Source organism: Chenopodium album, chromosome 9, assembly GCF_948465745.1.
Source record: "Chenopodium album chromosome 9, dcCheAlbu1.1, whole genome shotgun sequence".
Classification (NCBI taxonomy): Eukaryota; Viridiplantae; Streptophyta; class Magnoliopsida; order Caryophyllales; family Amaranthaceae; genus Chenopodium; species Chenopodium album.
Genome location: NC_137842.1, coordinates 61,191,219 through 61,263,307, shown reverse-complemented (window position 1 = coordinate 61,263,307; position 72,089 = coordinate 61,191,219). Strand labels below are relative to the sequence as shown.

The 72,089-nt window shown below is 35.6% G+C and overlaps 4 protein-coding genes and 1 pseudogene across 5 annotated transcripts in view; all 5 read left to right on the top strand.

Annotated features, from left to right (window-relative positions):
* LOC145557857 (uncharacterized) overlaps window positions 1-339 on the top strand; it is a 2,752-nt gene extending 2,413 nt beyond the window's left edge. Inside the window, exon 3 of the mRNA XM_081619038.1 lies at window positions 1-339. This exon is cut by the window's left edge and continues 393 nt beyond it. Within this exon, the coding sequence (XP_081475164.1) occupies window positions 1-339 (339 nt within the window).
* Window positions 340-14,497: 14,158 nt separating this feature from the next.
* LOC145557856 (uncharacterized) lies at window positions 14,498-15,237 on the top strand. Its single transcript, XM_081619037.1, has 2 exons — window positions 14,498-15,142; window positions 15,232-15,237. Exons 1-2 carry the CDS (start codon window positions 14,498-14,500, stop codon window positions 15,235-15,237), a joined length of 651 nt encoding a protein of 216 aa, XP_081475163.1.
* An 18,632-nt stretch (window positions 15,238-33,869) lies between these two features.
* LOC145558652 (ABC transporter G family member 35-like) lies at window positions 33,870-44,781 on the top strand. Its single transcript, XM_081619960.1, has 22 exons — window positions 33,870-34,442; window positions 35,824-36,033; window positions 36,450-36,534; window positions 36,728-36,887; window positions 37,008-37,084; window positions 37,210-37,263; window positions 38,422-38,512; window positions 39,597-39,898; window positions 40,016-40,614; window positions 40,704-40,864; window positions 40,960-41,069; window positions 41,179-41,332; window positions 41,419-41,532; window positions 41,621-41,796; window positions 41,898-42,230; window positions 42,416-42,706; window positions 42,792-42,875; window positions 42,966-43,099; window positions 43,194-43,421; window positions 43,607-43,778; window positions 43,887-44,141; window positions 44,238-44,781. Exons 1-22 carry the CDS (start codon window positions 34,078-34,080, stop codon window positions 44,508-44,510), a joined length of 4,428 nt encoding a protein of 1,475 aa, XP_081476086.1. The 5' UTR covers window positions 33,870-34,077; the 3' UTR covers window positions 44,511-44,781.
* Window positions 44,782-48,170: 3,389 nt separating this feature from the next.
* LOC145558653 (protein transport protein SEC13 homolog B pseudogene) lies at window positions 48,171-51,893 on the top strand (annotated as a pseudogene). The gene is made up of 2 exons (XR_014092593.1): window positions 48,171-48,275; window positions 50,763-51,893. The product of XR_014092593.1 is annotated as a protein transport protein SEC13 homolog B pseudogene (transcript).
* A 9,370-nt stretch (window positions 51,894-61,263) lies between these two features.
* LOC145558650 (NADP-dependent malic enzyme-like) lies at window positions 61,264-68,984 on the top strand. Its single transcript, XM_081619959.1, has 20 exons — window positions 61,264-61,470; window positions 61,641-61,912; window positions 63,379-63,499; window positions 63,610-63,684; window positions 64,011-64,162; window positions 64,249-64,354; window positions 64,508-64,573; window positions 65,253-65,348; window positions 65,435-65,506; window positions 65,614-65,697; window positions 65,771-65,869; window positions 66,226-66,273; window positions 66,364-66,417; window positions 66,514-66,612; window positions 66,710-66,799; window positions 66,906-66,983; window positions 67,181-67,255; window positions 67,340-67,430; window positions 68,521-68,649; window positions 68,741-68,984. Exons 1-20 carry the CDS (start codon window positions 61,441-61,443, stop codon window positions 68,827-68,829), a joined length of 1,926 nt encoding a protein of 641 aa, XP_081476085.1. The 5' UTR covers window positions 61,264-61,440; the 3' UTR covers window positions 68,830-68,984.
* The last annotated feature ends 3,105 nt before the right edge of the window (window positions 68,985-72,089 follow it).

Below are 72,089 nucleotides of genomic sequence, written 5' to 3'. Positions count from 1 at the left end.
ATCAGGCACATCCCCCACTCAGAGAACCAACAAGCTGATGCTCTTGCCCGATTAGCAAGCTCGGCTGAGGGGATAACCCCCCGGAATATCATGTGGGAAGTGTTAGAAAAACCAAGTACCCAAAGGCCTACTGTCATGGACATTGATAGAGGGGAAACTTGGATGGATCAAATCATTCAATGCTTAAAGGGGGAGCTGCCCGAGGACACCCCTGACTACAAAATGATCAAAAAGCGGAGTGAGTGGTTCTTACTTCATGATGGGATCCTCTATAAAAAAATCATTTACTCATCCTTTGATGAAGTGCATAACCCCGGAGGAGGGGAATTATGTACTTAGAGAAATTCATGAAGGGGCATGCGGTAGCCATCAAGGTGGAAGAACTTTAGCTGGAAAAGTGCTGAGGGTCGGATTCTATTGGCCAACCCTGAGGGATGATGCTTCCGAAATTGTCAAGAAGTGCAAAAAATGCCAAAGATTCGCTGACATGCCCCATGTCCCGACCAGCGTCCTCACAAGTATTCAGTCAGTCATACCCTTTGATCGTTGGGGCATGGACATCCTAGGACTATTCCCCGTAGCCTCGGGGCAAAGGAAATTTCTAATAGTAGCGGTGGATTATTTCACCAAGTGGGTTGAGGCTGAGCCGGTGGCAACAATAACCGATAAGCAAGTCCAGAAGTTCATCTGGAGGAATATCATCACCCGCTTCGGGGTACCCCGCATCTTAATCTCGGATAATGGCCGGCAATTCAACAGTGGGCCTACCATAGAGTATTGTGGGCGTTTTGGGATCAAGACAAGGTTTTCGGCTGTGTGTCGTCCCCAAATAAATGGCCAAGCGGAGGCGGCAAACAAAACAATATTGAAAGGGTTGACAATGCTGGAAGGCACGAAGGGGTCTTGGGTGGATAACTTTCCCGGGATCTTATGGTCCATTCGTACCACAGTCAAGGAAGCTACGGGGCAAACTCCTTTTGCCTTAGTATATGGGAGTGATGCAGTACTCCCCGTGGAAGTTGGGATCCCATCCCCCAGGGTTACTTTCTATGACCCCGACCGAAATGATCAGCTAAAGCCCTTGGCCTTAGACTTACTCCCAGAGATAAGGGGAGATGCTTTGCTTCGCTCTATAGCATACAAGCAAAGGATTACTCGTTATTTCAACAAAAGAGTCAAGGTAAGGCCCCTGGTTGAAGGTGATTGGGTGCTATGAAAGTGTGAGGCTGCGGGCAAGCCCCCGGCATTGGGCAAGCTAAGCCCTAATTGGGAAGGGCCCTACAAGATTACAGAGGTAGTCCGCCCGGGAACCTTTCGCTTACAAAACCCTGATGGCAAGGACCTCCCTCGGCCATGGAATGCAGACAACCTCCGGCGGTATTATGTCTAAAGCATCTTCATCACAATGATGCCCTAGGGGCAATAAGAGCCGATGCTAGGAGATCAACTTCTATATAGCGCATCATTGTAATGACTTTCATCTTTTTGTTAATATAATGAAAAACCCCCGGTTGGGATGTTTGCCCCATTTATTTTGCACTTGTTATTTGTTGTTTACTTAGTTTATTTTTGAAACTTTTATATCGCTCATTAGCATAGCCAACGTTCATTTAATAGCACCACATGCTGGGCATAAGGCATTTTTGGTTCGCTAACTCTAAAGTTTGTTCCAATGTTTGGGGCAAGATGCTAGCCTATACTCAAGCATTTGAGATAAAGTCCTGGCAAAAAGATCACTCATAACTCGGGGCTCGTTTAGCCCCCAGCCTAATTTAAAGGGTTGGAAAGGCCTAACCCTCATACTACTTACAACTTGGAGCTTATGTTAGCCCCAAAATCGTTTCACTTTGATAATAAAAAGCAGGGATAGCCCAGCTCTCATATCACTTGTAAATTGGGGCTCATTTAGCCTCTAATCCATTTACTTAGTTAAATTATAACTTGGGGCTCGTTTAGCCCCCGGATGTTCACACAAATCACGTCCCTACAAAAATAACATAAGGCTCGTTTAGCCCTCGTTCATGCCAAAGTTACTTGATAAGCCAAGGGGATTCTTTTTGGCCCCTAGGGGTGAATGAGCAAGCAAAAAACAAGTATTAAACAATAAGCAAGCTGGAGTAAGAGCACATGAAATCTAATTCAAATAAGAAAAACAAAGGCAAAGGCTAAAGGTGCAAATATAAAAGCCAAGCTAGAGATTCAAAGTTCCAACAAAAAAAATCACAAGTCTGATGAATCACATTTATATAGGATTTATAGGCACATTTATGCTAAGTTTATAGTAGCTTTTAGGTCTTTTGTTGCTTTTTAGGTCGTAAATACATAAGTTGTTTATTTTTTACTCAATTACGTTCCGTTTGTGTTTTTCTTAATGTTTCAGGTGATTTGATAGACATTTGGACGCTTTCGTAGTGTTTGGAGTTGAATAGGACAATGAAAGGATGAAAAGTCGATGAATCGAGGTTGTTCAATGAAGGATATATATTTGTGCAATATTATTTTGAGATTTATATGCATTAGGAATGAATATAATATCCACAAGGGTTGCTATGCATCTTTCGGAAATGAATTTGAGCTAGAAACGAAGTAAAACGATGTTTTACAAAGTGGCAAAACTGACCTTTTCTCACTCTTTTGATCATAACTTGAGTTATACAAATTGGATTGAAGTGATTCAAGTTGCGTTGGAACTATACTTGAAGAGCTTTCCAACAGTAGGTCACACGCCTATATACAACGTATAAATCAGAAGTTACAAGCCTGTGAAGTTGACACAATGCCCAGTAGCCCCGAGCGAGAGCTCGCAAGGTAGCTCGCATAGACCTCGAGCAATAGCAGCCCCGAGCGAGAGCTCACTCGACCAGGGAGCTATAGCTCCAGTTTACCCACGAAAGCAGCAAGCAAGGGGCATCGTAGCACGTCTTTTTCTTGGCCCTCGATTCCATCGAGCATCTTCGTGCCACGTCATCTTCTATCGTCCAATCGTTTGACAACTTGTGTAATTTATATTTTACTTTTCTTTAATTATTTTTAGATTAGTTTTAGGATAATATAAATACTCCAAGGGATATTATTTTTCCCTTATGCTTTTTTATGCCTTTTTATACTTTTTATTTTACGTTCGTTTTTGCTTTCTCTTTAGCCCTAGTTTTTCATGGACAACTCCATGGATTCCTCCATGGATTTGTCCTTGAATTTGTTACTTTAATTTATAGAGGTAATATTATTTCTTTAATTTTGATTATGCTTTCTTTATTAGTTTTAGTTTTAATTATTTATTTCATGCTAGAGTAGTTTATTTCTAGGGTTTAGGAATCCATGTTTATACTATGAATCGTGATTGCTATTTTTAATATTTTGATTATTGATTTCTCTAATTGATAGTGTTTTCTTATTAATCTTGCAACCTGATCAATTGTTTGATTAATTCTTGTTAATAAGAGTTTGAATCGAAATATCTTACTTTTAAAGGCTTACCTACAATTAGCAATTCTGATTATGTTAGCGACCGAACTACATATGTTGAATTGAGAGCATTAAGACCCGATCGTAGGCTTAGCAATTGCTCTAGATAATTGATTGATTGAATTGTTATTGATATTTGATAGATTTAGAACTATAAACATGGTGAACCATAACCCTAGGTCTTTTTATTAATTATTTTATCCCTCTTTTAATTTAGACTATTTTTCTATCCCAATTTCGTGACATAGTTTAGTTTCTCCAATTTCTTAGAAGTTAGATTGAATACCATCTCTCTGTGGATTCGACCCTACTTACCCTACTACATTGTTAGTTGGTTTTGTTAGGAATTTATTTTTGACAGGTGTACGACAACCTATCAAAGTCTCATAAAAGAAAGTACATCCTAGGAGAAGTCAATCAAAGCAAGGCAAGGGGCTACTCCTCGGTCATGCCCTCCTCAGCAAGCACCTTCCTCTGCTCCTTCTCATCGGCCTCGTGAACAAGATCCTTAATCTTGCCTCGTACCTTAGGGTACGAATCCTGGAGACCGAAGGAAGTAAAGGCAACCTGCATATGAGTCAAGGCATCCTCAATCCCCACCTCAAAGGCCACATATCCAATCTCAGACTGGAAATCAGCGCAAGCCGGAGACTTCTTCCATTCAGCAATTACCTCCTCTGGCTTTGCTCCACCTTCCTCCGAGCCTCAGCAAGATCACTCTTCATCTGGGCCAGCTCGTCTTTCCTCTCCTTCAGCTCTTTGGCAATCAACTCCTTCCCTTCCTTGGCCTCCTTGAGCTGAGTCTCAAGGGCTTGAATGCGGGATGTCCCGGCCTCCTGGGCATCAGCAAGCTCCTTCTTGGCCGTCTTCACTGTCTCTCGAGCCGAGTTAAGATCCTCCTTGAGGCCGTGGATCTCGGTCCTAGCCTTTGAAAGCTCAGCACGGAGACCCTCAACATCCTTCATGGCCCCCCTCCGGTACTCCTCGGTGAGCACACTCAAAGTCATGCCGGCCTACATTTTCAAAAAACCAAGAAGATGATGGTCAGATACAACCAAACTAAAGATAGAGAAATTGAATGTTATATGGCAAAATATACCTTCAAGACGCCATCGAAGGCCGAAGAAATAGCCTTGTTGGGATCCTTCTTCACCACCTCAATATGCTTCGCCGAGGGGAAGCGGGCCATCGTTTGCTTTACCGTCTTCTTCCGGCCCCTCTTTGTGATTCCAAGGAGAGAGTCAGGAAAGTAAGGAGTCATGTCCTCGCAATCCTCCCCCCCTTCCTCCTCGCTCTCTTCCACCCGAGGCTGTTTTCCTCGATCCCCGAAGCCCTCGGCCTCTAGAAGCTCGATGTGAGTAGAGCCGGTCGGGGAGACAAGCTAAGACCCCTGATCGTCTATCTCCATGTTGGTGGTGCCTTGGGAGGATCCCTCTCCCCTCTCAGCCGTTTTCCTCCTCAACTTTGAGTTCTTCGGGTTCTGAAAGAACAAATCACAAGTGAAGTTAGCAAAAAAACGACATTTCATAAAAACCAACTTCAAAGAAGTAGGCATACCTGGGGAGGGGGAGGAATGCTCATGTTCCCCTTCCTCATGGAGACCTTGACCTTCCCAGCTCGAAATTTCACCTCCGACATCTTCTTCTGAAATCTCTTTGTCAACTGCTTGAAAGCAACACCTGAAATCATCATTTACACAAGTTTGTTAGTGAACAACAAGGCTCAGGAGAAAGAATAGAAGTGAAAGACATAAGTAAACAAAAATAAATCCTACCACTATCATAGGTGTGGCTCAAGCCCACCACACTCAAAAACCGCTCTTTCTGAAAGTGTCTATCCTTCAAAATCCACATGGTTGGAAGCTTCTCTTTGGACCCTCTTTCCTTATAGGATTGCAACCAAATAGCCGTCACGGCCTCATCGACTTCTATGGCAGGACCATTGTAGTTCAAGCCAACCCTAGGCACACCGCTATGATCTCGGGGAACCCTCCAACCCCCAGCATGGTAAATGAAGAGAAAGGTGTGGCGAAAGCCCTTCTGACTCGTGGGTTTAGTGTTTATAGTAAGATAGAACTCCCTATCATGAAAAGCATACCACCCGTGGTTATCTACATTTCCTAGGGCTTCCTGGAGCCTATGTGTGTTCCTAAAAGCGGTCATGGTGCAAGGGGCTCCAAGTAGACTACAAGTGGCTATGTACGCGTTTATCGTCAACCGGGATTTAGGAACAAGCTGGGTTACACAAAGGTTATACTCAATCAACAACTCCTCAATAAAAGGGTGTAGCGGAAATCTCAACCCGTTATCCAATCATTGCCTATATACAGCTATACACCTAGGGGGAGGGTTATCTACGGTGCTATCACCCCAGGAGGGGAAATGAGAAAAGGCTCCCTAATATGGTACTTAGTCTGCAAATGTCTAGTACCCTCAGATAAAGATCTAAGCCAAGTAGTGGAAGGGTGACACATAGAAGGGCTAACTCTCCTAACTGGTGGTTTAAAAGTCACTGGCGCCCCAAGAGAAGTAGAAGTATCATCCTCACTTGACATTGTCACCACTCCGTCAATGAGCAATCTGTTCAAAGAACCCCTAGAAGTTGGTTCACGTGCAAGAGAAACTTCCCAAGGGGAAGGAGGCAAAAAATAATCAAAGCCTAAATCATGCTCGGGGGGTGGGGATGGAACACATGGAAAAGGCACACCCAAAGGAACAGAAGAATCAACACTACTACCAATTACATTTGTTACAAGTACTCCCCCCGCCCAGATTTCCTTAGACAAATCATAAGATGAAGGGCCGGGGAGAGAGTCAAGGTAATCTTGAGTCGCTTGGTCGTTCATGATACACGCATAGCTCAACTCAAGACTACCCCGAGGAATTCTTAATGTACATACAAAAATACAACAAGCGTACCTCTAAGCCTAACATCATCACAAGAGCAGCCGAGGAACAATCAAGCATACAAAGGAAAAAATAGCAAACAATTACTAAGCATGAAGATGTGACACTTGGAGAATAAAAACTAAGTATTGAAGGCTCACCAACTAGTCAGAGAGGCCGAAAGGATTTCTCGAGGCAAAATCAAGTGCACCCCGCAGAGAAATACTCCTGCAATGTCAACAAAAATTTCAAGTGTTAGAAAAATATTCATAGACAAGCCCAGGTGAGGAGCATGATCAAAGTGGTTCGCGAATGAAATAAATTTAAATAAATTTTCCCTAAAGGTGGAGGCCGAGAGCTAGGGGTAACACCCAAAATCTAGGCGCACCAACCCTCTCGGCACTATACTCAGCCCCCTTTGAATTCTCAAAGCCCTCGGAAAATCGGGATAGTCAAAATTGAAAAATACATAATTTCTAAGTTTAACTCTCAAAAATGCGAAAAGCCCCTAGCTTAACTCGTAAATCCCTCGGCCGAGCAGGCCAGTGGCGCACTAGGCACCCCCTCGGCCCGGGCATCAACCCCCTCAGCCCGTGCTTCTATCACCCCGAAGAATCTCTCTCTTACCTCTCAAAAATCGCCAAAATCACTAAGTAAAAATCCATAGCGCTTAACTATGCTCCCTCTACCTACCCTCGGCTCTCACTCACAAATCCCCAAGAACATCACTAGTAAAATCAACAGCGAATGCTTAAGTCGGCCAAGAGCTATCCCTCGGCGTCTCCGCACGCATATCTGCCCAGCCGCACCAAGTACCCTCTCGGCACTTGGCTCAACCCCTTCAGCCATCTTACTCTCGAACATCAGAGATGCCGAGAGCTAGGGGTCACTTAGTTTCTCGGCACAGCTGGGCGTGTCCCGCACATGGACCCCCTCGGACAGCCGACCAACCCCCTCGGCCGGCAGCTCTAACCTATCAAGTTTCGCACCTTTCTCGCATCTCACCCCCTCGGCACTCTCTAGTTGCGCGCCTCACTCGGCCAGACACCCCGTCGGCGGCATCAATGACCCCACCGGCCGCGTCGGTTACCCCCTCAATTCGTCTCGGGGGATGAATCTCACTCCCTCGAGATTGAAAATCTCCCGCATCTCTCTCTCTCTCTCTCTCTCGGTCGGACAGACCATCAGCGTGCCCGTAACCCCCTCGGCACTCATCACTACTCCCTCGGCCAAGAGCAAGCCTCAGCTCTCCTCCCTCAGCTAGGGGTAGCAGCACCAACCTCGCAGCTAACCCTCTCATCCGCATTGATACCCTCTCGGCATAGGCATCTCCCTCGGCCTAGACAAACCTGGGGTGCCCATCTCTCACCTCCACCCCGATGTCCCTGCCTCAGAATCACTCTCCCTTCTTCTCGGCATGACAACCTTACTCACAACCACCCTCACCTAAGCCTAACCGAAACCCAAAGAACACCCATAGCCAAATTTCGAAAGCAGCAAGTCCAAAATTCGAAAATTATTAAACATAAACCCCAAAATATTCGAAAATCACCAAGAAAAATCCTTAATTTCGGCTGGGCATATCCATTATACCCCGGAGTTAAATCAATTTCAAGTTCAAATATGTCTACCCCTAGGTAAAATCAAAATTTCAGAAATTGCAAGTACACAAACACCTACACATGCTTTCGAATCTACAAATTTGAATCAAAAGTGAAGAAATTTTCACATACCTTTGAAGATCTTGATGAACTTGGATGAACTTGGTGATGTGAACTTAAATGATGTGACTTGAACAACTCAAACTCTCAAAGAACTTGAGAGAAATTGGAGAGGATTTTTTGAAAATTCTCTAAGGAAAATGAAATGGGTGAAAAGCAAATGCAAGTACAGTGGGAGTTCATATGTTAAAGCTAAGGAGATGGCAACTTCTCAAAACCCTGGTTCAAATGGGCCTAAGGGATGCTTGAGCCCAGAAAATCAGCATTGAAGGATTAAGCTTAATTTCCAGCTTAATTAGCAGGGAATCATCATCAGATTATTTCTAGAAATCCCTAGCTTATTAAACATGGAGACAAGACATGCCTTCAGCAAATACATGGGACTCGCCCTGAAGAAAATATTCTGAAAATGGAAATTTCATCAGTTACCCCTAAGCCATCATCAAGCTTAGCTCTCAAAACTGTTCAATCATTTGAATTAAAGTACCTTCTATGCATTGCTTGGGGCTGGTTTTCACCCTTGCAAGTCGCTTGGGGCTCTTTTTAGCCCTCAGGTACCCTTGGGGCTCGTTTTAGCCCTCAGGTACGCCTCGGGATTTACTTCAGCATATGTGACAACTTCTCTCATCTCTATTCCGCGTGATATCCGAACTTCATGCGATTTCGTTCCCACATCACGCGTGGGGCTAAATGGTTGGGCCTAGTCCATTGTCCTAAGCCCAGTGACCTGGAATTACGAAAATACTCCTCCATGATCCAGCCCATCATTAGTCAGAGCAAAGTACGGATTTACCCCTAATCTGTCCAATTAAGTACAACTCCTGCCACCTGAAAGTACATCTATAAATAGCTCTCCAATCATTGATGATGGTAACTTTTTCCTAATTCTCTAACCTTCTCTTTCTACTTTCTCTCTCTAAAGTACTCTATCTCTCTCTACTTTCTCTCTCTAGAAAGTACATTCGATGACTTAAGCATCGGAGGGGCTTTCCCGGGTCACACCCCCGGGGCAGTTAACCTTCTTTTTCTTTTGCAGGCCTAGCTCTCGGACAGCAAGGCATAACTGAGGGAAATTCGGACATTAATTGGACATAGATCTAGGACATCTTGATTACCCTTACTTCCCTAAAGACTCCCGGGAGCATTCTGTTTCCAGAAACAAATTTAAATGACAAATTTAGCCCAATGTGCTGAGTAAATTAGGGCCTTGTGATTGGTTTAATAATCCATGATGCCCCTTTACATGGAAGCCTTTGGATTAAAATAGGAGTGCAAGAAGGATTTTTTTTATTCCTTAAAGTAAAAATTAAATTACTATAAGGTGGGATGAATAAGATTTGAACCCGTGATCTAATTTTTATCACACTAGTTTTTCATATTATATGTCAACGAACGACCAATCCAATTCAACTAAACTCGTGATTATGAGGACGTGAGCTGAGACGCAAGTTATAAGGTCATACTCTTATAAAATACTTATAATGTCGCATGTTATACATTATACGAGTATATATTTTTATACCGATATTATGTTAAATCAAAGCTAATATAATATTTATACGAATGTAGTACATATCTATTGAGGTTAATAATCTTCATGCTAAAATGGCTAATTGATCAAGAAAAGGCAAATATAACAAGTTAACAACCAATACTGTATAATAATTGTGAAAACAAAGATGGAATCTAGCAAACTAGTAAACTACCATGTAAAAACAAAATATATTGGCATATATGTCATAAGGAAGTCAATGTGTTCATGCAAAAATGGAGCTGAAAAATGTGTTTTTCTCACTTCTTTCAGAATCTATATATACACGGTAGGTGCAAAATTTCGCAGCAGGGAATCAAATCAAGAATATAATAACAATAAGACAAAAATAACTAATTTGATGATTGAATTGAATATAATGCTAATTATTCAACCATATGATAACTCTCCCACCGTTTCATTTTAGGTGTCAAAATTTTCAATTTGAGAAGTCTAAATAAATGCCAAATCTATAATCTATAACTATATAATAAAATAAAGGCGAAACAAGAATAACTCTTTCAATTAAAAATTTTCCGTCCAAAGTAGTTTTGTAATTTTTTTTTTCCCCAAATCATTTTGCTTAGTATTTAATACACTATAATATATTCTTTCGTATGTGACCATTATATTTCTTCCATACACATTTAATTGAAAAAATTAATACGTATTTCATTATTTGATATGTTAAGTATCTTTATTAATTAAAAAAAAAAAAAATTGGATGACTGGAACTCACGGTGACATTAATCTAATATTTGACATTAATAATCTAATATTTGACATTAGATTATTTAGTGTCATATATTAGAATATTATTGTCAGATATTAGAATTGCAAAACTCATATCTTTTTACTAATGAAGAATTAAGGGTTCGTTTGGCATTGTTGCGGTTTTCAGTTTTTTGGTTTTTCGTATTTTAAAAGTGTATGATATATGTCATATGATGAATAAAAAATTAGTCAAATTTATTAAAATCATGCTAATTTTGAAAACTGACAACGGAAAAGTAAAAACACATTTTTCTTGTTTTCTGTTTTTGGTTTTTTGTTTTCAAAAAAACTGAAAACTGAAAACAAAAAACAAAGTCAAACAAGCCCTAAAATTATTGATCCTTAAACTTTTGTATTAGCAAGCAAAATAAAAGAACAGAGAATTTTTTTTTTTATTTTTTATTTTATTTTATTTTTTTTTTAAACCCAAAGAGAAAGTATTAATCTACAAGGAATAGGAGGCTAGGAGCATCACAAAAATATTGTTCTTTTTTTTTCAATCCCCTAAATATGACAAGTACAAAGTAATATGGGCAAAGCTAGAGAGTTTATACTGTTGATGTATAAATGCTTAATTGTCAATACGGCCTTGTTCTTATATGTTCTCGACAATCCTCTAAGAGCCTGTTCTGAATTACTGAACTGGACTGAAATGATTGGACCAGAATTGGACTAAACTAAATGAACTGAATATTTTATGAGAAAAACAAATTAGAAACTGAATTGAAGTGATTGAAGTCGAATTGAACTGAAAATAAAGTGAAGAAGACAGACCCTAAATATAACAACGAAAAATTAAATCACAATACTATTTGTATAAAACTAAGGCAAGAAGAGACAACATTCTAATTAAATTTTTTTTTTTTTTTTGAAAACTTTTAAATAACCACCCAAAAATGTATTTATTTTCAAAATAATCACCCGTTTAATTTTTTTTATTTTATTTTATCACCCCTTAAATTAAAAAACTACTCAGATTACCACCCATTTTAAAATTCCGATGGAATACTGTTATGAGGACCCACCCAATGGCTAGTAACGGACTAACGGCTATGTCTTAAGCATTATAATCAGCCATGTCTTCACTCCACCTCCCCCTTAAACCAATTTATTGAGTACAAGACAACCTAAAACCAAAAGAAAAAAACTAAAAAAACCAAGAGCATGCTATCTAAATTGCCACTACTATTGATCATCTTCTTCCTATCACCACTAAGAGTCGTTGGGTGGGGCCCACATAAGAAAAATCCACTTGAATTTTGAAATGGGTGGTAATCTGAGTAGTTTTTTAATTTAAAGGGTGGTAAAATAAAATAAAAAATTAAACGGGTGGTTATTTAGAAAATGGATATATTTTTGGGTGGTAATTTAACAATTTTCCTTTTTTTTTAATGAAAAATATGATAATAATAAATAAATTAGTGTTATTTTCATGTACACGAAGCAGCCAAAAACAATAAAAACAAACAAGTTACTCCGTATTTGTTATTCATATGTAAAAAGTAAGTCAGGAGCTTTCTCTCTCTAGAGTTTTAGCCATCGGGGAACTTCTCCGGCACTATTGGTGTTTCGGAGCTCCGGGAGCTTTTCTCTAGCTGGGAGCGAGCAGTGTGTTTCGAATGCATTTCTTGCATTTGCTTTTTAGTCCTATTTAGTCTTTCTCGAAGATTAGTTTCGTTCCGTTCTTTTTTGTTTCTTTGGGAGTTAGTCATCTGTTGGTATGGAGCTTGCATCAGACTTGGAAATGGCATCCACACAAGAAGTGGATTTGATGAATAGATCAGTGGTAAGGTTAGATTTAGGAAAGGAGATTGGCACTTCAATTCAGCACTCTGGTGGGTTGGAGGAGATGGAAGTAACTCATGAAAACCTACAAGTTAACCCTGAGGTTACTGAAGGTCATGAAGTTCAAGCAAAGGAAGTGGACAGCATTGATAGGAAGTCAAGTTCATCGCAGAGGAGGTTAGCAGGAACTTTTAGGGAGGTTGTAGCTAAATCCTCTCAATGGTTTAATGAAGCCAGAAGAATTGTCATCGCTTCACAAGAGTGGGAAGATGAAGAAGACGAACTTACAGGGCATTCACATGCTGTTAAATTCCGAAAAGAAAAGCTTAAGGAATTGAGAAAACCATGGCAAATGACACTTATTGGAAAATGCCCTGGGATTAAAATCAGAGCTGAATTTATGCAACAAAGAGTGCAATGTATGTGGAATCCAAAAGGAGGAGTCGAGGTCATTGAAATGGAAAAGGGAGTTTTCATGTTCAGATTTTCGATTCAAGACGATCTCGAAAAGGCTCTGTTCGGAGGACCTTGGTTCATATTTGATCATTATCTAATGATAGCAAAATGGAGGCCTAACTTTAGGCCATCGGTTGAAAGTTTTAAGAATATGTCCGTTTGGATCAGATTCCCCGAGCTGCCGGTGGAATATTACGACAAGGAGGCTCTGTTTAGCATTGCAGAAATTGTGGGAAACCCAATCAGGGTGGATTACTCCACCGATAAAATTAGTAAATGTAGATATGCTAGGGTGTGCATTGAAATCGATCTTGAGAAACCATTAGTTACTAAGGTCTGGGTCGGGAAAGCTTGGCAAAAAATTGAATTTGAAAAAATTCATAGCCTTTGCTTTGAGTGTGGTAGGATTGGTCATTCTAAGGAACAATGTCAATTAAAAAAAGAAAAACAAATTCAGCAAGAAGATGGCACCAAGGAGCAAGAAAGTAGCACGCCGATGTTGGGTAATGTTACTTCGACAATTTTGCAGGAGGAAGAAAATTCAAAACACCATGAGCCTAATGCTAATGCTAAGGGGTTGCAGAAGGAAAAAGGAAAGGATGGTGGCATAGGGTTACAGAATAAAGAAATAGGAGACTATGGCCCATGGGTTTTGGCGGTTTCAAGAAAAAAGCATTTTAAAAGGGATGATAAAAATAAAAAGGATGGAAGGATACAGCAGGAGCAAAAAAATCCAAAAGAGAAAAATCCAACAGAAAAGAATAAGGTGAAGCAGCCTAGGGAAGCCAATAGCCGCCAAACAGGATTAAAAAATACACAATGGGATTTGTTAGAGGTGGAAGAGCAAGATCAAGCCTTAATTAAGAATAAACAAATCAACCATTGGGAACATACAAAGGAAGGAAAGATTACAAGGCAAAAATCAAACCCAGAAAAAACATTAGCATCGAAAAAAAATATGGTTAATGGCGGCTTAGTCCCGAGGAAAAAACATCAAGGAATCACCAATGGCGATTCATCTCCTTCGCCCAATCCCAATTCAAAGTCGCCCCTTTTATCCCCTGCCATTACCTTCCATCTCCCCTCACCCTCTGATCATTCCTCGCCACTTCACTCCCCTCCCCCCTCTTTCGATTTGCCTAGCAAAAATGGAGAGCAACAATCACCCCGATAATTTGGTCACTCCGACCACTCAACCAAACAATCAGCGTCCAGCCCCAATCCCACAAATGAACTCACCCTCGAACCCACAACTTTACCGACTGTCACCTTATCACCCCGGCCAGTTCCGCCTCCGGTCACCGGTTGTAATGCCGGCGATCTTACCTCCGCGCATATCCCCAATATAACCAACCCCATCCACACTATCCCAGGGCTCACCGCCATCACCAATTCAGCATCTTTTCCCCACCTTTCAAACCCCATACATATGGCCTGTGATGAGAATGAATCCAATTCCAAGAGAGAGATTAAGAATCATAGAGGCGGGTATTCGTGTTATAATGAGCCAATTCATTCATCCCGCTCTTCCCGAATACGAAAATCTGTTCATCCCTATAAAAGCACCTCCAAAAAATCCGCCAACTTACCCCCTGCAATTGGTAAGTCAATGTCTCAATCTAATGGAAGCAAAGAATCAGATGGTAGCTTTGGAGACAAAGAAGGAAGTGGTGGGGATCGAATTGAATCTTCACTATGTAAGTACGGGGAACCTAATGCAGGAAATTCAAATGTTAGCAACACCATTGTCGATGGAAGAAATATGGGCGATGAGGAAGCTAGACATATGGAGGGATTGGATGATGTTGTATCCATCCAAGACCAACCATCAAGAGCAACATAGAGGGATCTTCCCGATACTACCTAATATTTATGTCAATATGAAGGCTATCCTATGGAATGTTCGAGGTGCAACTAGTAAAGACTTTGCTCCACATGCAATTGAGGTTGTGCGTATGCATAAACCAGAAATTTTCTTTCTTTTGGAAACAAAATCTACTGATGATGTTTCTCGTAAGCTTTGTAAAAGGCTTGGTTTTGAAGATGTTAGAACAATTCCTGCGGTTGGGCTTCGAGGGGGGATTTGGCTCTTTTGGCGTAAGCCGGCAATATTGATAGATTGTGTTGCCGACTCGCCCCATGTCCTTCACTCTCTTTTTAAGCTCTCGCCCACTGAACCTGATGTTATTATCTCTGGAGTGCATGCTCCCTCTGCCACACAAGATAAGAAGAAATTATGGAAAAAATTAGGCGAAAATCCCCCTCCTGCTGGTACTCCTTGGCTCCTAATGGGGGATATGAATGAGGTACTCTCACAGTCGGAAAAAATGGGGGGCAGACCAGTGACTAACTCTCAAGGCAAAGACTTCTCGAACCTAGTTGATGCCGAGGGTATGCTTGATTTAAAATATAATGGTCCTGCCTTCACATGGAACAATGGAAGGGAAGGAACGAAACTAATTAGGGAAAGACTCGATATGGCACTTGCAAATGCGGAATGGATGAGAGTGCACCCAAATACTCAGGTATATCATCTTTCTAGAACCTATTTTGACCATTGTCCAATTTTAATTGATACTGGTGCAATTTTTCATAATGGTAATTATCCTTTTAGATGTAAGGAAGCTTGGTTGGAAAACCCTAATTTTGATGATTTTTTTACTCAAACGTGGGGACTAGGTAATAACTTTAGTGAGGCCAAAAACCGTTTCACCACTAAAGTTAAGGTTTGGAATAAATTTGTCTTTAACGAAAACATCCAAAATAAGAATAGAATTATTGCTAGGATTCATGGCATCCAAAAAGTACTCTCCACTAGATATTCATCCTTCCTAATTAATTTAGAAAAATCTTTATTGAGGAGCTTAATCACACTCTAAAATTGGAAAGGATAAAATGGGCTCAAAAGGCCGGGGTCGATTGGAGAAAATTTGGAGATTGGAATACTAAGTATTTTCATATTTTAGCTAAGGTTAAAAATTGTAGGGGTAAAATTCTTAGTTTGAAGGATGAGCATGGGAATTGGATTCATGATCAAAACATGCTTAAATTTATGTGTGTTAATCACTTCAAAAATATTTTTAAGTCAAGAATTAGTGCTCATTCTGTTAATTCGCTGTTTACTCCTAATGCCGTGGTAAAACATGATGATATTTTGTTCCTCTCGAGCGAAGTCACTGTAATGGAAATTAAAAGTGCTTTGGATATGATGGCTCCAATGAAAAGTCCGGGTCCGGATGGTATTCAACCTAAATTCTTCCAAAAATATTGGGATGTGGTGGGGAATTCTATTGTTAATCTAGTGTCTAATTGTTTTAGGAATGGGGAAATACCGGCGTATGTTAATGAGTCTTTTATTTGTCTAATTTCTAAAATTGAACAACCGAAAACCATGAATGATTTTAGACCGATAGGGCTTTGTAATTATATTTATAAATTGATTACGAAAATCATAGCTAATATAATTAAACCTCTTCTTGGAGAGCTTATTAATCCGGTTCAATCCAGTTTCATAGAGGGAAGATCTATCGATGAGAATATCCTAGTGTAGACACCCATTTGTGTCTCCCCAAAACCAAACCCAGTGATGAGTGCCTTTCACGTCGAATCATAATCGAATGAAACGAAAGTGTGGAAAGGTCTAGTGTTGCGGAAAGTTTTATTTCTTTTCTTTTCTCTTCTCCCTGTTTTTGAAAACTTTATTTTTAAGAAAACAGCCAATCTAGTTTGGTTGGTCCATAATATGGGTCCAATAGTGGTGTAGTTGGATGGGGCTTGCAAAGACCTTTCCAACGATATATTATAAGCCCAATTCCGATGAATATTAAGGAATTTATGGCCAATTTACTAAACTGGGCCCGGTTTGAGTTTTAAGTACGGCCCAATGATCTAGGGGAGGGCCTAATATGATTTATCATTCCTAATGTAATTAGGAATGGTTTTGGTCTTCTAGAGCATTCTAGAAGGTCTTATCATTCTTAATTCAATTAGGATTCTTCAGAGTTTTAATTAGATCAAATAGCATTTTCGACCGAAATTATATTATTTTATCTTCCAGTACGGTAAAATTATCAGATTTTCGAAAACGCGTTAAAATCCGGTTTGGCGTCCAACCCCAGGCCTTGGCGCCTGGAATCAAGATTAGCGCCAGACGCCAGAATTGGCGCCTGGCGCTAGCCACAGTTCCTGGCGCCAATGAGCCAGGTCTGGCGCCAAGGTGGATTTGTGGTCTTCATACTCTGTTTTGATAAATTATCTTTTTTGGATGATTTTCTCTATAAATATCGTATCAAAAACTCCGTTTTGATTCATCAACAATCAGTTTTCTTTCGCAATCATTAATTCTCTAATTCTCTCTTAATCAATAACCAACTCTCATCAAGATTTTCTTGATTACTCGCTCTCTCTCTTTTCTAAACTAGCCTTTTCTCAAATAAATAATTCCGCATTCAAAAGATCTAGAAACACTTAGCCATATTCAAAGTCGCTTTCGCCCTAGACGTGAAAGGTTTTAATTTCTGAGGGTTTGGTCCCAAATCTCTATTTAGATTATTTAATTTAATTGTTTTGATTATTATTTTCCTTGAAGTTACTAACGTGTGTATTTTGTTATTAGAAAGAGGTACGAGGCATCCAAGTAAGTACTTTAATTGTTTTAATTGATATTATGATGTAGAAATCATGTTTATATTGTTATTATGATATTCCTAGTATCATGTCTAGGGTATTTTTAATATCAAATATGATTGTTATGATGCCTTTTATTTTCTTCCTAATATTAATTCATGTTAGTATCATGTTAGGGTTAAAGATTTGATTTTTAATGCTTAGTGACATGCTAGGGTTTGTTATTAATCTTGTTAGTATCATGCCTAGGATCTTGCTATGCTTTAATATGATTATGATTATGATTGATATTATTATTATTAATGATGTTGATTATTTATTATGTTGCTTGATACATATTATTTTATATTGTTATTGCTTGATCACCTTTATTACATGTTTAAAGGGAATTGGTACTTGTAATCATGCTTAATAAGATATTAATAATCTTGTTAGGTTAATTGTGATTATAATTCAAGTGATCGTCAATAATAGTTTATTTGTGCATTAAATTCAACCAACATAGATTAAACAGGTTTAGGGTTAATCCTATTGATTGTATGTTAGTCAGAAAGCGCACATGAATACGAGCAGAATAAAGTAGAGGCCTATTATTAGGGCAGGTTCAATCTCTTTTAGGTTGGATTTGTACCATCATCCCCGAACCCTTATTTGGTTCATGACCTTATGGAGTTGACGATCTCTTGGATCGTTAAGGGGTGTAACCTTCACCTCGTGAACGGTTTACAAGTTCCTTAAAAACTTGTTGGCGACTCTTTTGCTCTATCTTCTTCCCTTTTGGACGCCACCGTACTTTAGTGTATGATCACAGTGGGGTTCAAGCTAGTGGGATTTTTAAGGCTTGAAATTATTCCCCACAGTTTTTGGCGACTCCACTGGGGAGGATTTCTATTTTAATTCCTGAATTTGTTTCGGCAATGATTTAGAATGAGTGGATGAGACTCGAAAAGTTCTAAGCATTTCATGTGCGTAATTTTGATTAACATTGTGGCATATGCATAAAAAGGTTCTCATTGGAAAGACCATCCGTAATGAGTAAAAAACATAAGGATTTTACACGTAGGGAATTTGAGAAATGTCTTTCACAACTAGGACTGAAATAACACCGCGCGAAACTGGATGATTTTATTGAGCAAAGAAAGCTGCTGAGGCATGTGGGAAGTAGCGTCAGGGGCCAGAGCTTGGCGCCAAACTTTTAGCCGTAGCGCCAGACGCCAGTATTGGCGCCAGGCGCTACGGTTAAAAGTTGGCGCCAATCTCTGTTTGCTGGCGCCAATTTCCCCCAATACCGAGCCAGAAATATGCGTTCTAATTTCGACCGGTTTTTCGTATTGTTTGCTAGATCCTACTTCCTGATTGAACTTTTTCTCACTTTTCTGAAACCCATATGTGTTCTACATATGGACATAACCCTCTGGGAATTCATGCTCTATCTACCTGATTGAACGCTCCTGGCAACAAAGGGTACATCTGAGAGGTTGAATTCACCAAACCATGGAAGTGAGTTTTTTCTAAAAACTCGCGGTGTTCTATCCACACGCGTTAACCCTTCACGGTTAGGCTTCTACGCGGTGCATCTGGACAATTAACCATGGACCCTATTTGACTAAACCATATCCCGAACTTTAGAGAACTAGAGCCATGGTTAGGTTGCGAACTCATTGCATCATATTGTGCCTACTTGACTAATTGTGCATTATTTGTTGTGCATATATATTCTATGTTTTTCTTAACCGTTTGTTTGACTTGTGTTAAGACTAAATAAACTGATTAATGACTAAAGGACTTTTTTTAATTAATTAATTAATTAATTTGAGCTAATAAATAAACATAAAATCGAGTCATAGTTCCTTTAAGTCAACCCGGATTTTTATTCCCGTATACTGCACAAACGTCAACTTGTTTTGGTCATATCTGGAGTTCTAGAAAGAATTACGAGTTGTACAACCTATGGATCTGTAGCCCCGAGTTTTTTCTTTAATTTGGCGTTGGTTTCATCCCAATCAGAGTCTCAGATCAAAAGTTATGACTAAAATACCACAGTCTGTCCAGTTTAATACATATACGTGAAGTCTTAACTTAATCTTTGCTTGAGTCTAGTTACATAGTCTAGCCACATGGTCATGACACGAGTCTTAACATGTCACCTACACTCACTAGTCTTAGCATACACTTTGAGTATACATCACCATGTCCATGTCTTAGGTTCATGCATGAGTCGGTTTTTTTCCGTCATTTGAGTTGGGGTACATTCTACTCCTAATTCTTCATATCCCTCCATCTAAGTCTTCTTCACATTCTATTCCGATCTTTCTTCACCTCCTCCATCCATTGCATGTTGAATAAAGTTTGAGTCAAATAATTAACAATAAATATCCCCAATTTCCTTTTCCACAGTACTTGGTCGAGGAGAGAAGGGCGATTAATCAAGGACAACTTCTTTATTCAAGTCTCGCTTTTTGATAAACCGATTCGTCAAAAGAGGAAGGCTAAAAAGATAATGGCAACTCAAGAAGAAGTCAATGAGCTTAGGAACCAATTGGTTACCATGACTGAAACACTGAAGCTCCTCACACTCAAAGTTGATGATCCCGTGAAGCAACAACGGATGGACCTCATGCAAGAAAGCTTGAGCAAGCTATCTAGTAACTACAAATTTCAGGGCATAAGCTCGCAAGGGGTCTCGCTGGATAAAGAACTTCTTCCACATAAGTTCAACGCCACTGACATCCCTAAATTCAAGGCAACAGATAACCCTTACTTCCATCTAAGAGCTTTTGAAACAATAATGAATATTAAGGGTATCGATAAGAAGGTTTTTCCCTCTCTGTTCCCACTATCTCTCGAGACCGTTTGTCAACAATGGTTCTTTTCTCTCGACAAAAAAAAAAAAACCTCTTTTTGGGAGTCGATAAAAAACGCTTTCATAGATAGATATAAGTGCAACATCCAAGATGAAACAGACCACAGACAACTTGAGATGTTAAAACAAAAGGAAAACGAAGGGTTCACTTCCTTCTTCAATAAATGGAGGGAAGCTTCTGCTAATATGGTCAAGGCTCCTACCGAAAAAGAATCTGTGAGGATGTTTATCAAGAATCTCCAAGGGAAGTATTCAAAGCACTTAAAGTACCAACACAACTTGAATACTTTCAAAGCTGTTTATAATATAGGCATTGACATTGAAGATGACCTTCTGAAAGATAATAGTGCGAGAGGAAACAAGAGCGACCATCCTTATTCTTCCTCTAATGAGGTACATGCTACAAACATCTCTAAACCACGAATCCAAAGATCAAAAAGGGTGTTCACTCCACTTGGTATAAGTTATGAAACGGCTTTTGAGAAGCTACATCACAAAGGACTAGTCATGCCCATAGGGCCCATCAAAGATCCGGTTCCAGAAGCTAGACCACCTAAGTGGGACCCTAATAAGCACTGTAAATATCATCAAGGAAAGGGTCACGACACTGAAGAGTGTTGGAAACTCAAAGAAGCTATTCAAGATCTGATCGATGACAATGAAACTTCCGAGATTCTAGCCATCGAAGATGACCAAGCATCCTTTGACCCATCACTTCTTATCACACCTGTAGGAGAGCCTATGATCGAGACAGCTTATATGAACTCTCTCGATGAAGTGGCCATAATCGAGGAGGATGAAAGTCTTTTCTTAGATAATACCAAGGAAGACTCGTCAGGTCTAAAAGAGGACATTCGAAAACTGCAAGATGTCATTGCCATGCTCTTGAATGTGGTAGAAGGATTAGCAAATCGGGTGATGGCCATCGAACAAAATTCTCGCCAAGAGTTTAATGAAGAACTCAATGCTCCTAAGCCACAAACAAAACGGACTATTGAAGAATACACACCAATAGGAATGACTTACAATGAAGCTTTTGACTGTCTTCACGATCAAGGTCTCATTCACTCCATTGGTCCTAGTCAAGACCCTCCATCTGAAAAACGTTCTCCTAATTGGGATCCAAATTCCTATTGTCGATATCATAAAGGTCGCGGTCACACTACTGAAAAGTGTCTCGCCCTCAAGGATCGTGTTCAAGATTTCATTGATTCAAATCTCCTTCATGTTCCTCCACGCGACAAGAAGGCCAAGATTAGCAACAATGGTAACGGTGGCTGGAAAGGAAAGAAGAGCGACAATCCTTCTTCTTCCGAAAGCGCCCACTCTAGTAATAATGTTAGTACCTTTGACCATAATGATGTCTTAGCCGTGGACAATCAAGGATCTAAAAGGAAACCCAGGCGAGAGTTCACATCCATTGGAATGACCTACGATGTTGCTTTCAATCATCTCTGTGATCGAGGATTAATCAAACCTATTGGCCCTACCGAGGATCCAACACCAGAAAATCGATCTTCGAGATAGAATCCAAATTCCTATTGCAAGTACCATCGAGGAAACGGTCATACCACCGATCAATGCTACAGGTTTCAAAATCTCATTCAAGATCTCATAGAAGCAAATAAGATCCCATTGCCTCTAGCTAGCGAGAAGACTGGATGATGTCGGAGCAAACAACACAAGACAAGAGGCGAGCTTCAATGACAAGATTTCATGACCTCTTTTGTCTATTTCTTTTTCTTTTTTTCCTTTCCCCAATAAGTCTAGCATAGGCACCTTTTCTTTTCCTTTAGATTATTTTGTAGTTTTTCTTTTCTTTTCCCTTTTTAATAAAATGAGCATTTATTTCCTTGCATATAATCATTTCATTAAAAATAAAAAAAAATAAAAAATAAATAAAAAAAAATCCATGTCGAATTAAGCACAAGGTATACCAATGATTTGAGGCACCCTTATAGCCACATCATATCTCCTTTCGCCTTTCTAATTTACAAATCCTTTCTTCATAAACCACTTTGAGCCTCGTCTAACGATAGACCTTTCTGTTTTCAACCTACATCTATCTAACCTAGGGATGGGATGGTGTGCAACTTATGCCATTCTAAAGAAAGCTTGAGCAAATTCAAAAGAAAGCAATAGCAAAAATAAGCAAAAAATAAATAAATAAAAGTGTACGAAAGGGCAAGTGTTCCAATGTCTTTGATATGAAAATATCTTCGATAAGAACACGTCTCAGATTGCGTCTCTTATCGAGTGCTCGGTACCGTGCCTGAGAAACATGAATGCCAAGTGAGTGATAGACCGCATGATCGAGATTGCTCACACTTATAAAAATAAAATAAATGCTAAAGCAAAGAGAGCTAAAAAGAGTAGAAACTCAAGCATAAAAGCAAGGTTGCATACCTTGGGGGCTTATCTAGGGTCTTGATCCTTTATCCCCTTCTTCTTTAAACCTTTAGCCTAACCACGTTACAACCCTTAAAAATACCTTTTTGAGGTATACACACTTGTGCGAGGTTTGGCTAGAGCTACGTTTGGCCTGATTCCTTACGGATACGTAGGCAACCTCCCATCGAGGTGCGGCCGTAATAAACATGCATTCATATTCACATTCACACACTTGCACCATGATCATATCAAGGAATTCCCTATGCTCATCCCTTTTCATTTAGAGCTAGACTTGGGGGCTTGATCCCTATATTATTAGCTTACCTAGCCTAAGAGTCACCACCATTTGACTCTTTTCAATAATATCTTTTCACACACTTAGCTATTGCGGCCTAGCTTTAGTGTCACTATCACACACATCACAGATACATGACCAAATATACTTCCCTTAGGAACCCTTTGTCATGAAATCTTAACACAACGCTGAAGCATGCCTTATCATATCAAAATTGTTTATCAATCACAATTGTCATTGCATCACGAAGTATGAAGTGCTTAGCCTCCGTGCCTAAGTTACCCAAATACTTTCATCATGGAGTCAACAGTTGAGATAGCCTAGGATGGATTAATCCTTGAACCTTGAGAGATAGTATCAAACAACATTTGACTAAGCTCATTCAACATGCATCTTCAAACTTTCGATTCTTTTTCGCGTCTTTCCTTTTCGGGAGAAAGTCGGTACCCTCCACAAAATTGACGGAAAATTTTTGCTTTTTTGCTTTTTTCGAGTCGTACGATCACATAACAATGCACACACGAGTCATGTACACATTGAGTCATGTCGTGCCATATCACTTTGATTTGAGTCTAACACATGTGTCATGTTACTTCGAGTCGAGTCAACCTCGAGTCAGTCAATCATATCGAGTCAAGTTTATACCTTGAGTCGTGTCAAGTCGATGAGTCAAGCAACATTAAACCTTGGGTCAACCCTAAGATAATTCTAAGCCTTAGGTCAACCCTAAGATGATTAAAGAAATTGCCAAAGTTCTATAGTAAAAAATAAATACAGGTGCAGCAGAACAGGGAAGACTCTATCACAGCGTTCGGCGACAGAATCAATTCTTGGCGCCAGAAATATCTCAGCAACGACAGAGCTCGAAGCCTCTCAGAAAGGTGATTTCGACTTCATACAGCAATTTCGGGTTCCTTGGTGCGCCAGTTAGCCCCTATAAGCAATTTGACATGATTAAGTAGTCAGTTTGATTACAATTACAATAAGTGATCGACCTGATGAAAGATCGTCTCACTTAGCTTAAAGCGCCTAAGATATGGCTCATTACGGAAACACCGACATACTGGTTTTAGCGGAATAAAGTTCAGGCGAGCTTCAGAGATCGACAAACGTTGGTCTTTGGAAATTTTTCTTCAGAACATTATCGCAACAAACATTCAAGCACCGAAGCTCTATTGTTCAGAGACGCGTGGACATTTCATTGAAGCTCTTTTGCTCAGAGACGCGTGGGCATATCATTCAAAAGCTCTATTGTTCAGAGACGCGTGAACATTTCCATCAAAAGCTCTTTTGCTCCAGAGACGCGTGGGCATATCATCAAAGCTCTTTTGTTCAGAGACGCGTGGACATTTCTTTAAAGCTCTTTTGTTCAGAGACGCGTGGACATTTCTTTCAAGCTCTTTTGTTCAGAGACGCGTGGACATATCATCAAAGATTTCCTATTATCAAGCTCTTCGTTCAGAGACGCGTGGACACATTATTCAGAAGATCATATCAAAAAGAAGCTCTTTGTTCAGAGACGAGTGAACATCGAAACAGCAAGGTGGCGTTCCCTGGATTATGGAGAGTGTCACAAACAACTGAGGATTGTTTCAACAGAAGCAATCTTCGATAATGTTCCCTAGGATGTGGAATATTATCAATGCGGAGGAGGATCGTTTCAGTCAAAGCAATCTTCTAATTTAGAAGCAGTTACAAGGCGTAGCGGTTTTCAAGCGGGATGGCATTCTCTAGCTTGCAGGAGGTCATCAAAGCAAAAATACAGCAACAAATCGGTTATTTTCAGAGACGTGTGCTCGACGGTGCAAGATACGCGTTTCTTAACTCTCTTATCTGTTTAACTAACATTGTTTTGCAGGTATCGGCGTTACAAGATTGATTTAGGATTGCAGAACGTTCTGAATCATTCTTCGTCCCTATCGCTACTTTGACTTTCGTTTTCGAAACTTGCGTTTCTCCAAACTCAGTCAAAGTGGGGGCTTCTGTAGACACCCATTTGTGTCTCCCCAAAACCAAACCCAGTGATGAGTGCCTTTCACGTCGAATCATAATCGAATGAAACGAAAGTGTGGAAAGGTCTAGTGTTGCGGAAAGTTTTATTTCTTTTCTTTTCTCTTCTCCCTGTTTTTGAAAACTTTATTTTTAAGAAAACAGCCAATCCAGTTTGGTTGGTCCATAATATGGGTCCAATAGTGGTGTAGTTGGATGGGGCTTGCAAAGACCTTTCCAACGATATATTATAAGCCCAATTCCGATGAATATTAAGGAATTTATGGCCAATTTACTAAACTGGGCCCGGTTTGAGTTTTAAGTACGGCCCAATGATCTAGGGGAGGGCCTAATATGATTTATCATTCCTAATGTAATTAGGAATGGTTTTGGTCTTCTAGAGCATTCTAGAAGGTCTTATTATTCTTAGTTCAATTAGGATTCTTCAGAGTTTTAATTAGATCAAATAGCATTTTCGACCGAAATTATATTATTTTATCTTCCAGTACGGTAAAATTATCAGATTTTCGAAAACGCGTTAAAATCCGGTTTGGCGTCCAACCCCAGGCCTTGGCGCCTGGAATCAAGATTAGCGCCAGACGCCAGAATTGGCGCCTGGCGCTAGCCACAGTTCCTGGCGCCAATGAGCCAGGTCTGGCGCCAAGGTGGATTTGTGGTCTTTATACTCTGTTTTGATAAATTATCTTTTTTGGATGATTTTCTCTATAAATATCGTATCAAAAACTCTGTTTTGATTCATCAACAATCAGTTTTCTTTCGCAATCATTAATTCTCTAATTCTCTCTTAATCAATAACCAACTCTCATCAAGATTTTCTTGATTACTCGCTCTCTCTCTTTTCTAAACTAGCCTTTTCTCAAATAAATAATTCCGCATTCAAAAGATCTAGAAACACTTAGCCATATTCGAAGTCGCTTTCGCCCTAGACGTGAAAGGTTTTAATTTCTGAGGGTTTGGTCCCAAATCTCTATTTAGATTATTTAATTTAATTGTTTTGATTATTATTTTCCTTGAAGTTACTAACGTGTGTATTTTGTTATTAGAAAGAGGTACGAGGCATCCAAGTAAGTACTTTAATTGTTTTAATTGATATTATGATGTAGAAATCATGTTTATATTGTTATTATGATATTCCTAGTATCATGTCTAGGGTATTTTTAATATCAAATATGATTGTTATGATGCCTTTTATTTTCTTCCTAATATTAATTCATGTTAGTATCATGTTAGGGTTAAAGATTTGATTTTTAATGCTTAGTGACATGCTAGGGTTTGTTATTAATCTTGTTAGTATCATGCCTAGGATCTTGCTATGCTTTAATATGATTATGATTATGATTGATATTATTATTATTAATGATGTTGATTATTTATTATGTTGCTTGATACATATTATTTTATATTGTTATTGCTTGATCACCTTTATTGCATGTTTAAAGGGAATTGGTACTTGTAATCACGCTTAATAAGATATTAATAATCTTGTTAGGTTAATTGTGATTATAATTCAAGTGATCGCCAATAATAGTTTATTTGTGCATTAAATTCAACCAACATAGATTAAACAGTTTTAGGGTTAATCCTATTGATTGTATGTTAGTCTGAAAGCGCACATGAATACGAGCAGAATAAAGTAGAGGCCTATTATTAGGGCAGGTTCAATCTCTTTTAGGTTGGATTTGTACCATCATCCCCGAACCCTTATTTGGTTCATGACCTTATGGAGTTGACGATCTCTTGGATCGTTAAGGGGTGTAACCTTCACCTCGTGAACGGTTTACAAGTTCCTTAAAAACTTGTTGGCGACTCTTTTGCTCTATCTTCTTCCCTTTTGGACGCCACCGTACTTTAGTGTATGATCACAGTGGGGTTCAAGCTAGTGGGATTTTTAAGGCTTGAAATTATTCCCCACACCTAGTCATTAAGGAAATTGCTCATTTCTTTAAAAAAATCAAGCAAAAAACACCTTATGTCTTTTAAAATTGATATTTCTAAATCCTATGATAGTTTGGAATGGGATTTCATTAAGGATACTTTAATTGGTCTATGTTTTCCTATGTCCCTTGTCAATCTTATCTTAAGTTGTATTACTACTCCGTCCATTTCTATTTTATGGAATGGTGAAATTACGGATAGTTTTACCCCTTCTAGAGGGATTAGACGAGGGGACCCTCTGTCTTCGTATATTTTTGTCCTTTGTCTTGAAAGGCTTTCTTTGATGATTGAGGACAAGGTTGGGATGGGTAATTGGAAACCGATTAAAATTGATAATGATGTTAGTGTCTCCCATATTTTTTATGTCGATGATGTTTTTCTTTTTGGCAAGGCTTCGGTGGAAAATGTGGGGGTTATAAAGGAGGTTCTTCTTAACTTTGGAAACAAGTCGGGTTTATTTATTAGTCCTACTAAGTCTAAAGTTATTTTTCCTCCTAAAATGTGTCTCTCCCTCAAAAGGGCTATTCTTGATGCTTCCAACATTAAGGGTGCGCCTTCTTTTGGGAAATACCTTGGTGTTAATATTAGCCCTAATAGACTTAGGAAATCGGATTATATTGATCTCCTTAACAAGACTAAAAATAGAATAAAAGGGTGGCAAGCTAAACTCCTTAATATGGCCGGAAGAAGTACTCTAATTAAATCCGCTCTTAATTCCTATCCTCTTTATGTTATGCAAACTACCTTGCTTCCTAGTGCCATCACTAAGGAGCTTGAGAAATGTTGTAGGAGGTTCCTTTGGAATAAGGTGGATAGCACTCATTATCTTCCTAGAACTAGTTGGGAAAAGGTTTGTCTTCCCTCCGGATTAGGGGATCTTGGTATGCGCAACTTAAGGAATTGGAATCTTGCTTTTATGGCTAAGCTAGGTTGGAGAATCATTCATGAACCGGATAAACTTTGAGTGAGAATTCTAAGAGCTAGATATTTTAAACGTTCCACTTTTCTTAATAGTATTCCTAATTCTAATGATTCCCCCCTTTGGAAAGACATTCTGAAAGGAAAAGAGTTACTCTTGAAGGGTATTTCCTATAGAATTGGAAATGGGAAGGATATTTGTCTTTGGTTTCATCATTGGGTGGGAGATAAACCCATTTATCTTCTTATAGACAAACCTATCCCTAATTCCATGGCTCATTGGGGGGTTAATCATATTATTGAAAATGGAATGTGGAATACTAATAAAATCAAGCACACCATTCCGGAGTATCTTTGTAGGCTTATTGAAAATATCCCCCTCCCTAAAGTAGCTTTGGTTAAGGATACTCTATGCTGGGGTGTTGAAGCTAGTGGATAATTTAATATCCGGAGTGCTTATAAGCTGGCTTCTAATTTTGTGGCTCACCCCTCTTTCCCCTCTATTAATTGGAAGAAATTATGGCATATCCCTATCCCTTTTAAATATAAAATGCTCGTTTGGAACATTTGTCATCATATTTTACCCACGGCTTCCTCTTTGGCTTTAAGAATTGATAACTTCGACCCTATTTGCACAAGATGTAATCTTAGTGAGGAGAGTCATATGCACTTGTTTAGGGATTGTGTAAACACTAGAACGTTATGGTCTAGGATTTTTGGCTTAAATAAAATGGATAAGGGATTTAATTATCATAGTTTTTTCAATCTTAATTGGGAAGGATGGGTTAACTATAATCTAGGGATGAGTACTACTTGGAAGGTTGCCTTCTCAATTGCCTTGTGGCATATTTGGAAGGCTAGAAACTATACGGTATTTCAGCAGGCCATGTATCATCCTATCTCTTTATTTATTAAATATAAGTTGGATTTGGATGTTACTCTCAACCTTTTTCAGGGAAACGCTAGACTCCCAGTAAGTTTGATAAGAGAATCAAGATGGAAAAGACCTTTGGGAAGCTGCATCAAGATTAATTGCGATGGGGCTTGGCAGGGGGAAGAAAAGGCAAGCGCTGGAGCAGTGACTAGAATGTCAGATGGAACCTGGTTTTTTGGAAAAGCATGGAAGGTGGCTGCCAGCAGACCTGCACAAGCTGAGCTTATGGCGATTTATGGGGGTATGCAAATGGCAGTTGATGCACAACTTACGGAAGTCATCATCGAGACTGATGCTCTCTCTCTTAAGCGTAGCATTGAAGAGGTGGCCAAACAAGGAACTCATCAGTTAGCCGTGATTTTCAGGGATATGGAAGCTCTCCTCAACAAGGGGTGTTCTTTTACTTTCAGCTATGTGCCTAGAGAAGCAAATAAAGTGGCTCATATTCTTGCTAAAATTGTTGTACAGGAGGAAGCAGGAAGGAAATGCTAGGTTCTTTGATGATGCACCCATTTGTGCTAAGAGTGCATATGAGGAGGATATCACAAGGAGTATCTAATTGTTGTATCTTGAATGCTATGTTGCTGCAGAATTCAGACAAAGGACGTGAACCAGTGTTATTTGCTTATGCTTATTTACAACTTAATGTAGGAGGAACTTGTATTTTCTGGGTTTGGAATCAAAAAAACAGTAGTGATGCCAGTTGTTTTAGGCAGGTTTTGCTCATGCTTGATGTGCCTTGGTTTGTAGACCTTTATTATCTTTAATGAATGAGTAGCCTTTCTATTTTAAAAAAAAAAAACAAGTTACTCCGTAATAAATAAATAAATAAATTTAAAATTATAGAAAATTAAAAATAAACGTGTAAAACTTTGGTGAGCATATCAACTTTGGTAATAAAAAAGATGGTTAAAAAAAAGTGAGTAGATTTGGAGACAAGATACGAATAGAATAGCGCATAATAAGGAGACAACGAAGCAGCTTCGAATAGGCAACCTGGCAAAGTTTCACACTTTTGAGAGCCGTACATTTTTTAACAAATTGTTGGTTGGCCTATTATTATTTTTAGTTGATGACCATTTTCATTCTAATATTATTTATTAATTAATCATCAATATAACTCAATACTTTAAATACAAATTATGGGGTGTTTGTTACATTATTTGGATTTTAGTTAATTTTAGGTAAAACAGGAAGACCCTTTATATAATTATTTAAACATAATAGATTATATGTTACTCGTATCTTTGTACATGTTTGATATTGTGTTGTTGAATTTTGATTTTCTAAAATGTTTTCCAATAATTATGAAAAACTATTTGATATTATTGTCAATGCATGTATAAGAATACAGAAGATCAGATGTATAAGGAATGCAAAATAATTTCTTGTTAGGAATATATTTGGTTCATTTAATATGTAAGACTATACTGATTTGATAGAACTAAATTAGTTGGAATATATTTAAATTTACACGTAGTCAATAGAGTTTAGAGCAGTAAATCATTAGGGTTATTGTATTAATTAATTTTAATATAAATAATATCGATTGATACATGAGTAAGTTATACTCTTATTATATCTTTACTGAAATCTATCAATTATTGAAAAACATTTGCTAAATATTGACACATATGTATAAGATACAATAGAATATACAATGTAAAGGAAAATTATAGCTGATTTAAACATTTTAAAATACTTTGTAGTAGCGGCTTTAGTAAAAAGCTTTGTATTACTTCTATTATTAGGGAAAAAAAATTACTAATATAACTTCAAACTCTTCAAGTTAATTACATTACGTACCTTATAAATCATGTCACATTAATAATATAACTTCAAACTCTTAAACGTGAGATAAATATGGAGTAACAACATATGCAATTAGCAATATCTGTAGTACATGTCTAAATATATTTTTTGGGAAAAACGTAGTCAACATTAGATTGTAATATACAAGTAACTTGTAATGCTATATATACTTCGTATATACTATGACAATCACTATTTTTTTTTTATTAAACAATCACTGTTTTTTTTATTAACCCATAATTGTCATGCTTTATAATCTCTGTTTTTTTTTTTTTTTTTTTTTTGACAACATTATAATCTCATTTGAGTATGTGACTAACGCTGTGATTAACTTGAAAGTGCTGCTTTTTTTTTTCGGTAAGGGGAGAATCCTATCCAGTCGAAACCTCTCATAGGTTCTTCCTACCATTATTTTCTAAAAAGTGATAAGGTATAGTAGATTGAATATATAAAAAGTGGATTGGAGGGTCTTGAAGACTATACCTAGTAACCTAGGTAGTAATGTAGTATGGTTGATATGGAGGTGAATGATAAATGGTCTCATTTTAAGGAATAGGTTTAATTGGAAGTCGGTCATCAATTCAAGTACTCAAATTTATTCTTCCAATCATTGTTGCTTCACCATTTTGATTGTCGGCTACCTTGTTGGTTATGTTATGATCAATTCAATACAATTTTAATTATAACTTTGTACTCCACCAGTTATACCGTATCAAGCTAAGGTATATATTAATATAAATAAATTATTTCCTCCAATTTCTCATTTTGCTTTTAGGCCCTGTTTAATTCACCTTAATTTTGCTGAACTAAAATTATTTTTACTGAACTGAAATTTTTTTACTGAACTGAAATTATTTTTACTGATATTCTATTATAATTTTGTTTTGACGGGAAGATTAAAGATTTCATTTATAAAATAGCCAAACGGCACTTACAATCAATTTTTAAGAAATTTAAAATTCCAACAAGAATGTATAAAACCCTAAATATAACATCGCAGAATCGATTGATAATGGCCTTAACAAAAAACTTCATCCGAAGCAATACAATCTGTGAGTTTGCTCTAATTCGGCATAAGACCTGCAGATGCATAATTTTTTGGATGAATATACTTCCGTGGTCTTCTAAACTCCGGTAGAAATTGCGAAACCTTCGATCTTCATTCTTTAATAAACAAGTAATTAAAATTCCTACCATGAACACCATCTTAAGGATGGTATCTTTTTATTGAAAGCAATTAAAGAGATTTTGGGGCTTTCCACCGGAAACAACCAGTGGAAGCCCCTACAAAATTCACAAATAAAAATCAAGAATGAAGGAGATGAAGAGAAGGAAGGATTGAAGAAAAAACAAAGAAAAAACCCTAGCATAAGAGGCTAGGAAAAACCCTCCCAAGGGAAAACCCTAGAGGGAACTATCTCCCTATTATAATTCTTCTTTAAGAAAACTGAATTTTACTGAACTGAACTTATTTTTACTGAACTAAAATTATTTTTACTGAACTGAAATTAATTTTACTGAACTGAAATTATTTTTACTTAATATTATTATTTTAAAGTGAAGAGAACAGAGCCTTGTACAAAAATCCCCAAAAAAAATGATAGAAATTTGTTTTGAGTCATGGATATTATTGAATAATACGGAGTACAAGTAAAATCATCAGTGATCTAAGGAAAAAGAATGAAATATATTTTCTTCATTAACATTATCAACAAAATAAACTTATATAAATAAAATACTTTCATATTTAAAATAAATTGGAGGGAATATATTAGAGAAATGAACATTAGAATTTAGAAACATTGAAAATTTCATATTTAACCAAGAGTTATTATTAATGAGATATTATTTGAATACATGCATCAATGTTTCCTAATATCACAACATGTAAAATATACTACTTCCTCTGTTCTTTTTTACTTGATCCCCTTTGACTTTTATACTAATTACGCTCATTCCTTTTACTGCCTTTTGTGAATAACATGCATCAATGTTTCCTACTATCATAATACGTAAAATATACTACTTCGTATGAATATTGTATATCACATTTGTATATTTTTCCATATCTCTAAAATCTCATATGTCTAACAGTATTGCATTTTTGTAGCATATAGTACTATTTTAAAAATACATTATCTTAAATTATAGATGTATATTTATTTTTTAAATTTTTTTCAAAAAGAAAAGATTAAAAAAAAAAATGCTAACTTCAAACAATGACAAACTTTTAAATAAATCCGATGTACAATAAAATATTGTACAATCGTTATAAAGTTACCCTCTATAAATAAAATAGTGTTTATGCTTTATTGATAAAAGTTACCAAAAAAATTATAAAAGTGACCTTAAATTTAATAAAAATGACCCTAATGTACAGTAAATTACTATACATCGTGTGTATACAAAAATTACTCTTAAAAGATAGCTTAGGTAAGGGGTAGCTCATATGATTAAAGCTTCCCTTCCGATTTTAAGAGATTTTGGGATTGATTCTCATCTCACGCTTTCTGCCTCTCTAAAAGAAAAAAAAAAAAAAAAAAAAGACAAATTTTGGAGAATAAAATGGATTTCTTAAAAAAAAAAAAAAAAAAAAAAAAAAAAAAAAAAAAATACTCCTCTTGCGTGGCTCTATAAGGTTTCACCTCTGTTGTGTGGCTCCTCTTGCATGACCTGTGTGTGGGCCTTAATTAAATTGTGGTTTCTTTTGTGAGGAAGAAGAGTTTATAGGTGGGGGTATTTTTGGTCATATAATCATTTATCACTTAATTTTAACAGAACTAACAGTGTATTTCTTCTGTTCTGGAGGGAAAATTTGGTTAGGATTGATTCTATAATTTTGAATTATGTTATGACAAGCTATCTTTATATAATTCCTTGAGAGAAAATATGGTTAGGAATAATTCTATAATTTTAAATTATTATTCTGTATGGAGTTTTTTCTTCCCTTTGTGTTTAGGGTTGTCTAAAACAAAAATCTACCGTACAGTTGTTACAAACCTTAAAAACTAGTCCATCATCTTAGAAATAAAAGTAAATTAGGGTATGTATTGTCTTTATTACGAGTTATTCTCACTATTCATTTTAATCCAATAAAAAACAATTCGTACTTTGAATTTTGTGTCAATTAAAATATCAAAATCACAACATCAATGTATTACGAGTTTAAAGTACACTTCCGTAATACACATTCCTATGACCAATTCAATTTTCGAACCTCATTTAACCATCGTGCTATAAGAGTATAATCGTATAAGTATAATACTAAAATAAAAGTGTAAAAGGTGATCAATTTTTTATTTTTACAATTATTGACAAATTTGCGCACTAATCATCACTAGTCATAAAAACATACTTAGGGTATTTAAACTTTCCACTAAATTTTCCAACTTACCACTTAAATTAATGAAAAAGAATGACCAAGTCCTTCCAAGAAACAATACAACCCCAACAACTCCCATTCCTAACTCTACTATATATATCCCTCAAAATTATCCTTACACATTAAAGAAAATCTTCCAGAACAAAGTAACCCAAAAACAAAAATAATAGGGTCAAATTACATGAAATAAAAATAAACAATCCCCTGTTTTTTCTCCCCTGTTTTTCCCCTGTTTCAAAACAGGGCATTAAGCTTCAATTACCCAAGAAATAAATTGAAAAAAAATTGAAAAAAATGGAGGGAAATAGTAGAGGTTGGGGAAGAAATATGAGCAGAAATTTAAGCAGAAATATGAGCTCAAGTTGGGGAGTTGAGGATGTTTTTAGTAGCCAATCGCGGCGTAGTGTAAGAGCACATGAAGAAGATGAAGAAGCATTAACATGGGCTGCCCTAGAAAAACTTCCCACTTATAATAGGTTAAGGACTAGTGTCCTTAAATCTTATGCTGAAAGTCAAAATCAAAGTAAGATTTCTCATAAAGAAGTTGATGTTAGGAAGCTTGATGTCAATGATAAAATTGAGTTCATTGATAGATTGTTCAGAGTTGCTGAGGAAGACAATGAAAAGTTCTTAAGAAAACTTAAAGACAGAATTGATAAGTAAGTTTTTTCTTTTAATTATAATCTAATATTATGTTTTATGGTTTTATTGATTAAAAATAATACATCAATATGGTTTGATGATTGTTCTTTAGCCTTTTTCTTTAGTTAGGTATGCATGTGAGGTTGTGAGTACGTTATAATCTTGTTTGTTGATCAAAAGGATCTTCATGTTTTAGTTATGAGGTTAGTATGAGTCGTATTTTGAAAAAGTTGTCACCTTTCATATGATAATGATGAGTCGTGATGAATTTGCTTAGATATTCATATTTTCTTTCAAGATTGAAACAGTAAGGAGATTACGATAACGATTGAACTACCACAAAAAAAAAAAAAAAAAAAAAAAAAAAAAAATCTACAGAAACCGTGTTATATAACTAATTACGAAAGAAAGAATGTAAAATCTAATTCGAAAGGGGGATAATAATGAATATAATTCTCGTATAAGTGAAAGATGATTAATCAAAATGGATAATAATGAATAAAAGAATATGACAAAATATTGTAAATAATACAATTGGTGGACCTATGTCATTGACTACCATTAGTGGTTGTTAAAATGGATTTGTTATAAAATTAAGCAAGTTGCAAGAAATTTGTACTCGTGTTTCTTATAACGCATGAAATTTTTTATGCATGTTCAAGGAAACCAGCTTACGCATTGTATTGTATAGCTTTTGTACATTGCTTTTCCGTGTATCTTTTTCACTAATTATTGTTGGTGGTTGCTACTTTTGTGAAGCATTTGTAATTTAATAAAATAAAAGAGCATACATTTCAATCAATTAGTTAATAATTTGCTTTCTCAAAGCTATCTAAAAGAATGAAACTTCAACATTTGTCTTTTTTTATTTTGTTTGTCATCTATTTTTGTCAAGGTTATATCACATCAACATTGTGGACTCAAGTCATTCAAAATTGACTATTTTCGATTTTTAATTAAAAAAAAAATTATATTCCCTCCGTCCAAATTTAATCTTTAAGTTTTCTAACTTTTTTATTGTTAAGGCAAGGGCATACAAGGTGATCAATAATAGGAATAAGAATTACAAAAAAATTACAATATTTTTTCGAATTAGTTAAATAATGAAATTTTAACTGAACCTTGATTCATCAATAGTAAAATTCTTATCTCAATTGATATAAACACGATTTTTTTTGTAAATGATTATAATTGAAGAATCTAAATTGTAGTTGCGGATATCAATAATTTTTTGGTGTCAATGTTTAGAGAAGTTGGACCTTTTTTTTATAAAAATATTCTCTATATATATACCACCCCAATATATAATTAAACAAATTAACACTTGTCATCTTACCAACTTTATTTATTTTTATATTTCTCTAATTATGATTAATCTCATCTTAATGATTATTACAGAGTTGGGATTCAGCTTCCAACAGTTGAAGTAAGATTTGAGCATTTAACGGTAGAAGCAGATTGTTATGTCGGTACAAGAGCTCTTCCAACCCTACCAAATGCTGCTCGTAATTTTGCTGAAGGAATCCTTGGTTTGATTGGTATTAGACTGGCTGAAAGGAAAAAGCTCACTATCCTTAAAGATATATCCGGCATTGTTAAGCCATCAAGGTATATTTATGAGTCGAATACAATATATTCCTTTCATATTACAAGCACATTAATGTGTACATATACCTCCATATGATGTGATACCTAATACGTGTAAATTATAACATACACGTGTTTCACATATTGTATCACACTATCTTAGATGAACAATATGGCCGGTTACAAAAACATTAAAGAAGATTAGAAAGATAAAAAAAAAAGTTTTCCAATGATAAAGTACTCTATTATAGTAAAGTGAATTTATAAGTGTGAAGAAGACAAAATGAAGATATGGTAAATCATGTGACTATTATTGCTTTGATAAAAGTGTCAAAAATGAGGCAACTTTTGTGTTGACAAAATTGGGCATAGTAAATAAGTAACATAGATGTTTGTTAAATTATGTTTGAAAATTTATGGTAGATTTTATTTTGCAGGATGTGTTTATTGTTAGGCCCACCTTCATCTGGAAAGACAACTCTCTTGTTAGCTTTCGCTGGAAAACTGGACCCTTCTTTGAAGGTACTTGTTTCTAATAATGTCATTATGATTACGACTATAAGGTTATGGTTACGGTTACACTGCACGTATTGATATAAAATTTTGTTGAACGGACCAACAATACGAAATCATGGCGATTACTTGTATACTCGTATTTAGTATGTATGTATGTACCTCGTATAACACGTATGTTTGGTGACGGGTTTATGAACAGGTAAAGGGTGAAGTGAGTTACAATGGACATAGGTTAGATGAATTTGTACCACAAAAGACATCAGCCTACATTAGTCAAAATGATGTCCACATTGGATCTATGACTGTCAAAGAAACTTTGGATTTTTCTGCTCGTTGCCAAGGAGTTGGTTCTCGTTATGGTAAATATTCTAATACTCCTTTCGTTTTATTTCGTTTTTTTAAATGCATCACTTTTTTTAAAAAAATTTAATATATAATATTTTAAATATTCTAATCGTGAATTTAATTATTATATTCAGAGCTCCTATCTGAACTTGCAAGGAGAGAAAAGGAACATGGTGTTAAGCCTGATCCGGAAGTTGATCTTTTCATGAAGGTAAATTCCATAATTATAAAAATATACGTATCAATAATGAGAAAACAAATTTAATTTATTCATTTATCGAAATTTATTTTATCCGTATATGCAAAAATAATATAATGACTTAATATTTGTTTCAGGCAACTGCTATGGAAGGAGTTGAAAGTAATCTTATTGTGGACTACACCCTTAGGGTAAGTTGCATCATCAAATCTCGCATTAAAATAAGTTCAAATTACACTATCAACGCGATAAAAATTACATTTATTTATGAATTTGGTGTTTAGTTTATTGACTACGGTCCCCTCTAAATCAGCAGCCAGAATAAGGTTGAAAAAATCAGCACAAAAATAATGAAAAATTTGACCTTTATCGTCAAAAGTAGGTTCTCACCTACTAAATTATATTCTTATGGACAGATGGATTTTTATAAGCTAGTGGTCATACTTTTATCTAGTTGTATTAGATTTAGAGATATTGTCGTATGAATTTCCTTTTTGGGTTGGTGAACCACTCTTTTTCGTCTTCTTTTTCATGCAAGTTGAAGTGGAAGCCACCAAACCAACGTCTCTCTTCAACTCCACAATTCTGTAAATTTATTTTTCATAACCGACACATAGAAAATAAATTAGGAACAATACGTAGTAATAATAATACTAGTACTCCCTCTGTCCCGTTTACTTGTAACATTTTGACTATATACGCTTGCCGATGCACATATTTGACTAGTTATAAAATGTTTATGTTAATAAAATATACATTGAAATAGACCCAACAACATCTTACGGAGTATATAATTACATTGGCTTTCATATAATAGCTAGATTAGACGGTCAAAGTGAAATGTGTAAATAGTGCAAAATTCAAAATGTTGAGTAATTTGAAACAGAGGGAGTAATTATTATTATTATTATTATACAACCTACACAAAAATTAGTGGAAAGCCGACACATAATCTTATATAAACCTTCGGAATACAATTTCTCCATTCATAACGTATTACGTAATTTACTACTTTCTAGGGGTAGCTTTGTCTTTTTAATATCTATCTATATATGTCAGAAATTAATGATATGAGTATGATTATAAAATGAGCACCTTCATCTTACACCCAAATGCATTCATACCGTAATATATTGATTCTGAGAGTATCTTATGTAACACACTGCCACACAATATTTATGGTAGTGAACAAGTGTTGTAATTTTGTTAGAAATGGTAGGTCAAGATATGAGATTAAACAACATGAATAAAGATGGTCTTATCTAGTTATAAATTTATACATACTTAAAGTATTTTGTTAATAAGTTATTTCTTTATATCATTGCATGACATAATATTTTATGGGACAGATTCTGGGACTAGATATATGCCGAGACACTCTTGTTGGTGATGACATGCTACGTGGTATCTCTGGTGGACAAAAGAAACGTGTCACCACAGGTCATTTTCATAATTTCACATCTATTTAGTATTTAGGAAAATTTGTCAAAAACAACCTTTTAAAGTGTCTATTTTATTAAAAACAACCTTTTAAATTTTTTTTTGCAACTTCAGACCACATTATAAATTTTTTTTACCAAAGACAACCTAATGCTAGTTTTCGGCGTTGACTCTATTTTTCCGATGTTGACCACGAGTGTGTGAGGCACGGGACTTCATATATTTCTAATTATACCCCTTTCCCCTCCAATTAACTCCTATTAAAACCCTTCAAAGTGACAAATTACTTTGAGAGAGGAGGGGATTTAGTACGAGTGAATTGGAGGGAAAGGGGTGTAATTAGCAATATATGAGGTCACATGTCTCATACACTCGTTGTCAACATCGGAAAAATAGAGTCAACGCCGAAAATTAGCATTAGGTTGTCTTTGATAAAAAAAAATTATAATGTGGTCTGAATTTGTAAAAAAATATTTAAAAGGTTGTTTTAAATAAAGTGAACACTTTAAAAGGTTGTTTCTAACAAATTTTCCTAGTATTTATGAATAATATTGACTAAATAACTAAGCTAGTTAATATACTATTTTATCCTTTATTATTTTCAACGTGGAATTTATTTTATGTTTGTTCTTCCTCCATTGATTAACTGATTCAATGCTAACTTAACCTTAGCCTTTCAATAAAGATAAAAGCATAGCCTAGAAGAATTTATTTGTGTGGTTTGATATTGATCAATGATGTATATTGATCAACAAATTGCAACATTGTGTCAGTTGATGAAAACAACACCAATATATGTGATGTTGTGACAACAATAATTGACAATTTTTCTTTGATGGTACCCCGACACTATATTCACAACGAATAATTAAAGTTTATACCATATTACATAGTTACATATTCACCGTTGATGGTAACCCTATATTAATAATCTCAATAAATTTTAATGGTAACCCTATATTAATAATCTCAATAAATTTTAAATATTTTATGTATAACAGTTATATAAATAGACCGTGTTCATTCTAAATGAATTAGCACTTAACAAACTCGTGTATTTTTGTCCTGTATTTGAAAATGGCAGGTGAAATGATAGTGGGCCCAACAAAGGCATTGTTCATGGATGAAATATCAACTGGGCTGGATAGTTCTACCACTTTTCAAATAGTAAAGTGTTTGCAACAAATAGCCCATTTATCTGATGCAACCATTTTAGTGTCACTACTTCAACCTGCTCCTGAGACTTTTGACCTCTTTGATGATATAATCTTATTGTCTGAAGGCCAAATTGTATACCAAGGCCCTAGAGAGCATGTTGTTGAGTTCTTTGAAAGTTGTGGGTTTCGTTGCCCCGAACGTAAGGGTACAGCCGATTTCCTCCAAGAGGTAAAATATATAAACCCCTTTGTACATTAATCAATGGTCAAAGTTATGTATTGTCAGACGTGAAAGTCAAAGGGTTGCGAATAATACTAAACCGCGCGTGATAAATGGTGTTTACAGGTTACTTCGAAAAAGGATCAGGAACAATATTGGGCCGACACAAGCAAGCCTTATAGGTACATACCGGTATCAGAATTTGTGACCCGATTCAAGCGTTTCCATGTTGGGCTAAGGCAAGATAACGAGCTTTCGGTCCCATACGACAAGGCCCAATCACACAAGGCAGCTTTAGTCTACAAAAAATACTCTGTCCCATACAAAGAACTTCTCAAGGCATCTTTTGACAAGGAATGGTTGCTTATTAAGAGGAACCCCTTTGTGTACATTTTCAAGGCTATACAAATCATGATTATCGCGATCATTACATCAACGGTGTTCATAAGAACTAAGATGCATACTAGGAATGAGAATGATGGAGCTCTATACATGGGAGCCCTGATTTTCACTCTGATTATTAACATGTTTAATGGTTTTGCTGAAATGGCTATGATCATGCAAAGACTTCCTGTGTTTTATAAGCATAGGGATCTTCTTCTTCACCCTGCTTGGACTTTCACCTTACCAAGTTTCTTGCTCGGTATTCCTATATCGATTTTTGAATCCATTGTTTGGACTTCTATGACATACTATTCCATTGGATTTGCACCTGAAGCTAGCAGGTATGATAAAAGTTCAACAAATACTTTCATAGAGGAGTATATACATTATGTAACAGTCTATTTTAACATGATTTGCTTCTGTTATTCAGATACTTCAAGCAACTTCTATTGGTGTTCCTTATTCAACAAATGGCTTCTGGAATGTTTCGTGTTACAGCCGGGTTGTGTAGGACTATGATCATTGCTAATACCGGAGGAGCTCTGAGTGTCCTCCTTATGTTCATGCTTGGAGGTTTCATCCTTCCTAAAGGTCAGTTCTCATATCAAATCCTCTGAATTTACTTAGAATTCATAATCTTTATATGTTGGAATAGAAATTGATTGTGTTTTTACATCTTAAATCAGCCTTAATACCCAATTGGTTGCAATGGGGATATTGGGTGTCACCTTTATCATATGCATTCAACGCTCTTGCTGTTAATGAGATGTTTGCTCCGCGTTGGATGAACAAGCCGGTAAGATTTCCTTGTAACTTTAATGTCATCCATTCAATTACATGAGACTATCATTAAAACAGCTTAGAATATAAACTTAGATTTTGACATTTTTTGGAATAATCTGCAGGCATCAGATGGTGTAACTCCTTTAGGTGTACAAGTGCTGAAGAACTTCAGTGTCTTCACAGACAGAAATTGGTATTGGATTGGAGCAGCTAGCCTTGTCGGCTTTATTGTAGTTTTGAATCTGATCTATACTCTTGCACTTACCTACCTAAATCGTAAGTACATTCGAGTTTTTCAAATGACATGAAGCAAAATTTACTCTTTCTTTAGCTAAAATTGTTGCTATCTTTTATGTATATAGCTATTGGAAAGCCACAAGCAACAATCGCTAAAGAGGATGAAGATGGCATGGAAGATGAGCACTCGGTTAAAAAGCATAAGAAAAACCTATCCTCTGCTGATGGAAACAATACAAGTAAGACCATTAGCTATATTACATTCAAGTTAAGTATCGCAATTGCCTAGATTTGGTTATTCATGCTGTGTTTCGAAAACTTTTACAGGGGAGTTGGCACTTCAAAGAATAATGAGTCGGTCCAATCCTAACGGATTTAGCAGAAATGATGATGCTTCTATTGAGGTGACAAATGGGGTTGCTCCAAAAAGAGGCATGGTTCTTCCTTTTACTCCACTTGCTATGTCCTTCGACGATGTGAGCTACTTTGTTGACATGCCTGCGGTGAGTGAACTCTTTGTCATGTACTTGTGTTGATCAATGCAATGCGTTTTTTCAGGAAATAGTTTACTAAACTCTTTATCTTTAATTTTTGGCAATATTAGGAAATGAAGGAACAAGGGGTGCCAGAAGATAGGCTTCAACTCCTTCGAGAAGTGACCGGTGCATTTAGGCCAGGAATTCTAACAGCTCTTATGGGTGTTAGTGGAGCTGGAAAGACAACATTGATGGATGTTCTTGCTGGAAGAAAGACAGGAGGTTACATTGAAGGCGATGTCAGAATCTCTGGTTTCCCTAAAAAACAAGAAACTTTTGCTAGAGTTTCTGGTTATTGTGAACAAACTGATATCCATTCTCCTCAAGTCACAGTCAAAGAGTCGTTAATATACTCAGCTTTCCTCAGGCTCCCTAAAGAAGTCTCCAAGGAAGAAAAACTTGTAAGAACTTATTTCCGATAAATTTTACTACACGGTCTTGTTATCTTCGCCTGATTTTTACTGAACTGAAAGTCGAAAAATGATATTTACTAATACTAACTTAACACTATTTTATCCTGTTAATGAAGACATTGCCTTGTACATGTGATGTGAAACTAATGACTTTTATTACCTTTATCTGCTAGGTTTTTGTTGACGAGGTGATGGAACTAGTAGAGCTCGACAGCCTTAAGGATGCAATAGTAGGGTTACCAGGAATAACAGGGTTATCAACAGAACAAAGGAAGAGGCTCACCATTGCAGTTGAGCTTGTTGCTAATCCCTCAATCATCTTTATGGATGAGCCAACTTCAGGTCTTGATGCAAGGGCTGCAGCCATTGTGATGAGGACAGTAAGAAACACCGTCGATACAGGAAGAACTGTTGTTTGCACAATTCATCAACCTAGTATTGATATCTTTGAAGCTTTTGATGAGGTACTTAACACTCTTTTTAAAGAAAAGATTATTTGGTTTTATTTCACTTTCATCTTTAATAATGTACAATTGTTATGTTTTCCAGCTTCTTTTGATGAAAAGAGGAGGACAAGTTATATACTCAGGGCCATTAGGCCGAAACTCACACAAGGTCATCGAGTATTTTGAGGTAATAATGGTTTAGTTTTCAACACCGACCTTGTGCATATATAGATTTAATACATTATCTAACTAGTAAAAATTTATGAAATCATTTCAGTCAATTCCCGGAGTCCCAAAAATCAAGGAGAAGTACAACCCTGCAACATGGATGTTAGAAGTCAGCTCTATTGCAGCTGAAGTGAGGCTAGAAATGGACTTTGCTGAGTACTATAAGTCATCATCACTTTACCAGTAAGTAGATCAAATTCGCTTTCCATATTACATTAACATGATACTGATTTTACCATTTACATGTATTAACTATGTATTAATACCTGTTGAGCAGAAGAAACAAGGCACTGGTAAAGGAGCTAAGTGTACCACCAGCAGGAGCAAAAGACTTGTACTTTTCGACTGAATTTGCTCAATCGTTATGGGGCCAATTCAAATCATGCCTTTGGAAGCAATGGATGACTTACTGGAGAAGTCCTAGCTATAATCTTGTCAGATACTTCTTCACCTTGGCTGCTGCCCTTATTGTTGGAGCTATCTTTTGGAGAGTTGGAACTAAATTGTAAGTATTATTTTTCATCCGAACAATGTCTCACCTTTTTCTGTACACCCTCAGTTCAGAATTAGTAGTCGCATTATCTCATTAACACATACCATTTACAATATGTGACTTCTAATTCCAGGTAGAGAAAAAACAAGTATAAGTGACTAAACTTTATTTACAATTTTTATGACTTAAATTGACAGGGACAACGCGAATAATCTAACCATAGTCATCGGAGCCATGTATGCTGCTGTACTCTTCGTTGGAATCTGTAATTGTGGAACAGTACAGCCTGTGGTGGCTGTTGAGAGAACAGTCTTCTATAGAGAAAGAGCTGCAGGAATGTACTCTGCATTGCCATACGCCATTTCACAGGTAAGCGCAAAGTTCAGCATACTTGTGATAACTTAACATAATGTTATAACTTGAATTTGTACATTTGGATGTATTTTTTTTAACATGAACTTATTTTTGTTCTTACAGGTTGTTGTTGAAATACCTTACATATTCGTGCAAGCGGCGTACTACTCAATCATAGTGTATGCTATGGTGAGTTTCCAATGGACTGCAGGAAAGTTCTTCTGGTTCTTCTTTATCACATTGTTCTCCTTCCTTTACTTCACCTACTACGGTATGATGACCGTGTCCCTAACACCAAATCACCAAGTTGCTTCCGTGTTTGCTGCTGCTTTCTACGCGCTCTTCAACCTCTTTTCCGGCTTCTTCATTCCTAGACCAGTAAGTCCTTTACCAGCTTCCTGTTTTCAAACATCAGCATAACAGATTACATATATTGGAAACTAAATATTTGTATGTTTTTGTTGTGTATTTCAGAAAATACCAAAATGGTGGGTATGGTACTACTGGATCTGCCCTGTGGCATGGACAGTTTACGGGTTGATCGTTTCACAATATGGTGATCTAACACAAACGATCCAAGGCACCGGGATGACACCCGATCCAATGATTAAAGACTACATTCAAATACATTTTGGGTATGAGCCTGATTTTATGGGTCCAGTAGCTGTGGTTTTGGTTGGATTCACGGTGTTTTTCGCCTTCTTGTACGCTTACTGCATTAGGACACTCAACTTCCAAATGAGGTAGAGAGCTTAGAGTAGTCAGTACATGTATGTATAAACCAAAAAAATAAAAATTGTTAACTATTATTTGCCTTCATATACATCTTGAAGAGAAAGTTGTAAATATGAGAATCATGTGAGATTAACTAGCTAGATAAATATTTTTATGTATGGGGAAATATAAAAGTATGTGTATATATTTCCCAATATATAGTATGATTTGGTAGTATTGCATTGTGTAATGTGAAATTGTATATTGATTATATAATATATAAATTTCAATTTTGGCTCACAAATTTGTTATTGTTTGTTCATAAATCAATATCGGCTTACCCGTTACTCCATTAGTCCCTTATATTTTTGTACCATCTGACTTAAAAAACTATCACAAAATATGGTAGTATAAAAATAGGAAAATTTGCGAGGAAGGTCCTTTTATGAGGACGACCTTGTGGGGAAGGTCCTTTTATGAAAAAGGTGGCACGAAAGGTCCTTCTATGTACATTGGGTTGCGAGGAGGGTCCTTTGACCAAATTCCGGCGTTGACCAAGATTTTCCAGCCAAAAATAATCACATGATGTGCACATGACCACTTAAATGAGGTTTTTTAGGTGGTGGATGTTCGAGGTGTGGGTTTTAATGGGTGGTTTTCGTAGGTGGCCGGTTCTGGTTCTGGTGAAATCAAACACCATAACAATTAACAACCATAATTCTAATTGTAATTGTTGTTTCCGAGCTTAATTTAAAGGGGGAAAGGGAAATCAAGGGAAAAGAGGGAAAAAGGAAAAAAAAAAAAAAAAAAACCTCATTTAAGTGGTCACGTGCACATCACGTAATTATTTTTGGCCGGAAAAAATTGGTCAACGCCGGAATTTAGTCAAAGGACCCTCCTCACAACCCAATGTTCATATAAGGACCTTTCGTGCCACCTTTTTCATAGAAGGACCTTCCACACAAGGTCGACCTCATAAAAGGACCTTCCTTGCAAATTTTCCATAAAAATATTATGAAAAGGTAAAGAAGTTACACCATAGTATTTCTATATCTTTCTCCCCCTTTATTTTTATCATTCTAGATGGAGTAGTGTAAAAGTGAGGAATTTATTATGAAAATGAGGGAGTGATACAAAAAAAAAAAAAAAAAAAAAAAAAAACCTTTTCTTTTAGCCAATAGTCCCTCTATTCATAATTTTTTGCCCCATTTAAAAATATGAGTCAAACTTTAAATTATTTAAACCATTAAATACTCTTAAATCTTAATCTATAAGAAAAAATACAGTCGTGTTGGATCTAGTTAAATTCGTCTAATTGTATATTTTATTAATATATCTAGTTTTTATAATTTTTTTACACATATGAAATTGGATGGATATAAAACCATTCTAAGTCGTGTTTTAGAGACCACGATGAATCAAATGGGGTAAGTTTTATGAATGGAGGGAGTTGTAATTTATGTTATCTATATACATAAAAATTAATGTCTTAAGTAAGCACAAATAAATAAATAAATAAATAAAAAAAAAAAAAAAACAAAAAACAAAAAACAAAAAGAAGATAGTATATAAATTGGAATAGTTTTAGCAATTCCAAGACAATAAAGAGTTATTCTCTTTAAATCTTTTTTTTCCTTACGGTAATATGCTTTACAGAGTAATCAGTAATCAGTTGCCAATGCAAGTGTGCAACAACCAGACCATACACTAGTTTTCTGATACAACCTCTATTTTATACTTCGGAGTATTAATTGCAATAAAGGGGTGTTATTTATGAAATTGTGAACCATAAAAAATTCATTTGATGCAATTGGAATGAAGGAAATCATTGTACCACTTGGAAAATGAAATACTACATATAGGGTTGTTCATCAGTCCAAGACCAAACCGGACCAGACCGAAAGTTAGACTTTTAAGAACCGAAGATCGGATCGATTAAGCTAGGACCAAACCCGGATCGAATCGAAAGAATCAGTCCAAAACCCGAACTGGACCTCTTTGGACCGATATAAGAATTTTTAAAAAAAGAATTCTAATTTTTTTATACTTTTATGGAAAACACGAAAAAAGTAAAGAAAAATCTACACTTTAACGTCTTTTTTTTTTTTTTTTTTTTTTTGTATCTTTAGTACAAAAAAGCTCATAAATTTAAAGTTTTCTAAGCTTATTAAGGATAATATTAACCATTATTTTATATTTCACATATATTTTTAATAAAAAAATCGATCCAGTCCAAGACCGGTTTTTATAGAGTTAAGTATAAAACCCTCGGGTCTAACCTTTTCATTTTTTCACCTTTTGGGACCTCCCACTTTTTTTTCACCGTTTGGGACCTCTGGTTAACTTTATGGTCATTTAACCCGTCTTTAACTCATCGTAGGAAAAGTGAGTCCCTTAATTGACTATTTGACCCAAAAAAGTTAGTCCCCTCATTAACTTTTTCACAAAATTACTAATAAAGTCATCTATTCATAAATAATTATCAGCCATATCCAAAGAAAAAAAGTATATTCCAAATATGCCAATGAAAATAAAAGCAAAAAAAGAGTTGATGTAACTAGCCGTCACTACAACAAATCATCACTTATGCCACGAATTATGCCACGAGAATTAAAAATTCGTGGCATAATTAATTTCATCTAGTCACGGTACAAACGAATTTAAGAAGATTTATACCATGGGAATTTATTTTCCTGTGGCAAACTTTATATTTGTGTCACGAATAGTGCTTTTTCCATGGCAAACTTTACATTTGTGCCACGAGTAACTCTTCTCCCGTGGCAAACTTTACATATGTGCCATGACTAGTTTTTCCCGTTACTTTCTTTTTCTCATCATCCAAATTTAATTTTTCAATCTAGGGTTTTATCCTAATTAGTTACTCTTTTTTTTTTTTTTTTTGAAAAAAAAAAACTTTCAAACTGATTAGAAAATCTCACAAGTCAGACGACACTTTCGGCTACGATTTTGTCGATCTGCTAAAAATTCTCACTCCATCATTGGTAAGTTTGATCTTAATTCAGTTTGTTTACATGAATTTGGTTGCACTTAGCGAATTGTTTGGTAGTTTTTCTATCTTGCCCCATTTCTTTTTATTATTTTGATTGTTATTTTAAATTTTAATTTGGAATAAAAATTGTTTAATTCGTAGCAAAATCCAATGATTGCTCTTTTTAAAAATTAAGATTTAAATTCGTGAAATTGTGATTGCCTGATTTTAATAGTATGCTTTCACTAATATTATTAATCTATTTGAAGTTGTAATATGAAATTATGATGCAAAATTAACCTGCACAAACATTTATGAGGGGACTAACATTTTAGAGGGGATTTATTTTCTTTCTAATCATTTTTAGGGGAATAACTTATTTAACCCAAGGGAGTAACTTATTTAACTCAAGGGATAATTTTTTGGCCAGATTCTACCCATGAGGTCCCAAAAGGTGGAAAAAAAAAGGTAGGAGGTCCCAAAAGGTGAAAAAAAAAATGAAAAGGTTTGACCCTAATTTTATACCTAACTCGTTTTTATAGGGTTTTAAAACGAACTAGACCGAAGACCGAAAAAATAAATTTCTAGACCCGAAGACCGGATCGATTAATTCGATCCGGTCTGGGGTCGGTCCGAGGTGATCCGGTCCATTTTTCGGTCTGGACCGATTTATGAACACCCCAAGTACGTATATATTTGTAAAATAAAAATCGAGAGTTGACTGTTGCAAGTTTCCACCAATATTACAACATTTGTCGCGAGTCTTGAGAAAACGCCATTGAAGATCAAATTCGAAGCTTTTTTTCCAGGTTTTTCCTCACATCCCTTTATCTCTATCGTTCTATCTTTCTTTATCTGATTTTTTCTTTCTTATATTCACATCTTTTTCTGTTTGTTTCATTATCTAATATTGATTGCTGCTCGCTAATTTGGGCTTCAATTATCTGCATTTATAATTAATCTTTTTCATGCTATGTCGTCTCGATTTAAGTTGTTAATTTCCAATTTTTTGATCTTTTGTGATTGATTTTTTAGAGAATAAATTTCCTTTTATGAAGAGTTCAATTAGGGTTTATGATCTCGTCCTTTTTGAAAAAAAATTGTGATTTGATCAGATTATAGATAAATTGATTATTCAATATAAGATATACTGCTCCGATTTTATGAATTTGCAGTATACGCATTGGTATATCTCGTTCAATTTTAATCTGTTGCGTTATCTTATGAGTTGTAAATTCAAGCTGTAACAATTTGATTTTTTTTTTTTTTTTTTTAAAAAATTATCTATTTTGGGGTTATTTTCTGACATTGAAGGTTTAAATTGATGATTTTTGGAAGAATCGAAATTTATAAGTGTATAAAGAAGATTGATAAATGACTTGGGTCATGGTATTTGTTGGAATTGTCAGTGCTTAATGTAGCAAAAAGGGAGGGGGTTAGGGGGAGGCAGTGATGCACGGGTACGGCACTTTTCCACCGTCTCCCGTACCGGGGACGTTTTCGGGACGGGTACGCGACGGGTACGGCCCAAAAACGTCCCCGAGCCGTACCATCAGAAAGTGGTACGCCAGTCGAATTTGGGGACGGCTGAGAGGTGGTGAGGAAACGTTTCGGGGACGGCTCGACCCATCTTCTACCGTCCCCATACAAACCCAACCCATTTTTTTTTTACAATAAACCCCAAATTACATTACCTGAGTTCGATTAGGGATGAACCCTAGAAATTGAAAAGGCTAGATTCTTTGTGGAGGAGGAGGCGACCTAGGCTGCAACCCTAAAATCGAAGGCGGCAACCACCTACGACCCATCTGTCACCGGCGACCGGTGAACACGCGTCACTAACAAGTGTTCTACTTGTACCTTATTTTCTCTTTCTTCGACATAGCTGGGTTGTTGAATACTTCAATTAAATCAGTTTTTTTATTTCCCCTTTTGATGGATGTGAATCTTGTGCTTATTATTTTACTTATTTATTTACTTTCTTTTTTGAGAAAATTATTTGTTTAAGATGATAGGGTGATGCGAGTTCGTGATGTGATTATCTTTTTTTTCCCCTGTTTTCATTCCACTAACTGACTATGTAGCAGCAGTAGTGGTTTGGCGTGAACTTTGTGATTTTTTTTTCTCTCTTCATTTCTCATTTTAAATGATTTGATAATCCATTTCTTTTATTTGTGTTGTTTAAGACAATATTAATTTTAAACAAGTTTTTCACTTTTTCTTTTAATTTGCGTTATATATATTTATATTTCGCCGTACCCATGCCGTACCCGTTTTTTGAAATTTTGATTTTGCCGTTTCCTGTCCCCGTACCCGTACCCGTTTTTGTCCCCGTATCCGTTTCCGTGCAACCTAGGGGGGAGGATTTAAGCAAATAAAATTAGGAATTCCTGTTACGAAAATTCGTAATTTAGAGAGTATGGATATTGTACATTGCATGGTATGGGAGATTGGGGGGGTGGCTCGACTTCTGTGATGACCGTGAAACCAGAACAGCTGAAATAAATATGGCATTGATAATAGACGAGGGACGGAGAGGTATTAGCCCTGTTAACTTGTTGAAGGTGTCGGCTGACATACTAGATTAAAGAAAATAGAGGGAAAGGAAGGGATAGATTATTTTTCATTTGGATAACAATTGAGGAAGAGAGGGAATTGGAGGGAAGAAATGGAGGGTTTAATTTGTAAGAAATTGATCTCTCCAGAGAAATTTGGAAGGAAATTCATCTTACTTCCCTCGCATCCTATCCCCTTCCCTGCCACCCCTTCCCCTTTCTCTATCCAAACACACCGTAAGAGAATGATGGTGGGTTGATGGTTAGTGATTCTTCAATATACTACTCCGTAACATACTTACATTTATGTATGGACTCTGGAAAACATTGTGGAGAATATATGGGGGAGGGGGAAGTCTGCCTTGTTGAATAGAGAGAAAGAAGTTAGTAATTGTATAGTTGAGCATTGGAAGGAAACGAGAATAAGGGTGAATATTTCAGAAGAGTATTTTTTTTCCTTGCTATATTAGCCATTTATGAGTAATTTGCTTCAGATTATCTTTTGATCTTACCAATTCAAAATTCATTGACATTTTCATGCAGTAATTGCTAAGAGCAATAGAGTTCAGATTTAAATAGGCTGGCCGATTGACTGCTTTATGATTCTTTCTTTTTTAAAGTAATTGTGGAAATTAGCATTCTTTCATGGTTTTATAGACAGATGTTTCAATTGTGATTTCAACTTGTTTCTTCATTTATGGATTCCCAATCATTGACAACTGCATCGTCAATTTGTCACAGAAAAAAGGGTTTTTCGTGTCAGTGAGAAACCATGGGAATACAGAAGATTGAGACTGGTCACCAAGATACAGTACATGATTTTCAAATGGATTACTATGGAAAACGTATAGCCACAGCATCATCTGACCACACAATCAAGATAATTGGGGTGAGCAACAATTCCCACCAGCACCTTGCTACCCTCAGTGGTCACCAAGGCCCAGTTTGGCAGGTTGCTTGGGCTCATCCTAAGTTTGGGTCGATCCTAGCTTCATGTTCTTATGATGGGAAGGTCATAATCTGGAAGGAAGGTAATCAGAATGAATGGTCACAAGCTCATGTCTTTGATGATCACAAAACCTCAGTTAATTCAATCTCATGGGCGCCTCATGAGCTTGGACTTTGTCTTGCTAGCGGATCATCAGATGGGAATATTATGGTCTACACTATGAGGTCTGACGGTGGTTGGGATTCAAATAAGATAGACCAAGCTCATCCAAATGGAGTGACCTCTGTTTCTTGGGCACCCGCCACTGCTCCTGGTGCTCTTGTAGCATCTGGAGTACATGATCCTGTCCAAAAACTCTGTTCAGGAGGTTGTGACAATACGGTGAAGATTTGGAAACTCAATAATGGGATTTGGAAGATGGATTGCTTCCCAGCTCTCCAAATGCACACTGATTGGGTTAGGGACGTTGCTTGGGCACCAAATCTAGGGCTCCCAAAATCCACCATTGCAAGTGCATCACAAGATGGGATGGTGATTATATGGACAGTCGCAAGGGATGGTGATCAGTGGGAGGGCAAGGTCTTGAATGATTTCAAGACCCCAGTCTGGAGGGTGTCGTGGTCCCTAACGGGCAACATCTTGGCTGTTGCAGATGGTAACAACAATGTGACATTATGGAATGAGGCTGTCGATGGGGTTTGGCAAATGGTTTCTACCGTTGATTCTTGAGATGGAATAATTTATTAACTTCTTGGTATGTTCAGAGTATGTTCTCTAGTAACTTAGCGCGGGATGTTAGTTCTTTTTTCTGCTTCTCTCGCTGCTTTTGTCTGTCCTCTTTGAATTACATGATTGTGTTCTGTTGGAATATTGTTCACTTTCAAGCTCCCGAAAAAGCAAACATGGCATTCATTGGACCTTAATCATCTTATCTTTCTTTGCCCAGGAAAGGCTTAAGGCTTTAATGTCTTATATACTGATAATAGAGAGTTTAAATGGTTTAAAAATAATTACTCCCCTTTGCAGTAGAAGTGTTGGAGCTCTAACTAGTAATTTTGGGAAATCTGCTGTGCGATATGAAGTGGAACAAATGGTTGTTTTCTTTTATTTACGTCAAGGCTGAATAATATGTGTAAATGCTTGCAAGATTAGATTGTAGACTTGTGTTCAATATTTGATGCTTTATGTTGAAGTTTTATCTATTAATGTCTCCGGTGAAGAGGTCGAATAGGGTAGATGTAAATTTTTGGGAAGGTTGTTTAAAATTTGGGTAGAATACTCTAAACGATTTCTGGTATAGTTCTAAAACATGAAGCTAGGCATGAATTAATTACCGTCTTAGGGTCTGTTCTCATACAATGAAATTCAATTTAGTTCAGCTCCTAATTTCCTTCTCTTATAAAATATTCATTTCAGTTCAGCTCAGTTCAGTCAATGAGAAGATTGAGAACAGGCTCCAAAATCCCAATATTGTTGACATATTCTTGAACAGATGATCCCTCAATTCAGATTTCAAAATGCCTGAACTCTTGAATCTAGTCGACTTTTTAGTTCAGTTGAAAGATTGTGACTCTTTTTTTTTCTTTTTTTTTTTTTTTTGTGTGAGAACAGCCAACAAGGTAAACATGATTTATAACATGAAAATTCAGATATCAAATTGCCCACTTTCCTGAAGTTTTTTTTTTTTTTTCTATATTTATTTTTTCTTTTTAAGGATGAAGTAGATTTATTATGCACCATAATTACTTAAGTGCTTGTTTACATTAATGACAAAATTTTCATCCTTTTTTCTCATTCCATGTTGAAGGAGTGCATTTGAATAAAGACATCTAACCTACAAATAGGGGAAGAACCTTTATAGTGATTGTGGGGTTGATATCAACTCTATTTTACTTTATACTCCTCCTGTGATTTTTAAGGAAAACGTTTTGGTTGTATCATCCATCTAATATATCTAATTCATTTTGACTAATGTTAATGATTTATCCATGAGAAAAATATAGTCTTATGGGTGTTTGTTAGAATTATATCAATATATAGTTTATTTATATTCAATTGTCATAATTATTAAGGGTCCGTTCTTTTCAGCTTATTTTTAGTTCAGTTAATCTCCTCATTTTCTTTTCTCATAAAATATTCAGTTAAGTAAGTTTAGCTAGTTTAGTGAATCAGAATGGGCCCTAAGTACTTATCAAATTAACTACATTATTGGTCAAATCTTTACATTGTCATACATTATTAAACAAAGTGTTGGAAAAATGAAAAAGCTTGTAACTTGGTAAAAGAAACAATTAAACAATACTTACCCAACTACTTACGGAGTATAAAGTTGTGTTCTCTTCATCTTATTTTTGCTGAATTAAAGTTATTTTAACTAATACTACTATATACTCTGTATTACGGATTTTTTTGTTACTTGGTATTTGTTTGTTAGAGTTCCTTATTATGGAGTACTAATCAAAATATAATTTAACTAAATTAAAATTACTTTTAACACTCACCAATGTGTAGTCAGGTGGCACAACCACCCCAGAAGTCAACAAACCTGGAGTAGGGCCTAGGCCTGTAGCACTGCCAAATTAAAAATAAAATAAAATAAAAATAGCGAAGCGTGATCGAATCGCAGCGTCTGGGTTGAATTAATTGTGTGGTCTGTCTGGTAGCTAGATTCGACACGCTTCAATGACGTGTTTACATTCCGCTTTTTGTTCAAATCCAAAGCCAAAAGGGAGGACATTTCGGTCATTTTATTCTCTTCTTCACTTTTTAGCCTTGGTTTGTCCGTCTACTAGACTACTACTTGCCTGTTTGGAGAGAGGGTGGTTGTTATATACATTTATGGCCTTCTTTTGAGTTTCTGGGCAGAGCAGAGTATGGGTTAGCTGAGTAGAGCAGACTAAATTTCAGCAGAGCAGGTTTTAGGATAGCAGAGCCGAGCTGAGCAGAGCAGATTTCAACATTATTATTAATACTATTATTAATGTTACTACTACTGTTGTGTCTGCTTAGTTCATATATGATTTAGGTGAGTGAAAACATAAATATATGTGTACCATATTTAACATATGTTAATATTAGAAAGATAAAAGACAACGGTGATGTTAATAGTAGAAAGATAAAAGTCAATTATTTACTTATATTTATTTCACAAAAAATTTAAAATAAAATGATTTAATGAGTAATAATGATTTTACTTATAAATTTGTCTTAATCTATACTTCGTATTTTTTATATACAAAGTACTACTGGAAAACAACCTCTTGTTTTTTTTAAATCTTAAAATGTATGGAAAGATTTGAAAAATAATTCAACTCAATAAACTAACAATCAATACCCACATAAAATGTTTCCACATATTGTGATTCTAATATCAAATGTTTATAAAAGAAATTGTTATTAATTGTTATTATTATTATTATTATTTATTATTTTGAAAGAATTGTTATAATTATTAGAAATTATTAATTAATAATATTTATTAAATATTAATTCTTAATAGTTTGAATTATTAAATATTATTATTAATCATTATTATTATTATTATTAAGTATTATTATGATTAATAAATATTTATTATTATTAATATTAATAATTATTATAATTATTCAAAATAATAAATTATTATCATCAATACAATATTAATTATTATTATTGAATATTAATTATTATTGTTGTTATTATTAATTATTATTTTAAAATAGAGCAGAGCAGATTTCTTTTGAGCAGAGCTGATTTGATTTGATCAAAGCAAAGCAAAACAAAGCAAAGCAGAGCAGAGCAGCTCTAAAGAACGGGGCCTAGGTGTGCTGTACATTTATGAGTATTTTGTTCTTATTTTGATGATCGTTTTTTATTTGATCATCAAATGAAGAGTAAATACTAATTTCGGGTTAGTTGGGTGTATGGTACACCGGGGTTTCTAGTTTCCACCATTCCACCAATTTGAGTGGGATTTTTTTTTATTTTTTATTTATTTATTTATTTATTAAACTGAACGGGAAACTTAAAATTAAACAATACGTATTTCATCCAATTCTAAAAATCTATTATGTCTGTCCCTAAATAATATTCGTTCATGTTGTGTGCAATATGTACAAGTATATATTACTCCATCTAAACAATATTTTTTTTTATCATATTAATTAATGAATAAATTCAACCAATAAATAAATAATTATAAAAGAAAATATATACATCAAGAGGATTTCACAAGCAAGATATAACATAGTCATTACTCTGTATTTAATTTTCTTACTTGTATAGTATCATATAAGATAATCCACATAAAGTTTGTAAGACTCCGTTTTTGTTCACCTTATTCACTTGTTTTAGAAAAAATATGTTTTTAAAAACCACGTTTTAATAAGGTTTGTATGAATATGAGTTATTCAAGTTTAAATTACAACTAAAATAACCTCTAACAAATTCTAATAAAGTTCATATAACTGAAAATCAGGTGAATTAAACACATTCTAAATAAAGTTAAAAGTCAAACTTTTTAATTGTAAAGACGATATGATGGTATTAATTGGGGTAGGGTACAAGCTGAGGGGCGCTAATAGGAAAGTTGTGATCGGAGGGTGACTTGTTGAAGGTTTAAAGATGGAAAACGACTTTAATGGGATGCACATAGCAATGAAAATGGTGCGCTACAAGTAACAGCCATTACAACTTACAAGGAGGTGATGTTGTGCCTGAGATAAGGGTGGGCCACAACCAAGGAGGTAGTGGCAGTAATAGTGGATGATGCAATTAGTATTATGTGTGCACCACGTCTATACTTTTGAACATTTAGTAAAAAAAAATTAAACATTTTACAAAAAAAAAAAAAAAATATTTAGTAAAAAATATGAACACGTCTCAAAAACTGAACATAAACATGCAATTTTATGTTCATATTTTATAAAGAAATGTTCATTTTGTAAAGAATAAATGTCCAGTTTATATTATAAAATTATTGAATTATTACGAGTCAGAGAAACTTCTTTCAAAATTTGTCTGACTCGTAGTAATTCAAAATTTGCGGTTGTTCGGAATTTTTTTTACAAAATGTTCAAAATTTGTTGTTGTTCATATTTTTTTTACTAAATATTCAAAATTATTTGCGTGGTGTATTGCGATTGTTCAGATTTTTTAAATGTTCAAAATTTGCAATGTTTATTTTTTTTGCTAAATGTTCAAAATTCATGATTGTTCAGATTTTTTACTAAATATTCAAAAGTATAGGCGTGATGCATTGCGATTGTTCAGATTTTTTAACTAAATGTTCAAATTTTACGATGTTTAGATGTTTTTACTACATGTTCAAAATTTGCAATTGTTCAGATTTTTTTTATTAAATGTTCAAAAGTATAGACGTGGTGCCGCACCATGGTGCATCTTAAAATTTGCGTGGATGATGAATTTAATTGTTGACCGTTGAGTAGGGATTTGAAAGGAAAGTAGCAATCAAATAACTTTTAACTTATACTGATTCAATATTTAGATTACTACTCGTTTTATCCCTCATTATACAGTTATACTCTCTCTGTTTTCGTTATAAATACTCATTTATTTCACTTTTCAAAACACTAATTTTATCATCAATATCTCTAATTTCGCACTATAAAATATTATAAATAGTTACTTATTGAAAACTATATATCATAACAATTTTAATATGACCTACCATCACTCTTTGCATGTTGGTGAGAAACTGAGAATTCGTGGTCAAACTTTAAACTCTATAAACCACATATACATTGAATGGGTTATGAGTACATCAAGAGCATATGTATTAAGGAAAATGATTTATTCAACCCGTATAGCAGGGTTACACTTAATAAGGCACCAAAAGAGGGAATCTATGTCTATACTAATCTATCTATTAAAACTTTAAAAGGTGTTTCGAAAAACGTTCATGTGCCACGTAGATCTTCTCACTACGCCACGTCATCCACTTAATTACTCATTACGCCACGTGGCTCTCCTATCCATGTGCTTCTCGATCTCATTGCATGTCATACACTTGTAATAAAAAAGTTCTCTACAATATTTGAACATGGAACCTCTAATTCTAAAATTGAGTATCTTATCACCAAGTTATGTGATATTTTATGTTATTTTTTTTAACACGAGATATTTATATCTAACAAATAACAATATGAATAAAAAATTTTAATTGCAACAAAATTTGAATATAAATTAAACGTATAGTATTAATGATCAAGCCCTATATAATGACCCAAGGTATCGCCCAGACCCAAATACTAGTTAATATTTAGAAGTAGGATTTATGGTAGATTAGCAGGGGAGCAAACTCCCAAATCCTCTCCTCTAGGCATGCCACGTAAGCTACCATATTAACGCAACTTAAAAGGAAAACTTTGACAATCACTCACACGTAAGGAGCGAAGAAGAAAGAAAATACTTGAAACTCATGCCCATGTAAAACTTTGACTAATAACATATTTAATTATCATTAATTATAAATTATAAATTAATTATCTAATCATTGAGACGATTCTAATAACTATCCGCAAGACTATATTTTTTATGTATAATTCACAAACATTGGTCAAAATATGTTTAGTGAATAGTGCCAAAATTTCCAATGGGACACTTAAATAAAACGAAGGGACTATTCCAATACAATAATATAATAAGGGCCTATTATGATTGATGGAACCGAGCTAAACTGAACTGAACTGAACTTATTGGATCTGAACTAAATTGAACTGAATATTTTATGAGAGAAGGAAATTAAGAACTGAACTAAACTGAACTTATTGGAATTGAACTAAACTGAATTGAAAATAATCTGAAGAGAGCAACCCCTAAATCATGGTTGAAATTAACTTCCATAAATATTCAACCCATAAGGTAATAGACTTTTTTTTAATCTAATAACCAATAAAATAATAATGAATACAAAATACTTAGCAAAATTAACAAAAAAAAATATGTTGCTAACTGCTAAGGAACATCCTCGGGACGTTAGATAAGCATTTCAAAAATTTCCTAGAGTGGTCTTAATTTGGAAATGCATGTCAAAATTACACGTCGAAAAGTGTAATTAATATGAATCGTTTATTTTTATTTTGGCTGAAATTAACTTTTTTACATCGAAAATTCTGGAATGGAGAAAGATATATATACATTACAATTTCATGGAATTGAATTGATGTAATTCTGAAAATACTAATTTGAATTGATAGAAGAATGTGAAAAGTGTTAGAAATTAATATGGGAGCTTGGATTAATAGAGGGAATATGTTGTACATTAAAAATAAGGAGGCTCTTGAGAGTTGTAGCATTAAAAAAAATTAAATGATAATTGAAAAAAAATAAATAAAAAGAGGGCCTCTTATAATTGGGGCCCTGTGCTAGGGAGCACTTTGCACTCCCTATTCTACGCCCATGTACGGAGTAATAAAATTTTGTGCTTTAGCACAGGACACACTCTAAATATTAAAGTTAAATCAAACATTAATCACAAAAAAATCAGTGATTTTGAGATATACAAAAATTAATTTTGTGCATTAGCACAGGACACACTCTAAATATTAAGGGGTCGTTTGGTTGGGGGTAATCAGGAAAGGGAATGAGAATCAACTGGCCCGATTCCCTTTGTTGATGTTTGTTTTGCACTTTCTTTCATTCCCTTTCCCCTCTTCATTACCCCAAATCCCTCTAAGTTCATTCCCCACCCCCCTAGACTTTTCCATTCCATTCCCTAGCCACCACCACACCACCACATCACCACCTTCCTACCTCTACACACCACCGAGAAAACTCAACCACCGCACTACCCACGATTCGCCACCTCTCCGACGACCTCCGACGACTCTCCCCCTCCCCGTAAAACTCTCTTTTCCTCACGCAAAAACATCCCCAACCCCTAGGGTTTCGAGGGTGGGGGAGGGTCGGACTGTGGTTTTTCGGGGAGAGGGAGGGATTTCTAGGGGCTGGGATGTTACTAGGCCTTTTCTAGGTTGGTTTGTGGGGAAGAGATCGCTACGCGAGGCCGGAGAAGGGCGGCGAAGGTGCTGCGAAGGGCAACAAAGGTGAGGCGACCGGCAGTGTAGTTGTGGCTAGTGGTTTGGTGGACGGATGGTGGTTAGAAAAGGTGGAAAGTGAATGAATTAGGTGGTTGTGTGGTGGTGGGATGATGAGTTTATTTCCCTTGGTTTTGAAAACAAACAACATAGAGAAAAATGGGTATTTTCATTCCATTCTCTTCCATTCCCTTTGTTCATTCAATTCCGTTTACCCCGGGTGAACCAAACGGTCTCTAAAGTTAAATCAAACATTAATCACAAAAAAATCAGTGATTTTGAGATATACAAAAATCAATTTTCTAAATGAGTGAATGACAAACATAAGTAATTTAAATTAAGTACGTGGTCATACAATTTAGGCCTCAAAAGTAGCTGATCTACTATAAGAAAGATCGATCAATGAACAAACCATATTTGATATCCTTAATTGGGCTAATGAAAGTAGTTGAGAATTGAGATCGATGTACTAGTAGTAATTGCGTATTAGCTAGCGTGTAGCTAGGTTGCACGGAAACGGATTCGGGGACAAAAACGGGTACGGGTACGGGGACAGGAAACGGCAAAATCAAAATTTCAAAAAACGGGTACGGCATGGGTACGGCGAAATATAAATATATATAACGCAAATTAAAAGAAAAAGTGAAAAACTTGTTTAAAATTAATATTGTCTTAAACAACACAAATAAAAGAAATGGATTATCAAATCATTTAAAATGAGAAATGAAGAGAGAAAAAAAAATCACAAAGTTCACGCCAAACCACTACTGCTGCTACATAGTCAGTTAGTGGAATGAAAACAGGGGAAAAAAAAGATAATCACATCACGAACTCGCATCACCCTATCATCTTAAACAAATAATTTTCTCAAAAAAGAAAGTAAATAAATAAGTAAAATAATAAGCACAAGATTCACATCCATCAAAAGGGGAAATAAAAAAACTGATTTAATTGAAGTATTCAACAACCCAGCTATGTCGAAGAAAGAGAAAATAAGGTACAAGTAGAACACTTGTTAGTGACGCGTGTTCACCGGTCGCCGGTGACAGATGGGTCGTAGGTGGTTGCCGCCTTCGATTTTAGGGTTGCAGCCTAGGTCGCCTCCTCCTCCACAAAGAATCTAGCCTTTTCAATTTCTAGGGTTCATCCCTAATCGAACTCAGGTAATGTAATTTGGGGTTTATTGTAAAAAAAAAATGGGTTGGGTTTGTATGGGGACGGTAGAAGATGGGTCGAGCCGTCCCCGAAACGTTTCCTCACCACCTCTCAGCCGTCCCCAAATTCGACTGGCGTACCACTTTCTGATGGTACGGCTCGGGGACGTTTTTGGGCCGTACCCGTCGCGTACCCGTCCCGAAAACGTCCCCGGTACGGGAGACGGTGGAAAAGTGCCGTACCCGTGCATCACTGGCGTGTAGCAACTAACTACAGTGTCTTAATTCTAATACCTTCCCCAGATATAACCTTGTTTATTGGGCAATGATTCCTCATAAAATGCATCTACCATTCTACCCTTTTTTTTTTTTTTTTTTTTTTTTTTTTTTTTTTTTTTGGGGGTATTGGACTTGAAAATTATGAGGAAATATGGTTCATCCATGCATTACTCTAAGACGTTATCTCCCGAAATTATTAAGTACCAATGTCCCATAATTGTGTTTTACTTTTGACCCCCTCTCCAGTCTCGACCTCTTGTACTTCCTTCCTTTTATAGATTGTACATTTGACTACCACTTACGCTGTGATCTTTTGAACTTCTGGACAAGTAGAGTAGAATAGAACAGATTTTAATAGTGCATAACAAATTTTAACTAGCAAAGCAGAGTAAATTGTAGAGTAAAACAACTCAAAAAAATAAGGCTTTACACTATTCAATCTTTAATTATTCCCATCTTAGACCCTATTCTTTTGAGTTTCTGACATAACATAGTATAACATAACAAAATAGATTTCAATAGACTGTAAGCAGTGTGGAATAGCTCAAATAAATAGAGCCTTACTACTACTTAGCACATTAGCTATGACTATCGAACTTAACCCAAATTTTGTTAGTCATACAACACTCCACGTGTCCTAATTACCCAACTAAACCTAAGCCATTCGTTAATCTCACTGATTTTCTGACAATTACTACTCCTTATAAAACCCTTTTCTTTTGGGACCCACATTATTATTATGATCTCCAATTTCATGGCAATTTCGTAATTACATCACTGTATCAACTCCATATATTTAACAGCAGATCACAACTCACATTTTTTTTCCTCTCTTCTCTCTTTCTCTCTCCAATTTTCTGCAATTTTGTGAAGATCTGCGAGCAGAGAAAGAAGAAGAAAGAGGAGTAGTATTTGGAGAAAATCAAGCCTTTTTCTCTCTCCTCTTTCACCAATTTTACTTAAAAAAAAAAAGGCTTAATTTTTCAATTTCTCCATTGAAGATGATCTCTCTTCACAGAGCCAATTTCTTGGTAATCTATCATAAACCCATTTCATAAATCTTAATTTTAATCAAAACCCATTTCATGAATCTCAATTTTAATCAAAACCCATTTCATAAATCTCAATTTTGACAAATACCCATTTCTTCAATTTCGGATCCGGGTCATTGAATTTACTTTTTTTTTGGTTTTTTTGGCAGAGTAACAAACCAGGTGTACCCGGGCAATCAACCGGGTTGACCCGGTTTCAGAATCGAGGTCCTGCGGTGGTTCGGGTAGCGGTGGGCCCATCAAAAGGTCGATCAGGTGAAAACGGCACCGTTTTGACGGAGGAGGTGAAAGAAGGAGCTTCTGCTGCAATTGATTTGAATGATAAATCGACGGTCAGTGGTGGTGGTGTGGAAGACGTGTACGGTGAGGATTCTGCCACGGAGGACCAGCTTGTTACTCCTTGGTCTCTTTCCGTTGCTAGGTAAGAAAAAGTACCAAAAAAACAAAATCGATAATATCTATGCTTTGTTTGATTTCTTCCTTTTATTGTTTAAAAATATTTATGTTACTATCTATTTGTTTGTAATTATTTAGTCATACACGTTTTTCCTTTTGTTGTTTGTTTCGGTCAAGATTATGGTTTGGTCATTTTATGATGGTTGATATATTGTCCATATATGCTATTGTGTATCTAATTATTGTATATGGAGGAGTATTACTTTTGTAATTGTATAATCGTTTTTTGCATTAATGTTATGATATGGGTCTTTTTTTTTTTTTTTTTTTTTTTTTTTTAATTGTTTTGGTTAGATTCTTAGATTTAGCTCAATTATGGTGGATAAAAAGAGAAAAAGCAAGAAAGTGCTACACTTGTGAGGAGTATCATTTCTAATTAAGGTGTTGAGATTTGATTCTTATATCGCGCTACTTTGTTTAGAAAAGTGGAGAGAGCAAGTCTTGTGTATGCTACTGTAGTATTGATGAAAATTTACTCATTGAAGTTACCTAAATGTGAGGGAACAAGGAGGGTCTGGGGAGGTGGGTAATGATTAGGACTAAATAATTTTGAAAGACACGAGCGATCTTGCTTGTGCTTCCCTTGCACTTGTTTGTAATAAGAATCGGATTCGTCTTGTGACTTAAAACTTCTACGAGAGTACAAGTTCTATGTAATTTGTTATGGAATGTGGAAATTTGGGAATCTTCAATTGGAAAGGCATCTTCCAGGCAAAAAAGGGGTTTTGAGTGATGAATAGTCGTAAGGTTGGTGGGGAGAGATGGCCTAACTTACTAACTGTTCTTTGAAGTCTGTATGATATAACAATCACAGAGACAGGAATGTTGACATCTTAAAAAGGCATTTCTACTGTGTTTGAGAACTACTTTATTGTGGATTATTATTACTACTATTTTGTTTCAAAATTTAATTTGGGAGAATCGAAATTAAATAAATAAATTTGAATGTTAGCTTATTTTATTTAATTATTCATTTACACCTTTTGTTACTCAAAGTTGAAGACGAGGATTAGAAAATGATGTCGGTACAAGGGTTGAATGTGACTTTGTAAATAAAATGTTAGAACTGGGTTGATATTGGGATTAAAGAGTCATAAGCTATGGCTGCTATGTGACTTTGACACTTCGTTTCACTTCAAGTACTTGTATTAGACCCTTGACTCTTAGGACGTGGGTAGGCCCGTGTCGGACATGGGTTCCTGAGTCTAACTAACATAGGTCATAAGTTCGTTGTCAAAGAATCCAATTTGCCCTTGATAAATTTAATGAACTAATGGGTGTAAAGATACTTAGGGTTTCAAAACTTGTGTTATGCTGCTGTAGGCTACACATTTGTAACTATTGTAAGTATATATTGTACATGCGCATTTGTCATGGGGATCTGGTTTTTAAATTATATATTATAAACCTTATTATTGATCTTCGCTGCAGTGGTTATTCACTGTTGAGGGATCCTCACCACAACAAAGGGCTTGCCTTTACAGAGAAGGAAAGAGATGCTCACTACTTACAGGGTCTTCTTCCCCCAGCCGTTGTTCCTCAACAGGTTCAGGTAATATTTCAAATGCAATTCCAGTAATTATTTCTTTTAGTTTCGAGTAGATAGCTTTATGTATTTTTTGGAAGTAATCAACATTTGTGATGGTTTTTAACAATTTGTAGGTGAAGAAAATGATGAATAATATCCGTCAATATCAAGTGCCATTACAAAAGTACATGGCAATGATGGATCTTCAGGTATATCTTATAGAATGACTAATAAGGAGTGAACATTTCAATACTCCCATCATTTTTCTTATTACTCGTGTTTATATTTAATTATATGAAGACATGAGAGAAGCAATCGATTTTATGATAAAATGATGTTTCATCTAGTGCATATAAGCAGATCGCTTGATAACGATTTAGTATAAATATCCCTCGTGTATGATTTGTTATTTATGCTTCAATAAGATGAGATTCGGTCAATTTCACTCAACAAACCACTGAAATTAATGAACAGGATAATGAAATGGTTGATACAAGTATTATATAATGATATCTGCATTCTCTGCCTTTTGCAGGAAAGGAACGAAAGGCTTTTCTACAGGCTTCTTATTGAGAATGTTGAAGAGTTACTCCCAGTGGTCTACACCCCAACTGTTGGCGAAGCCTGCCAAAAGTATGGGAGTATCTTCAGGCAACCTCAGGGTCTCTTTATTAGTTTGAAGGAAAAGTATGTCTGTGCCTTGAATTATATCTCATCCTTTAAGTAAAGTCCTTTTGCAGCATTTAGTTGACAGTTGAGTGTGATTTGTAAAGGGGAAGAGTCCTAGAAGTGCTGAAGAACTGGCCGGAGAGGCACATCCAAGTTATTGTTGTTACCGATGGTGAGCGGATTTTAGGTCTTGGAGATCTTGGTTGCCAAGTAAGTTATCTGTATCTTTGTTTTACTTTTTTAAATTTTGTTTTATATTCATATGATTTTACTTTATTATGGGTTGTGTGCATACTCTTCACAGTTGATGAGCTTTACTGTAGTTATGAAGATGACTAATTGTAATGGGCTATATCTTTTCAGGGAATGGGAATACCAGTTGGAAAGCTTGCTCTATATACTGCTCTTGGTGGAATTCGTCCATCATCGGTATGTGCTTGCCTGTTCATGCACGGGCCCCATTTTATTTATTCTGTTTTCTTTTTCTTGGTGAATAGCAGAAATTTCTGAAATGCAAAAATTTATTAGTGGAAGGGAAGAATATATATTGCTTTTCACTAGCACTTAGGGCCTGGTCTCTTCGGTTCAATTTGAGTTTAGCTCAGCTCCAATCAGTTCAGTTCAATTTCTAATTTCCTTCTATCATAAAATATTCAATTCAGTTCAGCTCAGTTCTGTAAATCAAAATAGGCCCTTAAATAGCTGTTTAAAATTCTGAATTTACTGAAGTTTTTTTTTAATTTTTTTTAATTTTTATTTTAATGTGGTTTGGATAGTTCCATGAAGACCATTTCGCCTTTGTTTTGTAGCTTGGTACTTTTTTTGACCTTTATAATTCTTGTTTGTGCACGTGGTTTATGTGCTTGCCTAGTGCCCTTGCCTATATGCATACAAGTTGCTACTGCCCTTTTGAGTGCTTCTTTATGCCCGTAGTAACTACATATCAACGTGCTATGATTTCCTGACTTATTGTGTGTCTTAGAATGTGATGTTTGATGATGTATATAAGGAGCTCAATCAGGTCAAACTTGAATGCAATTTCCTTTTTTTGGGTACAAATAAATGTGCAAAGAGAATAGAAAGCTGATATAACAATGCACTTTTTCAGTGTCTGCCCGTCACTATTGATGTGGGAACAAACAACAAGGCATTGTTGAAAGATGAGTTCTACATTGGACTTCGGCAAAAGAGAGCGACTGGACAGGTGTTTGATTGCTACTCTACAATATGGAGACGATTAATTTAGTCTGAGTTCTACAAGATACCAAGTCTATTTATTTGTTGTTGCAGGAGTATGCTGAACTTATGCATGAATTCATGACTGCTGTGAAGCAAATTTATGGAGAGAAGGTTCTTGTTCAGGTGATACTATAAGAACTTAATAAATATATTATTGGCTTAAATAATTCTGTATTTGTGCCATATGCATACATCTTTCCTCCATTAATCCTATGCTTAAATTTGTGCAGTTTGAAGACTTTGCTAACCACAATGCATTCGATCTACTTGCAAAATATGGTAGCACCCACCTTGTCTTCAATGATGACATCCAGGTAATCTCAGGTCAGTAATGTCATGAGCTTATCCTTGAGTCCATTTTAACTCTGTTTCTCTTATCTGCTGTAGGGGACTGCCTCTGTTGTCCTTTCTGGACTTCTTTCAGCACAAAAATTGGTGGGGAAATCATTAGCCGACCAGACTTACTTATTCCTTGGAGCTGGAGAGGTACATTATAATTGCACATTGTTGAAATTTGATGGTATACCTATTGATCTTGAAATTATGTCTAGGGCTAGCTGTAATATTGGAAGGAGCCATTCCATGTTTTTCAGCACAAAAAATTTCCAAATTTGAATCTCCCATGATTTTTTTTTCTTAACAGCCATTTTCCATGGCCATTTTTATTTTCAGCTATTTTTTCTTACCTAAAAGCAAATCAGTGTATAGAAATGGGTTTTACTATTTTGAAATATATTCTAGCTTTCTTCCTTATAATATTTCTGGTAGTTTGGCAAGAATGATTACAAACTCTTGTATTTTCTTTTCTTCTTTGCTCAAATGTTTCTTGTTTCATAATCCAGGCTGGCACAGGTATAGCAGAGCTCATAGCTCTTGAAATTTCAAAACAGGTTAGAGCACAATTCATTTGTTGATAGATATAGCTCTTATTGGTTTTCATTGTATTATATTGAATCAATGTACGCTGCTTATTAATGCAGACCAATACACCTGTGGAGGAGGCTCGTAAGAATATCTGGCTTGTGGACTCCAAGGTTAGAAAAAACATAGAACATACTGTACTTGATCAATTCTGTTGAATTTTTGTCTTCTTCTGTTTATCTAATATTCTAATGCATAATGAATTACAGGGACTGATAGTCAATGGTCGCAAAGAATCACTGCAACATTTTAAGAAGCCCTGGGCTCATGAGCATGAACCTGTGACAGGACTCCTCAATGCTGTTAAGGTAACTTTCTTCCTGTCCTCTCCATTCCAAACTGCCTTTCATGTATGTTCAATAATATGCATTAAATTCTTTTTCTATTTCCCATCCTTTTATGTAGACCTTGAAGCCCACTGTCTTGATTGGGTCATCGGGAGTTGGAAGGACATTCACCAAGGATGTGGTTGAGGCAATGGCTACATTTAATGAGGTGCTGTTTTACATCATTGTTTTGTTATCTCCCTTCAGCCCCTTCTTTCTTTCGTGTCCTTGCTCATTTTATGGAAAGTAATTGCTTTCATGTGACTTCCATGCAGAGACCTATCATTCTTGCATTGTCTAATCCAACTTCACAATCGGAGTGCACAGCTGAGGAGGCTTATACATGGAGTAAGGTAAATAATTAACAAATGCAAATTTCTTCTTCTTTTATGTTGATTCTTCCCCTTCATCTCATTTAAAATGTGCTCTTTTGTTGTTTTGGTAAGTACTTGGAAATTGAAAAATTGTATGTTCTACATTCTATATTGTTTATGCTTCTGGAAATATTAAAATAACTTGTACTATTGTTCATTTGTTCTGCAACTTTCAGGGCCGTGCAATTTTTGCAAGTGGAAGTCCATTTGATCCTGTCGAATACGGAGGGAGAACTTTTACATCTGGACAGGTCTTTACTCTAGTGACTAAATAATATTGTAAACCCTCATTTTAAAGTTTGGCCAAGGTTAATTTTGTTAACTTTTTTCTTCAGGCAAATAATGCTTACATCTTCCCTGGATTTGGTCTTGGCTTGATAATCTCTGGTGCTATCCGTGTTCATGATGACATGCTCTTAGCAGCTTGTAAGTGTTATCATTTTGTATTACTGATTTTCTCAGCTATGTGAAAAGATATTCCCACCTTAATTAGTATGACAACTAGATAGGAGGGGAATAGGATGTCAAGTGATCTAGGATTCTAGGTATGGTGGTGCACTGGTGTGGTTTATATTTTGAATAAATAGTTGGGATTTAGTTCAACACAAAGGCAAAAACAACTCTTTGACGAGCCATCTAATGGTGGTTAAATTGGTGCTTTTAGCTGACTTATCTTTAAGGATAAATAATGTTAGGAGAAGTAGATATAGATCAGAGTATAAGTAGGTGCAGATTTGGTACCCACAAAAATTTGGTGCAACCTGTGTTGATGGGAGTGTGGTTTGGAACCCTATCCCGTAAACCAAATTCATTCACTCTGGTATACCATGTGAGGCTGCAACCTAGATCAATAATCTTATGAACCACATAATTGGAGGGTTTTTTTTGCTTGTTATCAAATTTTCATTTTGTTTTTGGGTGCGCCCGATTTGCTATGGATAGCGCTTTGTTGTAGATCCAATGATGGCAATATGATTTATAGAGTTAGTACCTATTGCCACTTGAGCGGAGAGGAGTGATGGAGCATGTTGTGATTTCTTCCAATATAAAAGAGCAAATTTTATGGGACTATACTTGGGCAACTTTGTTAATACACATCATAATGTTTACCCTATTAAAACATCAGAGTAAGGGGTTGCAGCTGCAAGCTGTAAAGCATAATTGCATATTTTAGATAGATGAGTGATATGATTCATATGAATATGTATAATTGCAATGATTGAGAATTTAGATGGGAGGGAATCAGTTACATGTTTACAACATGTACATCATTGAGGAGTGGACTTCCTAGAATTAGGGAATTTTGGAATATAAGAGATCTAAATTGAAGTTTGGGAGACCAAGGATCATTAGGATTGAGAATTTGAGAGCAATTAAAGAATCTTTAGGGCCTCATATACATCTGAAATAATATATATGATTATAATTTTGGACAGAGAGTAGTTACGGAGTATTTTTTAAGTTGAGGTCATTTATTGTTCATGTCCTTGCTTATGATACTTTGTTTGTGATGCAGCGGAAGCTCTTGCAGCCCAGGTAACCGAGGAGCATTTTGCTAAGGGTCTTTTGTACCCTCCATTTAGGGACATCAGAAAAATATCAGCCCATATTGCAGCCAAGGTGGCAGCTAAAGCATATGAGCTGGGTGAGTTTCTCTTTGTGCTGAAAATCTATAATTGTAATGTTGATCTATGGAATTGTACAGCTTTATATAACCCATCTTTGATAACTTTCAGGTCTCGCAACTAGGCTACCGCAACCAGAGAATTTAGTGAAGTATGCTGAGAGTTGCATGTACAGCCCTGCCTACAGAAGCTATAGGTGATCTTTTCTTGAGCAGTTTATGGAATCCTTTCCCCCTCTTGTTGTTTGTTGAAGTTCATAAATTAGTTTATTGTATGGATTTGTCTGTCACATGTAATGTTTGTATTAGACACTTCAACTTTGAAAAAAAAAGAGAGGAAAAAAAGAGGAAAAGTATGATAGAGGTGTATGTGTTTACACCTCACTTCTCAAAGACTCTAAAAGTAGATTAGAAGCTAGAATAATTCAGAGAAGTACCGATGATGATGATGAAAAGAGCTACAATCTATGACGTCGAACTCTTAACTAGGATATTTATATGCAGAAAAAAAGAGGGGGGGGGGGGGGGGGGGGGGGGAGAGGGGTGGCGAGTGGGATGCTATCAGAGTAGTAAATTCTTTTGTGTAATCAGTTAACTAGTGTTATTCTATGAATTCTTAAGATTAATGTATAACTTTATGGAGTTTGTGTAGAGAACCATACTCGTATCACATTTCTTGATTGATAATGTCGCTGAAACTGGTTCATAAATAGTCTGTTAGAGATATGATATGCCGGAAAATATATGTCATATCTCTAACATAGTCCGAATAGACCTCCTAGTTTGTGGTGGGGATAAAAAGGTCGAGGGTAGATATCTCCCTGGTTATTGCCCTTTTCCCCAGCTTCGCTTCATGAGTTCTAATCTATTTTAGCACCTTTGGTTACAGAATCACCTTTAACAATTTACGAGTACCTACATTTTGCAATCAACACCATCTCGAATCCTTATTAAAGCCACAACTAGGGGCACAATCAATCTTTTGAAACCCGAGTATCCGAATTACACTTAATATCACTCTTCTAATCAACAAAAACTAGATTATCTCTAGTTTGGAACATAAATACTCAAAATATTTACCAAAATCCGAGATCTAAGTACATTTAGCATGAAACATTCCCTTACTAACCTAAAAACATTTAGCATTCTGTATTTCTGTTGTTTCACAAAATATAATACTAAAGTATACGAAGTACTTGTGTATACGATAAAGTCGAGTTGAATAACGCATGATCTTGCGGATTTACGTTACATTCTGTAACTCTAATTTAAAACCCATTTTGTTTCTTTGAAATTATTTCATGAGTTTGTTTTCCTCTTTAATTAATGATTAAAAACAAGTTCATACAGTGAACTAGCTCTCATCTTCGTGTTCAGAAGGCTTCTTACCGTCGTCGCGCCCCAATTATCCATTTGATGTATTTTAATTAAGAACATTTTACCTTAATCATATTACCTATAATAGTGAATTTCTAAGGAAATCGTACTTTTCCTCTTGCCAAATCTACACGCGACTATATTTATAATAATTATTGAATATATCAGCAACTTCTAATAGTCTAATAGTACCTATAATAGTGACATTAGGATTAAAGTAATGAGATAAAGTTCTTGATTCAAATCCTATCTATAACACTATATTAGGAACATGTTGCCTAGAATAACAATAATGGAATTTTTTTGTGCTCATCCCTTGATCTTGAATGTAAGCCACATGACTTTATCTATAATAATAGATTAATACTGTAATTTTTAAAACATTCATTTTCAGAATTAATACCAAGAACACTATAAAGTATTCCTCATATCCCCCGGAATTTATTGACATATTGTCTAAAGTCTTCATAATTAAGGATGGCATGATTTTACATAATGCTTTTTTTTTTAGTGGGTAGAAAATTATACAAGTATTTGTTTTCATCACCACTTAAATTGATGGTACTACGAGTTGTAACTTTCTTGTTTTCATGCTTCTCAAACATAAATTTAATCATAAAATATATCTTCATATATCAATAAGGGAGATGTATCAAAAAAAAAAAAAAAACAATGATTTCTTTTAACCTTAAAAGAAATCGTTTTTCTTTAACCTTATTTTGTTCAACTAAAATTATCTGTACTAAATCAATTATTTTTGCTGAACTTAAATTGTAATTAGTGACTTTATCTCATCATGGCTAATTAAAACTTACGGGATAGTATATAACAATTTAAGTTGGATATATCAATAAGTGACGACTATTTCAATAATGCATGAATACGTGATTGAATAATGAGTAATTGTCCATATTGGTCAAGATGATAAAAAAAATTGAAAAGTAGCCTAGTTGTTCTTGTTTGTTGATCATTGCTACATAATTTCTATATTATCCTTTGAGTAATGACAAATGAGTTATCGTATAAATTAATTTGAATGGATACAAACAAGAAGCAATGAGATTAAAATGACCAAAAATGCGAATCACATTGTTTTTTAGACTTCAATTTAGCTGACTCTCCAAAATATAACCGCGTTTGGACTTCATTTCATCGAATTGACCGAATTTCACAATTTCTTACTCACAAAGTCACAACTCACATGCATGAGCATGAGCATGAGCATGAGCATGACCATCTGAAATGCATGGAAATTTGGTTTGATTTTGAAAAGAAAAGGAACGAAGTGTAAAAGAAGTTTATTTTTCCTAAGGAAAACTTTGCTACTCATTATTCTTTATTAGGACCTTTTGGTTTTTTAATAGACCAACTTAAAATATGGAGAGATTTATTGTAATTTAGAGTACGTGTAAGTGTGTAACATAAAGTGAACAAGAGTTTTAGGTGATAAATTTCACTTTTCCAAATTACTCCTTATCACCATTTTTTTATTATAAAAAAACCACCATTTTAAATTTGTTTTAAAAAAGTATAAATAAATTATCATCCTATTTAATTACTCATTAAAAAAAAATACTCTACGATTTCATCAACTACTCATATATTTTTTTTTACTAACAAGTTCTATTTCATACATTTTTTTTTTATCAACAATTTTTATACTTACACCCACTAATATTAATAGAGCCTAATAGATTTCCTATATTGTGAGCACAGACACATGTTGCTTGTATTTCTTAGCTTATAAATATAAGATGTACATTGACAAAATAGTGAAGAATAATGTGAACTTATTTTAAGTTGATACAATATGTTTTATTAAAATGTGATGAATAAAACTCTAACTCTCTAAGAGTATTGGTAGAGGGAAATAATCGGTCGTTGGACGATCACCCTAAAGCCAAACAATATTTCTACCTAAACCAACCTAAGACAAGTCTAGGGCAAGTAAAGGATCGTATCCACAGGGAATGGGTATGAGTACACCGAGAGTATGAAACGGTTGTAATCTAGTTCGGTCACAAATGGGAGGTTTGATTAAATAACTACTATATGGAGACAAACACTAGGGGGAAATGGGAATC

What these genes read in the sequence shown, in the direction of transcription:
- LOC145558650 (XM_081619959.1), top strand. Translation starts at nt 61,441, where the DNA reads ATGATCTCTCTTCACAGAGCCAATTTCTTG. An exon ending in CTCTTGAAATTTCAAAACAG is followed by an intron (nt 66,274 to 66,363) that starts GTTAGAGCACAA and finishes TTATTAATGCAG; the next exon opens with ACCAATACACCTGTGGAGGA. An exon ending in AGGCTTATACATGGAGTAAG is followed by an intron (nt 66,984 to 67,180) that starts GTAAATAATTAA and finishes TGCAACTTTCAG; the next exon opens with GGCCGTGCAATTTTTGCAAG.
- LOC145558652 (XM_081619960.1), top strand. Translation starts at nt 34,078, where the DNA reads ATGGAGGGAAATAGTAGAGGTTGGGGAAGAAATATGAGCAGAAATTTA. An exon ending in GGCATTGTTAAGCCATCAAG is followed by an intron (nt 36,034 to 36,449) that starts GTATATTTATGA and finishes TTTATTTTGCAG; the next exon opens with GATGTGTTTATTGTTAGGCC. An exon ending in AGGTTTCATCCTTCCTAAAG is followed by an intron (nt 40,865 to 40,959) that starts GTCAGTTCTCAT and finishes ATCTTAAATCAG; the next exon opens with CCTTAATACCCAATTGGTTG.
- LOC145557856 (XM_081619037.1), top strand. Translation starts at nt 14,498, where the DNA reads ATGAAGGCTATCCTATGGAATGTTCGAGGTGCAACTAGTAAAGACTTT.